This window comes from Dermacentor variabilis, chromosome 6, assembly GCF_050947875.1.
Source record: "Dermacentor variabilis isolate Ectoservices chromosome 6, ASM5094787v1, whole genome shotgun sequence".
In the NCBI taxonomy this organism is placed as follows: Eukaryota; Metazoa; Arthropoda; class Arachnida; order Ixodida; family Ixodidae; genus Dermacentor; species Dermacentor variabilis.
Window position 1 is genome coordinate 49,449,222 of NC_134573.1, and position 72,089 is coordinate 49,521,310.

General features: G+C 47.3%; 1 protein-coding gene across 1 annotated transcript; it reads left to right on the forward strand.

Annotated features, from left to right (window-relative positions):
* Nucleotides 1–21,305: 21,305 nt before the first annotated feature.
* Nucleotides 21,306–57,212, forward strand: LOC142584158 (uncharacterized). The gene is made up of 5 exons (XM_075694327.1): nt 21,306–21,462; nt 22,128–22,282; nt 37,036–37,103; nt 42,027–42,110; nt 57,016–57,212. Exons 1-5 carry the CDS (start codon nt 21,364–21,366, stop codon nt 57,138–57,140), a joined length of 531 nt encoding a protein of 176 aa, XP_075550442.1. The 5' UTR covers nt 21,306–21,363; the 3' UTR covers nt 57,141–57,212.
* Nucleotides 57,213–72,089: the final 14,877 nt, after the last annotated feature.

A 72,089-nucleotide genomic window follows, 5' to 3' on the forward strand; every position in this document is an offset into this window, starting at 1 on the left:
AGCTGTCTGCACGTATAATCGCAGTTTTGCAGGGGCTGAACAAAAAGAAAAGCTTACTACGAGAATGCCGTAAACATTGTCGTTGTACCCGAACGAACTGTTTGAGATGTGCTACACCGGCGGTAGAAAGAAATAAAAAAATACCGATGGCACTGTGCAAAACAATGATAAGGCGGGATATGGAAACTCAAGCCGATGAGCAAAAGCAGAACAAGCTGAAAGAGGGAGCCAACGTTTCGACAAGTGGACCTGCCTTTTTCAAGCTGACATGTGCTTTCCTCGGCGCAGTATTTACAGATAGGGTTCTTTTAAAGGGGAGATGGGGTAAGGCGGTGGGTGCGGCAACGAGCGATGGGTGTGTTAACGGCGAGAATTTGGAGAGGGAGTTGGAAAGAAACCACCCTCTGGAGTATAGAGGGTGAACGTAGGACAAAGCAGAGTAGGATTTGCAGTGGTGCATGCTCCCGTCGCACACACCCGACGGGCAAGCCTTTTCATTTTGACGAGAGTGACTATTAGGCTCGTCGAGTCGCAGGTGCTTGGCATGCGTTCCATTCATGGCTTCACAGAGTGAACCATAACAAAGCTCCTGGAATGTGTAGTCGCACATTATGTCACTTCGTTTCTGGGAGAAAGGAGCTCTTTGTGCGCCATTCCAACATGGCGTTAAGAAACAATCTTCAACAACGACACAACTGGTCAAAATAATCCGCGAGCTTGCCTTTTATTTTAATACGACAAATCAAACTAATGTTATTTGCTCCGATTTTAGCAAGGCATTTCACTTTGTTAAGCGAAGCAAATGAATTTCTAAATTTCCTAGCACACACCATCCAAATAATCTCATTAACTGGATTTCCTCTTACTATTGAGATAGCAAATATATGGATGCTCCAGGCTGATTTCTGCCGTCGCCGTCGACTTCGGCATCGCTCCGTATAGGCTGTTTAACAGGGCACGATCTTCAGTCAGCGACACAGCGAATTCTGCCGTTCAGCGACCGCCGCGACGTAGTGGGCTCTCCGTGACTGGATTCCGACAAGTTGGTCGCGCCGTCTTTCAGTCGCAGCGATCGGCGCGATGTGGGAGGGGCAATGTGTGTGACGAAACAAAGCGAAGTCAAAATAAGCACTGTCCTGTTTTACCGCGCGTTGGTAGCTCTGTGGAATAATGTCGCGCGCTAGTTCTAGCCATGTTTAGGGCGTACCCAGCAGGGTTCGTGGCATAGGAGCTTCATAAACCTTTTTCGTTTCGTCCGCTTACACAATTCGTTTGAAAGGAGAAGCTGCACGCTATCCAGGTCGGAAGGAGGATACCGCTTCAACATAGTGCAGGTACCCACTTGATCGCCACCGTCGTCAACCTCTTCGTCGCTACAAACTGTGCCAGCTGCTTATGCATGCAAACTCCGTAGTACATTGTTCTTCTGAAAAAGGAAATACTCATCCTGGAAAAAAAGTTGTGGCTTCCATAGTAACAACGAAACTAGAAAGTACTAAACGGAACGACCCCACCGACGCCGCACAAGCCGCACGCTCATACTTGCGTTGTTGTGCAGCGCCTCACTTACCTTATCTGCAAGCTGTCGTAAAGACTCAATGCTTTTAAACGTTAAAAAATGGTGCTCCTATTCTATTATCGAATAAAAATAGGAAAAAGCGAATAATAGACTAATTTCCAGGTTGTTTTTATTTAACGATGCAGCCATAGATACTTTGTTAGCAGGAGGCAACCTTGCGCATCGCTGCGACGGAAATCGCGCTGCCGCAAACGCGTGTGAAAGCTGTCCCCGAAAATTGCTCTGCGACGTGCGCGGCAGAACGATTTTTTTCACCCCAATCGCGCCATCTGAAACAGCCGTATGAGTGAAAGCTTGTGGGGGTGCTCCGGCGAACGCGGTTCAATTTCGCGGGCGGGAGAGATGAACTTCGCCCGGATGCATGCCCACTCCTGTGGTGCATGAGGCAAGGGGTGAGAAGAGAGCGGAGGGACGTACTTCTACGGCGGCTGCTACGGTGCCTGGATTTCCTCCTCGCCCGCCACTCCGTACAAAGGGGCAACAACCGCGGTGTCCCCTACGTCGTTGGCCACGCGAATCGCGGATGCCGTAGTCGACGCTTTGGCGGACGCCGTAGTGACGCGATGCCGGAGCTCCTGTGTTTTGAAAGCGATCTGCGACGTTGCTAAAGTGGGCGCCGCACGGGCCTCACCTTCAAAGCGATCTGCGATGTTTGCAGGGTGCGCGTAGTTGCGGTAGCTTCGTATGCGCTTTGCTTTCAACGTTTCGTTCGCGCTGAAGCGAGAGATGCATGAAGGTCAACTCGCTTGCTGATGCTGCTGCCGCAATTTCTCAATCCAGAATCTCACAGGGAGTTTCCGCGCTCATCCGGGAGGATGTGTTCATGTTTACCTGTGTGAGCGTTACACTGTGCTCGGTAATTTAGTCAAAACACGTTGACGATCTAGTTGGTTTAAATCCATGATAAAATGTGTAAGCGCGCCTTAACAAGTACTCACGAAGAGGCTGACACACAAAGACAGCGCTGTCTCTGTGTGTGTCTCATGCTTCTTTCTACCTCCTCGCTGAGTCGCACTTGCACATTCTGATTGTTAAATTACTTACTAAGCGAATGCTCACAAGTTTACGCGGGCATTAAAGCTACTATCCATACTTCCTTCCGCTAACTATTAATTTGCTATCGAAATCGATGCTTGGCCTTTCGGGCGGAACTGCGAAATTTTTTAACAATTGAAAACAGTACGTTCAAATAACTGCGTGTCCGGTATATTGCCCGTCATTTCTAAAAATACTTTGCTTTCTGCAGCAGGTGAACGTTTCTTTTTCAGCTGATATATGTTACATTGCGGTAGAAATCAAATTTGATCTTTGTTAACTCGTCGTCACCAGGTTCAATGAACGAAGTTTGGTTTAGTAGAAATGCCGTCATTGCTCGGATGGGCAATTATTTCCGAAAAAGAAAGACTTCTTTTTGAACCTGCATGTCGAATTTCCACTGCAGTTCAGTGCAGCTTTCGATGTCAGTTGCATTCAATATTTTATATGAATGCTGCAAAGAAACAGCACCATGCAGTAGACATGCAAAAATATTCTTTGCACATGTAGAAAGCTAGAAAAACTTCGAATGCAACGGGCGGCATTTCGAATCCGACGGCCGAAAATTTCCAACAGGCATCGTGACACAACAGGACCTGAAATTTCTAACCTGCTACAGGTTGAATCTCTCGCGTTGATACTGCTTTCAGACATATCACCGATTCTACCCGCAACTACAGTGCCCACGACCCTCCAGCCCAGATTCCGACGTTCCGAGGCCGCTGTCTATTCTCGTTGTGCCATATTTCTCTTTTGAAGGAGAAGTTTCGGCATCCCACGTTGCTCTGACTCGTGACGACACGCATGCGCCGGTGCGTGGAGAGCAGGGTTGCTTTTGTTTGTATTGTGTTGCTTCACTGCTCACCTGCTTGACATGATTCTATGCTTCAGCAAGGCAAAAGAATTAAACAAAGCACAACAAAATTTTAAAAGAATCTGATTTGACTTAAAAAAATCATTTCCTATTGAAATGTTGTGTCAATCTCGCCGACAAGAAACATCGGTGGCGGCGCCGCAGCAAGAACAGTCGGCGGAGGTACGCCGACCGTCTCGGCATATTCCTCTACCTACAATGCATGGTGAACGCGGAGAGTTTGACGACTGAAGCTATTCTCGTAACGTTGGTTCCAGGCGAGGCAAAGCCATGCTTAGGTTGGCAGCACAAAAAGACGGTTTCGCGCAGATAGGGCTCCAGACAACCCGCAGTTGAGTTAGCCCAAGAGACGGCGCTCCACAGCTGCTGACATGAATGAAACAGCTTCGCATGAGGCGGAACAGGCGAAGACAGCAAGCAGTCACAATAATGGATCAAGGAGAAGTCGTGCGTCAGTGGAGACACCGAGAAAGGCCTTTCTATAGAGTCGGTAACGAGGAACACCTGGATCGAACTGAGCGGCCTGTAGAACATCGACAAGGTAACCACTCTGTTACGTTTCGCCTACGACGCGCGGTTTAGCCGGCGCGACTGCAACAAAGCGGCAGACATTTTGGCCCGTTCGGCGTCGCCGCTACGCTCCCCGCCAAGCGCGTCCAGGCATGTTCCGATGCCACGTGTCTTCATGTGCGTGTGTGAGTGTATGTGCCATTGTGCCCGACCGGCGGCGATACGACAGCAGGAGTCACCTTCTCCTCCCCATTGTGCCCGACCGGCGGCGATACGACAGCAGGAGTCACCTTCTCCTCCCCATTGTGCCCGACCGGCGGCGATACGACAGTAGGAGTCACCTTCTCCTCCCCATTGTGCCCGACCGGCGGCGATACGACAGTGTGAGTCACCTTCTCCTCCCCATTGTGCCCGACCGGAGGCGACACGACAGTGTGAGCCACCTGCTCCTCCCCTTTGTGCCCGACCGGCGGCGATACGACAGTATGCGTCACCTTATCCCATTGTACAGTCACGTGCTCGTCTATAGAGGGGTTCCTTCTTGTCCTCAACTGCGAGAGTATAAAAACAGCTGCCCCCGGACGCCAAAGGGAGGGCTCCGATTTCTTCTGTTGAGTAAAGTGCACTCCCGTCTCTCTACTTCGGTCAACCTGACCGCCAACTCTTTGCGATGTTAGAATAAACAAGTTGTTTTGTTGTTACCAGTCAACTCATGCTTTGCCGGGACCTTCGGATGCTTCCAGTTGTACCCCAGGCCGCCAGGCCAACGCTACCCTTGGGGCTTGCGACCCAGGTGCAACAACGGGCGTCAGCGCCGAGTTCCCAACAGGTCGTACCATCGGTGCGACCACAACAACTGTCTGCCAGCGGTGAGATCGCGACAACGGAGGCCAGCAGCGAAGAGATGCAGTTGACTGTATGCTGAGCAGCTCATAGACGATCCGGGAGCAGTGCAACGAGCCCTGTGTGATGACTGGTTGCCTGCAGCGGAACGACTGCGCTGAACTCTTGGCTGCGAGGTTTGGTGAGTGCGGGACTTTCTTCTTCTGAGCTTTGCCAGGCTTTTGTTAGTGTTGTTGCGTTTCGCCTGCGACACGTGGTTTTGCCGGCGCGACTGCGGCGGGGCGGCAGACATTTTGGCCCGATCGTCGTCGCCGCAACGCTCATCGGCAGGTGTTTCCAGGCGCGACTGCGGCGATGCGACCGCAAAGGATCACCCTCTCATTCCAGTCATTGTGCCCGAACCAGGCGATGCGAAAGCAGGGATCATCCTCTCATTACAGTCATTGTGCCCGACCGGCAGCGCTACGACAGGGTGCTACGAGATCGTGCTCGACATGGTGCTACGGCAGCGCTACGACAGGGTGCTACGAGATCGTGCTCGACATGGTGCTACGGCAGCGCTACGACAGTGTGCGTCACCATTAGCCCATTGTACATTCACGTGCTCGTCTTTTGAGGGGTTCCTTCTTGCCCTCAACTGCGAGAGTATAAAAACAGCTGCCCCCGGACGCCAAAAGGAGGGCTCCGATTTCTTCTGTTGAGTGAAGTGCTCTCCCGTCTCTCTACTTCGGTCAAACCTGACCGCCAACTCTTTGCGATGTTAAAATAAACAAGTTGTTTCTTTGTTACCAGTCGACTCATGCTTTGCCGGGACCTTCGGATGCTTCCAGTTGTACCCCAGGCCGCCAGGCCAACGCTACCCTTGGGGCTTGCGACCCAGGTACAACCACGGGCGTCAGCGCCGAGTTCCCAACAGATCGTACCAGCGGTGCGATCCAAACAGTGTCAGAAACAGAGCTGGTAATTGTGGTTGTCGTTGCTGCCGGGTTAGATTGCGGCAAGACAATAATAGGCAGTAGAGAAAGCAGCATTCAGAGCAGCCATGGATTTGAAGTCGTTGCGCAAACCGAAATTGCTGGAGCTTGCAAGAGAGTTGGGTCTGGATGTCTCAGACAAACTAAGAAAACCTGAACTGCTAAGGGCTATTCTTGAGTTAGAAGCTGAGGATGACGAGCTGTCGGAATGCCTTGAGACCATTGAGGAGAGGGAGACTGCAAAAAGACAGGAGCGCGAACTTAAAGAGCAAAAAGAAAAAGAAGAGCGCGAACTTAAAGAACAGAAAGAAAAAGAAGAGCGTGAACGTAAAGAACAGAAAGAAAAAGAAGAGCGTGAACGTAAAGAACAGAAAGAGCGAGAGCAACAAGAGCGCGACCGTCAACACGCTTTGGAAATGAAGCGTCTTGAGGTAGAGATGGAACGCGCTCGTAATGGAAGTCAGGCACACGGTGCAGGAGAACGAGTATTGTTCAAAATGACTGACCTGATGCGGCCGTTTCAGCTTGGAGAGGACATTGGTTTGTTCCTGGTTAACTTCGAGCGAACGTGCGAGAAGCAGGGGTTCTCTCGGGAAACGTGGCCACAGCGCTTGCTCACTTTGTTACCCGGCGAGGCGGCCGACGTAGTCGCTCGCTTGAATAGAGAGGAGGCAGAGGATTTCGACAAAGTGAAATCGAGTCTGCTAAAAAAGTACAGGCTGTCAGCGGAGGCTTTCCGTCGGAAGTTTCTGGAAAATGAGAAAGGCAGAAGTGAGTCATATACGGAGTTTGCGTACAGGCTTATGTCAAACATGCAGGAGTGGCTCAAAGAAGAGAAAGCGTTCGGTGACCACGATAAAGTTCTGCAGTGTTTCGGGCTAGAACAGTTTTATAGTCGGTTACCTGAGAACGTGCGGTACTGGGTATTGGATAGGCCAGACGTTTGTACGGTGGCTAAAGCCGCTGAGCTAGCCGAGGAGTTTGTGACGCGTCGGGCTCGCGGAGCTAAGGACGGTCAAAAGGGTGAATTTGGCTCGAAGTTTGAGAGGCCGAAGTTCACGCCCATGAGATTAAAGGGGGACACGCGTAGTGCGGATGCGAGTGAAAGCAGTCCGACCAAACGAAAGGAGACGGCGGCAGCCGAAGCCGAACGCAGAAAGCGGTTCGAGATGAGGCAAGCGCGCGTGTGTTACACGTGCCAGAAGCCGGGTCACTTTTCGGCGCAGTGTCCGGACAGAAAGCGGTTCGAGATGAGGCAAGCGCGCGTTTGTTATACGTGCCAGAAGCCGGGTCATTTTTCGGCGCAGTGTCCGGAAACAACACCAAAAGTTGTGTTTTTTTCATTATGCAGCACTGACGAGAACATGAAGCTTCTCGAGCCTTACATGCGAGACCTCCTCGTGAACGGGAAAGAGTGCCGAGTGCTTCGCGATTCCGCAGCTACAATGGATGTAGTTCACCCGTCTTACGTAGAACCCCATATGTTCACGGGCGAGTGCGCATGGATCAAGCAAGCCGTGGAAGCTCATAGCGTGTGCCTGCCGGTAGCAAAAGTGCTTATTGAAGGACCTTTCGGAGCACTTGAAACGGAGGCGGCAGTGTCATCTATGCCGCCCCCCCAGTACCCGTACCTATTTTCGAACAGGTCCGATCACCTCCTGCGCGAGAAGGGGCTTTTGTTTGGTGAGGCTAGCGTTCAGGCCTTAACGAGGTCGAAGGTTCGGGAGCTCGCTGCAAAGGCGGTAGTTGCGGGGCCGACGTTATCGAACAATGAAAAAGGGTCAGAGGCGCAGCAAGCTGATATTCAGAGCACGCCCGAACTGAATAAAATTGAGTCTGTAGCGTTGAAGGCGCCAGATACTGGAGAGGAAATGCCCGACACGGGAAAGTTAGAAGAGCTATCTACAGATTTGCTCATCGCGCCTACGTCAGACGGACTTAATAGGTTGCTAAAAGTCAGCCGGTCGGCTTTGATAGCCGAGCAAAAGAAGGATGGCAGCCTAGAAAACGTGCGCTGCAATGCCAAGGAAGGTATTGCCCGGGAAAATGCGCGTTTTGTGGAAAGAGGTGGAGTCCTGTACCGGAAGTATCTAGACCGCAGAGGAGTGGAGTTCGATCAGCTGATCGTGCCTCAATGCTATCGTCAGGATCTGTTGCGCTTGACGCATGGGGGTTCGTGGTCCGGACACCTTGGAGTTAAGAAAACTAAGGACCGTCTCTTGCAAGAGTACTATTGGCCAGGGTGTTTTCGGGACGCAGACCATTTCGTGAGGACATGTGACACTTGTCAGCGGGTGGGCAAACCAGGGGACAAATCAAGGGCGCCGTTGAAATTGGTACCTATCATTACGGAGCCTTTTAGACGGCTCGTTATTGATACAGTGGGACCTCTGCCGGTAACAGCCACGGGGTACAGACACATTTTGACTGTGATCTGCCCAGCGACAAAGTTCCCTGAAGCAGTGCCGCTTAAAGAACTCAGCTCAGTTGAGATAGTCAATGCACTACTGTCCATATTTGCGCGAGTTGGTTTTCCTGTGGAAATCCAATCAGATCAGGGCACAGTGTTTACTAGCGCTTTGACGACAACTTTTCTCGAAAGGTGTGGGGTAAAGCTGCTACACAGCTCAGTGTACCACCCACAGTCGAATTCCGTTGAGAAGCTCCACTCCGTCATGAAGCGCGTGTTGAGAGCATTGTGTTTTGAACATCGAACTGACTGGGAGCTGTGTCTGCCTGGGGTGATGTTTGCATTAAGGACCGCGCCGCATGCAGCTACGGGGTTTTCGCCAGCTGAGCTGGTGTACGGTCGCTCGCTTCGGTCTCCGCTTCGCATGCTTCGAGAATCGTGGGAAGGCAGGGGCGACGACCCAGTCGTGGTGGAGTACGTGCTTAAGCTCCTCGAACGCTTAAGAAGGGCACAGGAGTTGTCAGGTGAAGCAATGGCAAAGGCCCAGCAGAGGGCCAAGGTTTATTATGATCGGACAGCCAGGGCCCGTCGTTTTGAGGTGGGCGATGAGGTCATGATATTGCGCACATCGCTAAACAACAAACTAGAAGTGCAGTGGGAGGGCCCAGCACGAATTGTTCAGAAACTGTCGGACGTTAACTACGTGGTAAGTCTGCCAGGAAAGCGGAAAGCACAGCAAGTTTACCACTGTAATCTGCTCAAACCCTATAAACAACGGGAAGCAGTGGTGTGCATGATGGTGAACGTTCCTGAAGAGCTTCCGGTCGAGCTTCCGGGACTAGGCTCAGTGACGAACAGGGAAGACACCGGTCAAGTCATTAGTGACCTTATCTGTAAAGCACCGCTGTCGCCCGAGCAGAAAACCGAACTACACCAGCTATTACAAGAGTTTCAAGGTCTGTTCTCTGAGAGGCCTGGTAGGAGTTCTGTCCTTACTCATGACATACAACTTACCTCCCCAGAGCCAGTACGATCCAAGGCGTATCGGGTGTCACCCCGCCAGAGCGATATTATGGAGGCTGAGGTAAAGAAAATGCTACAGCTCGGTGTTATTGAGGCAGGTGAGTGTGATTATACCTCCCCTTTGATTTTAGTTGAGGTACCGGGCAAGGAACCTCGTCCTTGCGTCGACTACCGCAGGCTTAATTCCATCACTAAGGATCAAATTTATCCGATCCCTAACATCGAGGAGCGCCTTGAGAAAGTTAGTAGCGCTCAGTTTATTTCCACCCTAGATCTTGTCAGGGGTTATTGGCAGGTTCCACTTACAGAAGAGGCTAGTAGGTATGCGGCGTTCATTTCACCAATGGGAACATTCCGTCCTAAAGTGTTGAGTTTTGGTGTGAAGAACGCGCCATACTGTTTTTCAAGCCTTATGGATAAAGTGTTGCGGGGACAGCAAGAATTCGCTTTACCGTATCTAGACGACGTAGCAATATTCTCCGCATCCTGGTCTGAGCATATGGCACACTTGCGGGCAGTGCTAACCCGCCTGCGCGAAGCGGGCTTGACAGTCAAGGCTCCTAAGTGCCAGTTAGCACAGGCCGAGGTTGTCTACCTCGGTCACGTGATTGGTCAGGGTCGTCGCCGCCCCTCTGAAATAAAGGTGGCCGCTGTGCGAGACTTCCCGCAACCGCGCACGAAGACCGATATTCGGTCGTTCTTAGGTGTCGCCGGCTACTATCAGAGGTACATCCCCAGGTACTCTGATATCGCGGCTCCCCTGACGGATGCTCTTAGAAAGACAGAGCCTCAAACAGTCATCTGGGACGAGACAAAGGAAAGAGGTTTTAGCGCCCTAAAGAGTGCCCTAACAAGCCAGCCTGTGCTACGATCGCCAGACTATACAAAAGGGTTCGTTGTTCAGTGCGATGCTAGTGAGCGAGGCATGGGCGTTGTACTGTGCCAACGGGAAAATGGAGAAGTAGAACACCCCGTCCTGTATGCTAGTCGTAAGCTGACCAGTCGTGAGCAGGCGTATAGCGCCACCGAGAAAGACTGTGCATGTCTCGTGTGGGCCGTTCAGAAATTGTCATGCTATCTAGCCGGCTCGAGGTTTATCATTGAGACGGATCACTGCCGTCTCCAATGGCTGCAGACCATCTCTTCCAAAAATGGCCACCTCCTGCGCTGGAGCCTCGCTTTGCAACAATATTCCTTTGAGGTGCGTTACAAAAAGGGGAGTCTCAACGGTAACGCCGATGGCTTAAGTCGAAGCCCCTAACGTAGGAATCAGCCTCAAAATTGTTTGTTACTGATGTTTTTCTTCCTGAGGCAGGATTTTTAACATATTGCTTTTGTTTAGTGTTTCAAAGTGATGACATGCTTTCTAGTGCAATTTTCCAATTTGTGGATGCGTTCTAAGTGCTGCTAGACTACTGTAAGGAACTAGGCAAAGGTATAGAAGGGGAAAGAGCCTGGCAGGGCTTAGTGAGGGTTGTGCCGTGCTTGCTGACTGAGCGGTTGAGTTTCAGCGTAGTTCTAACGCTTGCCGGGAACGAGAACAAAAATGTGAACTCTCCCGAAGTCACTTTGCAGTGTCCTGTGCGAACCTGAACGAGAGAACGAGGCCTTCTCTGTGCGCTGCGCTCAAGAAACGTCGAGGGACGCCCGACTTCGGTTATGAGCATCATCGAGCGACATCCCTCCGGACAGCGGATGCAGTTCCCTGTCCATCGGGATCTCCTTCCCCCGGCGGGGCGGTCTGTTACGTTTCGCCTACGACGTGCGGTTTAGCCGGCGCGACTGCAACAAAGCGGCAGACATTTTGGCCCGTTCGGCGTCGCCGCTACGCTCCCCGCCAAGCGCGTCCAGGCGTGTTCCGATGCCACGTGTCTTCATGTGCGTGTGAGTGTATGTGCCATTGTGCCCGACCGGCGGCGATACGACAGCAGGAGTCACCTTCTCCTCCCCATTGTGCCCGACCGGCGGCGATACGACAGCAGGAGTCACCTTCTCCTCCCCATTGTGCCCGACCGGCGGCGATAGGACAGTAGGAGTCACCTTCTCCTCCCCATTGTGCCCGACCGGCGGCGATACGACAGTGTGAGTCACCTTCTCCTCCCCATTGTGCCCGACCGGAGGCGACACGACAGTGTGAGCCACCTGCTCCTCCCCTTTGTGCCCGACCGGCGGCGATACGACAGTATGCGTCACCTTATCCCATTGTACAGTCACGTGCTCGTCTATATAGGGGTTCCTTCTTGCCCTCAACTGCGAGAGTATAAAAACAGCTGCCCCCGGACGCCAAAGGGAGGGCTCCGATTTCTTCTGTTGAGTAAAGTGCACTCCCGTCTCTCTACTTCGGTCAACCTGACCGCCAACTCTTTGCGATGTTAGAATAAACAAGTTGTTTTGTTGTTACCAGTCGACTCATGCTTTGCCGGGACCTTCGGATGCTTCCAGTTGTACCCCAGGCCGCCAGGCCAACGCTACCCTTGGGGCTTGCGACCCAGGTGCAACAACGGGCGTCAGCGCCGAGTTCCCAACAGGTCGTACCATCGGTGCGACCACAACAACTCCCTGTAACGATTAGATTATGGGGTTTTACGTGCCAAAACCACTTTCTGATTATGAGGCACGCCGTAGTGGAGGGCTCCGGAAATTTCGGCCAACTGGGGTTCTTTAACGTGCGCCTAAATCTAAGTACACGGGTGTTTTCGCATTTCGCCCCCATCGAAATGCGGCCGCCGTGGCCGGGATTCGATCCCGCGACCTCGTGCTCAGCAGCCTAAAGCCATTGCCACTGAGCAACCACGGCGGGTTCCCTGTAACGATAAGGGTGGTAAGTGTGGTAAGTGTGACATACTTCCTGCGTTCTCAAAATCCCTGTTATGTTTCAGGGAAAGTGATCACTACTTGAAATAGGTTGCTTATGTCTAAGAGGACAAGAAAGACATCGGTGAAGAATACAGGACAGGGGTGAACTTGAAACTAAGAAAGTTTCAAGTTGGATATATCGCAGCTTTTATTGGCTGACTTCTTTTGCTCCGTTAATTTCAGATATTGCTGCCAAAACTGAAAGAATCAACAAGTAGGGCAAACTCAAAACAGAGTACAAGAAAGGGTAGAGGTAGTCCGCTTAAACATTATATTCTGACACGCAACGAAGACGATTTTTTAATCCTGGTCTGAAGAAGACGACGCTCTGGACTTCACGCGCTGTCTACCATGTTGTTGTACCAGGTATCATGCGCTGCACCATGTACCAGTGTTAGTTTAGTTAGCAAGCCAATGTTTGCAAGTTCATGCAGTTGGTAACACTATTGTCTTACTTTGTATAGCTATCTACTAGGGCTGTATAACGTAAAACTATTCCAAGATGTTTTTATTCCAATCTGCTAACGTCAACTTTGCGTAACCACTGACGCACTCATCGGGCAGTCACCTGCGGGGTTGTCTGAACAAGCCAATCAAACGCTATCCTCGTTCATAGGAGGTCACTTTTGTTTGCTTGAAAAATGAATAACATTACCTACAATGAGCGGCTTGTCTTATCTAATTGGATCACAAGAGGTGAGGAGCACGCTCAAGTGGAGAGGGATTTGATGGGGCCGAACCAGTGCACTGAAAATAGATAACCGGATGAAGAAGGTGGTGCCACCCTCTGCGATTGGTCCGCCTTCTCTTACTTAGCTTGCAGTGGCTCGTCAACAATCGGGGCGACATGCAATGGAAGCTTAAGAATGACGCTAAAACGGATCCTCAGCAAAGAACAATTGGCAGAACGAGGTCGTAAACGTGCCGACAGTTCACCAATACGTTACACGACCACGCAAGAAGTCTTATTACACGCAAATAAATGCATGCTCTCCGGCAGGTGCGAGTAGCCAGTGCCTCAGCGATCGGCGGCAGCCATCTTTTATTGCTTTCGGAACGCGGCAGCCTGCGGCTACTGAGAAGAAAATTTAGTTTTGTTCGGCATATTAATGCATGTTTACCGCGTACACGTCACTTGGATGCCATGAGCTTTTGCGGTTTTGTGACGTTGCTCGACAGGCGGATGAAGTGGGCGCAGCCGTAAAACCTTTGACCAATATCCGAGGGCTACTGGCGAAAAGGCGTCGAATGAGAAATGAATATTTCTCTTTTGATCGGTAAAATTATGCATAATTAATGCGTACACGTCATATAAGATGGGGAACTATCACGGTTTTCGTGGCGTCGAGTGGCAGACAGATGAAGGGGGGTGGTCCAAAAAAGTTTTTGATCAGTGGCGGAGGGCTGATTGCAGAATTGGAATAGAAAAATTTGGAATATTCTTACGTTATAGCGCCCCTAATTTTGCCATCGCCATTGGTGCTCCGCCTTTCGGGCGTAAGCGCAACATTTTGAAACCCAATTCTGGGAACATGTAGCTTCTTTAGCGAATGTGTCTCGGCCACATTTGCTCATCCACTGACGCTACCGTGGCGCGGTTTACAGATACAAGAATTCCTGGAAAGGAACTAGGCTATCAGCACGTAATATTCGTGCGAAAGCCGGTCTTTGGGACAGTTGTTACTTTTTTTTTCTTTTCTGGTAAGGGCAAGTTGTAGAAAAGTTGAACTGATGGAAATCTTGTGACAAAAGAGATACAGTGGAATTGCGTACAACAAAAACAGAAAGAACTTTATAAGGATGGCTGGGACGTCTTGGTCATCATATGTGGCCCTGGAGGCTCGCCTCACTAACTGTACTTACATAGACGAAAATTATTAGAACGAAGGCAACTTTAACACCTATCTGTAGCATAGAACGGAGACAAAATAACAACGGCGGTACACCAACAGCTAAAGAGTTTATTTATCTCGCTATTGCCTGCCAACCAAGTAGCCAGATAGGAAAACTGCTTACTTGATCTACATCCTTGGCCCTCCGGAATGGAACCGATATCAACGAGTGTCAGTTTTTGATAAATTCGTTCTTGGGTTTTACATGCCAATACCACAATGGGGATTATGAGGACTTAGGAATGCCGGTATAATTTCGACCACCCTGTGGTTCTTTAACGTGCACCCAATCCCATTTAGTCCCATTGACATGCGGCCACCACGGCCAGCATTTGATGTCGTGTCCTCGGGTTGCATGCGCTGGATTTTCCTCTACACTCCATGCTAGGCTTGATGATTTTTCAGTCAAAGCTACCCTGTTTACTCACTTTCGTTAGTTGAGCTTTCGTTACAGCGTAACGTTATTTGGATAATAACCCAATACTACGAAGGCCCAGAAGTGCAACATGTGTAGAGTGAGGAACATTCAACCGTTTGTAGTGCACCATTGCCACTAATGCCGTGGGCGAATGACAATAAATCAACGACTAAATGTCAACAATGGTCGCGCTGATTTTCAGACATGCGGAGAAAAAATACGTGGAAAGTGAAACCGAAAACACTTGCACAGCACTGAAATAGCATTACCATACCTAAACTTTTCTTTGTGTAAACTTTTGAAGGCAAACGGTAAATATAGTCGATAGTTCGAGGGCCAGCAACGATTCATATGTAGATGTACCTCACAGTCAGTTTCTAATTTCTAATGCCTTGTCCCCGTACTACGATATGTGAGGACTGCTTATCACTAACGCTTTTTTGGTATTTGAGATTTATTATTTTTCACACAAAGAATTTGGCTGCCTAGACAAATAAAGCGTTTTTTTGGGACTAACACATATTACTATTGAGCTTCAAACGTCCGATTGCAATAGTTTGTCTTTTTCCGAGGAAGCTTTGGCCAAGAGCAAGAATACTTGTTTTCGCGTTATCGTACCACGCAGCTATAATGCAAAAGTAGGCTGTATAGCACGATGCTATACAATCTGTCAGCGACACAGAGCGAAACACTTCCACAAACACCTACGGCACGACCTACATATACAAATGCGAGGTAAAAGTAAACCATACGCACACGTGCGCGCGCGCACGCACGCACGCACGCACGCACGCACGCACGCACACACACACATGTACAAAAAGAAAATAAAATGTAGCATGCAGTGTTGGCGTTTATAAGGCTCTTGTACGAAAAATGCAGAGAGACAGGAAATCTTTATGGACCAGTGTCATAGGGACAGTACTGTAGGCTGCATTACCAACGTGGGGCAACCTTGCAGTGACTTTTAGAAAACATTTGTCCAGGGCCTAATTTACCCTCAATAAAAAGCACAGAAAAAAATGTAAGTCATTTGCCACACCTCAAGTTATTGACCGAAATAATCGCGAGAAAAAATTTTCTCCCTTGACAACCCTGTGTTTAGAAACATAACTTTCCATGCAGGAGGCTTCTAAATTGTTGATAAATCTACTTTTGTGTACCGGGTATGGGGTTCATGGTTCAAACTCAAGCGCCACAATGAGGACCGCTCCTACACCGAAAGGACGCCTAAAACATGGTACTTAGGAGGGTGATGGTTTGGGCTAGGTGGTTTTCCATTATAGATTGCGTGGTACAGCGCGAAGCAGGCGCAAAGGAGGCAAGAAAAATGAGGGCAAGTGCTTGTGCTCCTTTTTTTTGCGTCTTTTGTCCCTATTTCGTGCTCTACCACACAATCTAAAACATGGTATCTCGCCTTCGCTATACCGGGGCGTCGCACTAAGCTGGCTAAGCAGGCCCATGTCATCGTCCGTATCTTTCGGGAAAAGTTGTCTGTTGGTAAGGAGATGAGATCGGGAGGTTGAGGGACACTAGAAACGGATGTATTTTACATATTTATACATCTGGCTCGGAATACGGCAGCAGGATCCTTGTCTGAGCTCGCTACATGTCTGAGCGCACACATCAGCGCACAGTAACTGCAATAAATGTGTCTGCTTTTAAAACACTCGTTTTCCCTAGGCAAGTAGGTGAGGTAATCTGATGACTGGGCCTCGGCCAATCCTAATGGTCGGATTGTTCGCAAAATGCCACCCCTTACGTCGTACCGTTGCGCCAGACTTCACCTCGAACGTTATGCGACCTCCCCCCCCCCCATACGAAGCAGCCAGGTGGCAATTGGGAAGTTGAAGTCTACGCCGTTCTCGCAAAAGTCATTACGTTGCATCAATTAGTGGACTTTCCGTGACGGTGAGCTTGCAGCGACCTGGAAACCCTAGCCTTCACAGTTCTTATCATTTCTGCGGAATCCGGGGGTCGTTGTCACCTTAAAGGAAGCCCGTCAACATTCAGTGCCGGGGCTGCGTCGTAGTATAGGCAGCGCTGGTCATGTGGTCGCTTCGTGGGAAGCACTGAAGGAATGCTCATTGCCGTATTGAGACGCAAAACTACCCACAGGTAAAATTATTCCTGGAAACTAACCTAGTCGTCATTTGAATGCCACATACTGGGTATGTCGGTTTGATTCTACGTCACTGAAACACCGAGCCTGAGGCCATAGGCTCTGATTGCCGCTTTAAATAAACGTTTTCACGGTCACACTCCTCTGTTATGGTGAAATATTATTTGCAATATGTTTACCTTTCGCAGCACTTAGATATACTTTGCCTGCACGCAGGGTGTGTAATAAAAATGAAAATAGCCATTGGGAACATAGTCAAGCACACGACAACGTACCTGGTAACATCTGTCATATCAGACTTCCTATGCGTGATAGTTCATGCTTGCAACCTGCACAGATATTCTGGGGTTCCAAGCCTGACTTAAAGCATGCTTATTCATCGGCAGAGCTGCTAGAGGGTGCTATAATGAAAACGCAAGTTTGGGCACCCTGAAGGTAATTGACCGAAGAAGCCTGCAGTCAGCACTAGATGCAGTCACCTCACTAGACATGCTTGCCCTACATTTGTCCTAAATCCTTCTTATTATATCTTTCGCTGTAATGCAGCATGGTGTCCATATGAGAAGGGACACATTGGACTCATTAGGGAGCGAATGATCGCACAGCAAACGCTAGTTGTGGGTTTCCGTTCGAAAATATTGTGTGTGAAAACTGAGTAGCCAATAATTCATCCGAAATAGGCTGACGAAATGTAAAACAGGACAGGAAGGCACACAGAGATGAGCAATGAATAAGTGCCGTCATCTGCATTGAACGGGTTTCAGGCGCCATGTGAGTTGTCTCTTTGGTATTTCCAACTTTAAGTTAGTGGGCGATCTTTCGCGCCTCAGTCGCGACAGCACAAGGCTTTGGTGTTGCTATGGGACGAGAGCCAGCAGGTCTGCTCTAGAGCTCGTTTTAGAGCGCTGCTTTTTGCTGTGGCCGAACGGCTAGTCACTTGACATTTTTCAATTTGCTTGGCGTTTTTTTTACCAGGCAGAAGAGATAAACAGGCAAAAAGTGCCTGGCTGAAAACATGCCAGCTCTACCTTTTCTTTTACTTTCGTACAAATTATTTTTTGACAACAAGGCATTCAGAGCCGTAATAAAGGATGGGTAATAGCAAATAAATATTTAATTGAATGACATCAACAAAACATTATTTACAGGTACTCCACTTGACTGTGGGCAATATGCACTTGGTTACATTCAGTAGAATGGCCCGTGTTTTTTTTTTCCTTTTATAAACACGGCCTACGATAACTGGGATACCCTTGATATTGTAACGATGAGGAAGAAGAAAAAGACGATAGTCTTGAAGACGACGAAAAGTTGGCACAGCCTGGCTAGGGTCTGTTCTGTATCCGGGAACGTTTTCTGTTTTTAATCATATTGTATATAGTTTAGTACGCGTAACAATATATAATTACAGCTGTTCAAAAAATCACTTTAAAGTATGCGCTACGTGTATATTATCCTTTCTTCATTCCTTGTCCTTTAGGTACATCTATACGCCGGCGATGCCGAAACAACTCGGCTAACTAGCTGTGATGACCAGAAATAATTGCACTGACATGTCATGCAGATGACGAGGCGAAGGCGTTTTAAGTAATTTCACACCGCAATTTTAAAGCCTTGCGAACTGGAAAACGGATTTCAGTGCATCCGCACTTAAGAGGGTTAGCCGTTTCTGTGGGGCAGGTCACATTCATGGCATCAGTTTTTATTAAAGCAGAAAACAGGTGCAAATTGTGATGCTCCCCACTAAAAGCTAGAAGGTGCAACTCCAACACTTATATTGCAGACTTTATTTTGATCTACACCTTAAAATTGTCGTGTAATCATTTATGTAGATTAGTGAAGCAGCCAAAAAAATCACGAACATTGGATATGGTTCCACATCATATTCATTCAACGTGAAGCCGAAGAAACAGAGGAACATAATCAACGAACGTAGCTGACGGCTGTGTCCGGTCCGGCTGTCACATGTCATTACTTTTGCGGCGGCGCCACATCACGGTGCCAGCGGTCCAAACTCATCCCGTGCCCTATGCCTTTAGGAGCCTTCTATGTTGTTGGACATCTCTTTTTGCCAACTGAGCTCATGATGCACGATCTGCCTGAAGGTTGACATGAGATAGAGCGGTCTGATGGTCGCGTACGATGGCTAGCAACAGTTGTGACAGGGATATGCATGCCAAAGATCGCTCTGATGTGGCGCGCTTTCGAGTAACGTAAGACGAACGTATTGCGTGGGCAGCGGAGTCTGCGCTCTGCTTACTAATAAGGAATCTGAAAACGTCGCATCATATGCCTTTTAAGAGGCGTAGGATCGTGTCCTGCCCTACCATGCATGAATTTCTCAGTTTGGGAATTTTTTTACCACCTCTTCGATGGGCTTTGTTAAAGTCACACCCAGAACTTGTACCCTTGAATATGTTAACTGCTCAGACAGTTTTCATCTCACCGCAGTGTCGCCGAAAGTGTCCTTGATCTCATAAACAAACCAGTCCGATGTTGAGGATGTATTGTTGTCTTTTTTTTAACGCGCCAGTGAAGTGTCAGTCAAGGGAAATGCGGCATTCACATCCGATCGGTTATACTAGATCTGCCTTTTATGGGAGGTAAGCCACATGTTGACGACCTCGCCTGTATTACATGCAAAAGTCCGTAACTGCCTTTCGAGATTCAATGGACATGACTGCAGCCGGCGCAGTCACTACCCACCTTCTCCATAAAATGTGTGGCATATACACCAGTGCCTTTGCGAATTGGTTTCTTGCGCTAGAAGACGCTGACAAAGAAAGGAGTCTACAGGACACATGAAGCGTTGTGCCGTGTACCTAGCTTTCCTTGTCCGCTTCGTCTAGCACAAAAACCATTACGCATCCCATAGCCAACTGGCCCAAATCACAAATTCGAAGTCCGCCAGCACTGCTACATCCTATTTACTCAAAGGTGAAGACTAGTTGAGGTGGTAAGTGAAAAGATAGTCGCTAAGATATGCGGCTTGATAGAAAGACCGTCATCTTCTATTTAGACCGTTTTTCCCGTAGAACTGCAGAAGAATACTAAACGGCTCAGAAAACATGAAGTTGCTCTTCTTTAGATGTCTCAAGAAATGCACCTGAAGGAACGGTCATTTTTACGTTTTCTTTAAATGGTCAGCAATGCCTAAGTTGAAAAAAACTATTTCATGCTAATTTTTATACGTTAGAAATCTCAGTCTGGACTTGTGGATTCTAATGTATAATATTTGCTGCAGACATTACCGAATCGGGAGTAGTAGATGCCGACAAAATAAAATGTATATCTGGAGATTGGTGTGCCAGAGCCATAAGCTGATTAGGGGGCCCGCTGTAGTGGGAGATTCTGGAAAAATTGTGACAACCTAAGTTGCTTTATTGTGCACCCAGTGTATGGTACAAAACCGTTTTTGCATTCTATCCCCAACACAATGCAGCTATCGGGGTATCGATCAACTTAATGGCCTCCTGCTCTGCACCACAATGCCAAAGCCGCAGATATACTCATGCAGTTGGTGTTAATAAACCTGATTTCTCGGTTTGCGTGTGCCTATATACAACCGGTCAAGGTAATTTTCGCTTCACGAAGTTTATTATCTATGAAAATTAACTATATTGCAATTTTATGGTTAAAGCTAGTTTATATTTAGGTATCTCATTTTGCTCGTGATAAATAGCTGCGGATTTGAGTACTGCATGCTGGCATTGCTGCCATGCCCACTCGATGTACTTATTCACCGAATTCACTGGTGTTGGTTACTATGATGAGCTCCCACAGCTCGGTATACATAACGCCGTCAATGATGGGAAGGGGTAACATTTTCGCGACTATAGTGTTGCTTCTTATTCTGCCGACTCACACGATTATCATAACGATGCCGACCTTGTACACAATTCCACAAATATTGGTACATATCCTAAATGCAACGAAGAAATTTACGCATCCACGACAACTGGTTTGTGTGTTTACAATGAATGATCGTATGGACCGACGCCACCACTGCACTCCGCATTTTGTAGGCAGCATACTATGACTGATGCAAAACGAAAAGCTCAGTGGGCCTATTGGCCCACTGAGTTTTGCATCAGTCATAGTATGCTGCCTACAAAATGCGGAGTGCAGCGTTGGCGTCGGTCCATACGATCATTCATTGTAAACACACAAACCAGTTGTCGTGGATGCATAAATTTCTTCGTTGCATTTGTTGCAGTTGTCTTCGCTGAATAGGCTTCTACAAAACACGTAAAAAATTGGAATTCAACCGGGACCGACGGAATCCTACGTTATGTAGGTCATTTCATTGAATTGGCATTTTTTGAGGAGACGTCGTACTGTAAGAGCAGGCACTAATTGTATTTAACTAATGAAGCATGGGAAGGCTATGACTCGAACTATCGAGCATTACGAAATAGTTTCTTAAATATGTGCCTCTGTATGCTTACATGTGTATGCGAAAGACATGTTAATGTTCTGACTCATCGTTATACCAACTGATCTCGTTCAATCCGCATAAGTTCTAACGGCGTTCGACTGTAAACTGAGCCAAAAGCTTTATTTGGCTGCTTGGGCATGTCAAGGCTAAAAGTGCAACCATCAATCTTCATGAAACAGATTGCACGTATCTGTACCTCTATATCAGTGCCTGCGTGTATGACAGGCACAACTTGCAGCTGTTCTAAGCTTCACGTGATCGAGGTCAGCGAGCTATGCGAGCGATTATATTTCTCTTATTTCTATATATACAGACGCCAGTACTCTTTTAATCTCACGGCGCTCCGCACGAATAGCTTGGCGGTATACATCGGCTACTTTTTAATTGCGATGGCTAAAGCAACTGCGCAAGTGATCATCGCCGCTGTACTTTTGGTGCCTGCACTGGCCAAGCAGGAATGTGGATCCTATGAGACCGACGCTTTTGAGGTAATTTTGACGTCGTCATTCTTTTTCACTAAAATGTCGTGCACTGGTTTAGTGTTTTAAATAGTTGAAATTAAATTGTGCTCTCACATATTCATAGCACACATATTGGGTAAAAATCATTGATACTATATGTCACAAAGAATATAATTTGGGATATCCAAACGAACATAAAACGTATACCTAGAACACAACTCTGTTGATCGTAGGAAATTAGGTGTGATCTAATGTGTTGCTTAATGCACACTTTTTAGTGAAATTATGTTCTTCGCAAGCATATATGGGGTAGTGTACTATATTAAAGTAAAATTATTAGGTCACGCTTACAATACTCTGTTCGTTACGCTGTTTCACACCAAACACCTACTGCGCACAAGTAGAAATGAGTCACAAACGGGTCAAATAGCCTGTTGCTACAAAGTAAACACTATTCTCCAATGTCGAAAAGAAAGTAAGTGTATTATTGGGTGTGTACAGTTAACTGGGCAATATTTCGATATGTTTACTCATCAATATAAAATATTTACTCGACTTAACTACGAAAAGTAACACACATAGACAGTCGTACCTATCCAAACATTGGCAGTCCTGACAGGTCGCTCTGGCTCACACTACAGCAATAATGTTTCACCTATCAGCTCCAAAACTTAAGTTCGTTTTTATTACAGGTCATTGCAAAACTGCAACATACATTCGCAGGGTTTTCGTCGGATGATGAAGACTCATCACTTTTATGTTCAACTGCCGACCTTGCATACTATAATGAAGACGCAGGGCAACTGCAATACATATTGCATGTACCTGGCATCACAGGGAGCGAAAAGTACGTCCGTTTGTTCTGCAACCTTTAGTGTCTTCTGAGTGACCAAGCTCTAACATCTAACGCTAAACATGTAAACATCTAACGCATCAACTCCATTCTGTTCTTTTTGTGTCCACTGTAGGGCAAAAACCGCTTGTAGGAATTTTCACTTGCTGATGCGTCTTGCCAGCCGACTTAATTCTATGCCTTAAAGTGCCTAATCAGCATAGCTTTGACATTTTCATGCGGAAAGCTACGACACAAATGGAACTTTACCTGTCTGATTCCTGCTGATCCAACGACATTACTTTATTTGTTTTATTTTATATTACCTTCCTGCTTTAAGTTTATCCTTCCTAGCTTAACACTGGAATACTGTGCAGTTTTTTACTTTTATTTTGAAGGTTAACAATAAGCATACAGAAATAATTTACAAGCGGTTCAACTGAAATCAACAATACTTCTAGCAATTTCTGCCTCTGTTTGTTTTGAACAATTGCAAGGGTGACTCGGAAAAAAAACTAAAATGCATTTTTGTTACGATGTTTTGGGAGATATAGGGTAAGACTAGGTTGATGTACTTGGCACAAATTCCTGACATTCTAGGTAATACAGCGGAGCTCTTATAGTGTGATGATATTGATTGTGTGGCATGCAGCTGTGACGAGTCAAAGTGTTTAACCAGCCAGCTTTCAAAGCGTTTGACCAGACACGCTGTAGTGATGGTGATTTTGTGGCAACAACAAGAGCAGAATTAATGACGCTAATTACGGAAGGAGCAGACCGCGTGCCACAAACGAGGAAGTGGCGTGCGGAGAGCGGGAGTGCGTGAGAGCGAGCGGTAGGCTCGAACGGCAAGTCGCTAACCGGCGGTCGAGACTCGGGTGCTGGCGATCGGGTGTTCTGCTACCGTGCAGACTTGGGCTCAGATCTCGCTCGTGCCTGTGCTCTCCTGCGCACCAGCGCCTTGCTATAATGGCGGTCTGGTGCAGTGCTTTGTGCTGGGAACCGAGACGTTGCAGGAGTGACTGACGAGCCGCTGGCCAGTAACAGCAGTGGCCTGTTGCTCCCCCGGCCAGCTGCTTCCCCTGTTTCCGCATCGCGACCAGATGCGGGGTGTTGGCTACGGCGTACGACGTGGCGCTCCAAAACTTGCCAGCTGTTCAGAAGAGCAGAACAATGCAGCGAAGCAGCAGCAACGACAACCGTCATGGACACCACAACAATTATGCACACTGAGGAGTCATGCTGCATGAGTGCTTGGGATATTATTATATAGACGGACAGACGTCTTTGGAACGGTTACTCTAGTCCACGTTCATGTAAAGCGTTCTGTGCCGTGTTAACGTCTCTGTGTATAGTATGTGTTGTATGTAAAAGGCGCCCGTCTGCCTTCTCATTAATAAAAGGATCATGGGCTCAAAGGAAGCATCAAGTTACCTTGGCTAACTCACGGTCCTGCAAGTATACCTTTAATAATGAAACGGCAGACCCGAACCTTGTACTTGATGGTACGAGAAACGGGAAGTCCCGCACAATCAGTAACTACAGCCATCGCTGTGAGTGACGAAAACACAAAGTCAGAAGTCACTGATGACAATGATTCGGTAGATGGCATCCCTTCTGTGAGCGTATGCCAAACCCAACCTTTGCAGACGTTAAAGATCTATGGGCACTTTGCTGTGCTAAACTGCGATAGGCGAAAGCCTATCTATGAATGCCTCTGTAGCTGTTGTCCGAACTGTTCTGCGAGCGGATGCCACCGTGGCCGCCAGCATGGGATGCAATCACAGCCATATAGCTGCAAAGTTTGTCGCTGATGTGCGCGCACCCTGACGCGCATGTCCACGCTCTCCCACGCGCCCGCTCGCACAGCTTTACTGGCACGGCACCTCCTTTCCTTGATCCCCTAGCCGGTTCTCGCCGCTTTCCTGCGTCCACCACGTATAGCGCACGGACACTCATGAGCCACTAAAGGCATACGCCTTATAATATCATCCAGCTTAAATCGAAAACAGCACGAGGAAGTTCAACAAGTGTGCGACGAGTTCATGGAGATATTCTCAGTTCTCCCAAGGAAAACATAACTTGTTGAATGTTCGCTGCAGCAGGTATCGGATAAATCTATTCACGTACATCGGTGCTCTATTTCCCTGGTTCTGCGTGAGAATTAGCAGAGCGAGGTACAAGAGATACTGTCATTAAGCAAAATTCTGAAGTCAAAGTCCGCATATCACGCACCAATCGTTGTCGTTAGGAAACCAGAGAAACTATTTGTTTTTGCATCGATTCCCGCGAACTAATCAAAAAGTTGGTTTTCGAGAGTGAGCCCATTCCGATGATTTACATTGCGCTAAGGTTTGCAGGGAAACAAGGCTTCTTTTTTTTGAGTACTGACTTTACAAAAGGCTACTGACAAGTACCGGGGCTGCAGAGCGCAGCGAAAAAAAAATGGCATTATCAAGCGTGTCGGGACCTTGCCACTTGAAATATGTGCCTTTTTGAATCAAGACTGCTCCAGCTGTCTTATCACCCCTAATCAGGACAGTTTCACGAGACCTACCGAAATTGTATCACTACTTCGACGACGCGGTAATCGCCAGCACTACCTGAAATTGAATTTTCATGCTCGGCGACACGTTTTCCAAGGCATACGTGATGCCAGCCTCGCAACAAAAGGAAAGAAGTGTAAGATAGGGCAACATATTTTTACCTGCCTCGGACACAACATTGGAGGTCCAAAAGTGGAACCTATGCTAAAAGCACAGAACAAGACCTTAGCCGCTAAGAAACCAACTACGAAGAAAGCCGTGCACTCGATTCTCGGCTTAACCGGCTTTTAAAGAAAGTTTATCCCCAGCTACGTCGGGATCGCCAAGCCCCTGATTTATTTTACAAAAAGAAAGGTCAATACCATTCGGTATCTTTGGGACGGAAGCAAGGAGAAGGCTCCGCTATTGTCAAAGGCAAGCTCGCCGCAAATTGAATACTTGAAGCCCCGGACCTCGCGAAGCCTTTCGTGCTGCGCACTGACGCCTAAAATACGAGTCTAGGTGCTCTATTTCTGCAGACCAGTGAAGACAATGTCTTACAATCGCAGCATATGCTGCTCATGAACTACTGCCTAGAGAAACACGTTATCCTACCATTGAACTTGAGTGTTTAGCGCTTGTCTGGTCTGTTCAGAAGTTCCACACTTACTTTGCGGCAAACATTTTGTCATGCAGTGCGACCATCAGTCAATGCAGTAGTTGCAGTTGGCCAGGCATTTAAAAAACAGTATTTTACGCAGGAGCCGGTTAATGCAGGAGAATTCGTTTACTGTGGGATTCTAAAAGGGTTCGAACAATGTAGGTGCGGATTACTTAAGCTGTAAATGAACTGCGCCACTTCTTTGGGGCAATAATTGATAGAACGGTGGACTGTGTTCCGAAGTTTTGGACGTGTTATTGTGATGAATGTTTGCTCATCATTTGTTTCTGTGGATCAAGAAATTTCTTGAATGGTACACATCTCCCTACACTCATGTACACCCTCCTCGTAGGTTGTTTAGTATAGTTTAGGACAGCTACCTTAAGTGTGTGTGTGTGTGGAGGGGGGGGGGGGTTCTTGTCATCCCGTGGATTGCGGTGCGTGACCGCGACAAGACAAAGTGTTTGAACAGGCAGCTTAGAGTGATGGTGATTGTGTAGCAACAAGAAGAGAATTAATGACAGTGATTACGGAAGAAGAAGACCGTGTGCCCAAAACTAGGAAGCGGCGTGCGGAGAGCATGCGTACGTGAAAGCGAGCATCAGGCTCGGACCGCAGCTGGCCGACCGGCGTTTGAGGCTCGAGTACTGGGGACCAGTTTTCCTGCCAGCCTGCGGATCTGGGCTGATATCTCGCTCATGGCTGTGCTCTTCTGCGCACCAGTGACCTGCTCTCATAGCAGCCTGGTGCAGTGCTTCGTGCTGGTAGCAGAGACGTTCCAGAAGTGGATGGCGAGTCTCTGGCCAGTTAGATCAGCGGTCTGGTGCTGGGCCGGCCTGCCATCTTGCTTGTTTCCACATAGCGACCAGACACCAGTGATTTTGTCTGCACTGGACTAACTCACTGGGAAATTTGCGAGCTGACGGCGTAGAACGTGGCCATCGCAAGCAACTCAGCAGCTGGGCTAAACAGTCGGGCTAGGCAGCTATGGGGCGGCTACGACAACCGTGACGGGAGCCAACAAAGGCGACGCACACTGGCGAGTCGTGCTGCAGGAGTGCTTGGCATATTATTATACTAAGTTAAAGACGAGTTGACAAGTCTTACTCGAGTCCACGTGCAGGTAAAGCAGTCTGTACCGTTTTAAATGTTTGTGTATGGTCTGTGTTGCATGTAAAAGGCTCGTGTCTGCCGTGTCGTTATTAAAAGGATACTGGGCCTAAAGGAAACATCACGTGGCCTTAGCATATATGATAGGATCTGACGGTTTGTGTGCGTACGCAAAAAAGATATGGCGGCCACCCCCCAGCTAAAAGAGATAAAGCATAAAGCGAAAGCGTAAAGCCGGGTACGCCCCAGCTGCCTTTAATCGCGAGAACTGTCAAAGCATATTGAGATAAAAAAACGTAATAAAAAAGTAAAACTGGAATAACACTGTGTAGTATTTATTACGGTTTGGCGTCACGTGCTCTGAGGCAAACCACGTAATCTTATCTGAATTCCTTTCCACCCGTACAATGGGTAGGCCGTGTGCGGTGAGGACTACGGAAGGACAGCGCGCCTACAAATAACACCGTCGTGAGCACAAGCGGGAATGTGCACGGCGAGGGCACGCGGCGGACGAAGCTCGTGCCGCAAACGCCAAGCGTATGCACCTTTTGTCGGACAGCCCTCACCGACTCCACTCCCATTGTAATTGCGGCTGATTTAAAAATATACGTGTATCGGCCAGATGGAAAGTGGTTCGTGGCGTTCCTTTTGGAAAGATTTGACATTCTATGCTATACAAATATCAGTGTGCTCACGACGCGTCGTCAGTCTTGAGTAGACCTCACATTGGCGAAGAACGTTTCCAGTGTCGCCAAAGAGCTACTGGCAGTATATAATAGTGATCATAAAGCGATAGTCACCTTGATGACCAAATAATAAATACGAGAAATCAACCAATAGTATATTAAAAATTTTAAAAAGCATTGGGTGTGCAACTTGTAAAAGAAAAAAAATTGCGAAAGAACGACATTCGTCGTGGTATGTGTCTTTTATTTTCAATCAGCATGTGTATTATCAACATATTTATCACCTTATATAGAGCTCCGTTAGTCAGCCACCTGCACAGAGTAAAAGAGCTCTGAATTTTTGCCCAAAACATTTTGACTTCCCTGTTAGCGTAGTGATAGAGCATTGTTGCGATCTCTGTCCTTCGTATGAATATGGACTTCTGGTGTGCATTGGCAGGCATATATATATATTATAAGGCCGAGGCCGACCCAGCTATCAGCATTTTTTTTCCAAAAACGGCAACGCCCCAGCTCATGCGCGAAGTAGAACACGGAATATAATGCTGGCGATGTACAAATAAAAGCGACGAAGTACGTTAATATTGCTTACACTAACTTCCTTCCGCCATTACCTAAACGGGGAGCGAAGGACTTCATCCGCGAGACGTGAACAATTTCGGCATTCCGGTGGCGGCGATCGGTGACTGAGTGTACTGGGCGAACGAGATAGTTCACTGCAGATGTTTGTTGCACAGCGACGTATGGGCCAATGTAGCGTTTAAGGAACTTCCCACAGAGGCCTGGAGTGCGGAGTGGAGTCCAAAGCAGGACTTGGTCTCCAGCGCAAAAGCAGAGGTTACGGCATTTGTTGTCGCAGCGCCGTTTGCACACAGCTTGGGTAGCTTCTGTGCTTTGCGGGGTGATTTGACGGCAATGTGCAACTCTTACAGCAAAATCTTCTGGAAGGGACGCGTTAGGCTAGGAAGGTGCTAAAAAGATGTCTCTGTCCAATATGGCGGAGCGAGCTCGTCCATACACAAGGAAGAAAGGGCTGTAGCCGGTAGTCCGTTGAATAACAGTATTATATGCGAATGTCACAAAAGGAAGAATTTTATTCCAGTCAGTGTGGTCAGCGCGAATGTACGTGGAAATTATGTTAGACAGCGTATGGTGGAAGCGCTCAGTAAGGCCATTGGTTTGCGGATGATAGGTAGAAGTAGATTTGTGGACGGTACCAGCGGCCCGAAGAACTTCCTCGAGAACTTGGGAAATAAATGCCTTGCCACGGTCACTCAGAAGAACGCGAGGAGCCCCGTGGCGCAAGACGATGGAGCCCAAGATAAAGTCAGCGACATCAGAAGAGGTACCGGATCGCAAAGGGGCAGTCTCAGCATAGCTTGTTAAATCGTCGAACGAAATGACAATCCAACGGTGACCGGAGAGTGTCAAAGGCCAGGAACAATATAAATCAATACCAACAAATTCAAAAGGTGCGTCCCGGCAAGGGAAAGGTTGTAGCAAACCGGCAGGAGGGGATTTCAAGCGTTTGCGGTGCTGACATGAGGCACAAGAGGCAATGTATTTGGACACCGTTGTGGATAGGCCAGGCCAGAAGCAGCGGGTCTTGATGCTGTCGTAAGTCTTGTGGAAGCCTAAGTGGCCAGCTGAGATGTCGTCGGGAAGTGCCTCTAATACTCGCAGGCGAAGGCAGCGAGGTAGAACTGGGACACACCGTTGACCTGTTTGGTGGTAAATGTAGCAATGTAGCACGCCACCTTGAAGGCGGAATTGTCTAATTTAGCGTTGCAAGCGGCTGTTCGGTGGTTCGGCGAACCTACTAAGGCGAGCCATGAGAGTTTGACAGTAGGAGTCGGTGCTCTGAAGCAAGACGACATCAAACCGGGATGAAAGCGTAACTTCAGCCAGGGGCGTTATTGATAGCTTGTGTGAGGGAGGCGCAGCATCGCAATGACGTGGTTGGGAAGATGATGGCGCTTTACCGGGAGAGAGCAGAGTGGCCAGTGAGACAATGCGTCTGCATCATGATGACTTTTTCCAGACTTGTACGTTACTGTAAAATCGTATTCCTGCAAGCGGAGTATCCAGCGTCCTAAGCCTCCTGACATGTTTTTCATTGATGACAGCCAACACAGAGCATGATAGTCGGTGACGATGGTGAAGTGGCGGCCATAAAGTTATGGGAAAAGTTTCTGAATCGACCAAACGATCCGCCAGGCACCCTTGCTCCACACTGGTGTAGTTTCGCTCAGCTGGAGAAAGTGTTCGGCTGGCATATGCTATGACTTGCGCTTTAGAGGCTGATTTACATTCCAGAAAAAGTGCGCCAGTACTTTGTGCGCTTGCATCAGTATGGAGTATGGTGGGGGCTCTATCATCAAAGTGGCGAAGCACTGGTCAGGAAGTAAGATGTTGCTTAAGAGCTTGAAAAGCCGACTCACAATCATTAGTCCATGGGAAAGAGGCACCAATAACTAGTAGCTTGTGTAGAGGAGCTGCTATTGCAGCGAAGTTGCGTATAAATCGACGAAAGTATGACGTCAAGCCGAGCAAACTACGTAGGTCTTTCTGTTTCTGGGGCCGAGGAAACTGGAGAACAGCACTAATATTTTCGGGGTCTGTCTGGCTGACATCTTTTCAGACGACGTGGTTGAAAACTTTTAATGTCTTGCTTGCAAGTTTGCATTTTTTTTATTGATCTGCAGACCAGCATTTGCAAGGCATTTGGGGACTTCGTCTAATCGATGAAGCTGCTGGCTGAAGTTGGATGAAAAGGTGAAAATATAAATATAAAGGCTGGAGAAATACTCCGCCCCTTGTAGTGTGTCGAAAGCGTCGTCAATTCAAGGTATTGGATATACGTTCTCGCGTGTGATGTTATTGTGGGCTTGATAATCGACGCAAATGCGAACGGAGCCACCTTTTTTCGTTACCATAACCACGGTCGAAGCCCAGGGGCTAGATGAAGGTCATATTATCTTCCCCGCAAGCATGTCAGCAAACTGTTGTTTAATTACCTTTTGTTCGGACGGCGATACATGACAGGGATGTCATTGTATTATAGCGGAACCATCGGTTTCGATGCAGTGTGTAGCCGCAGAAGTTCGACTAAACACAGGGGAACAGCTATTGAAACAGGCTTTGTGCTTCGCCCAGACAACCAGTAAGGCTTCGGACTGCGCGGCTGTTAGGTTAGAACCAAGAACGGCTGGAGGAGGGAAAGAATCATCCAAACCTGAAGTTTGTGCTGGCGATAAAAAAGGGCAAAATGTGACTATAGAGATACGTTGAGTGTCGGCGAGGGTTGCCACAGTCATCTTTTTGGGCAGCATCACAGGATCTGGGGTCGTGTTGCAAGCAGGCAGAAGGCCGCGGCCACGTGAAAACCGGACCAGACAGGCGGTAAGGAGAATTACGCAAGAAGTACAACGGGAAGAAGGGGCGACTAGCGCGTCTTCGTCGGCGATCTGACTCGACGTTACGGCTACATCGTCTTCGTGACCAGGACGCAGGACGCAGTCTTCAGCGATAACAAATATTATCGTTCATCGCGGAACGTACACGCATGCATTTGAAGTTTCTCGAATGTTATCGAGTTTTCTGCTCGTTGTCTGTTGGTACCGCAGCTTTTGTAATTTGATTGCATGTGCGACGCTAGTTGCGCAGAATTTTATCGAAGACACGCGGGCACCATCGCTGACTCGGCTACCTCCGATGACCCACGTATAAGATACGATGCGCTTGACCGGAAGATAAAATTTTTGACGATCTCCGACTGTGTTCGCCGCTATCGCCGTTCTTTGAGTGTAGCCTGTTCTTGAGGGCACAGGTTCACCCAATAAAACGGTAGTTTCCTCATTCCCAGTTTTGCTGCTTTTTTCACTGTCACTATACGTGACAGTATGTTTTCTCTCTCTCTTATATTGTTATTGTGATGCCGTCGTCTTCACGCCTTCTATACCGGCCCAATGGCCCAACTTTACTAACAGCGTGGGCCACAAGTTATGTGCTTGCACTCATGATGTCACTATGGTCGTTGCATCGTTGTCATTACAGATTTGTGATGTTATTATCGCCATTGTAGGGGTCACGCCATTGTCGCCACCACACAGCCTACACCGTTGTCATGCAGTCGTAGTCATAAAGTCATAATAAATCCGAGATTCCGTCGAGCTGGCTCCATCTTCGTTTTCCTAGGTTCGACATCCCGCTGTTCTTTTAGCGTCATTGTTACGCCATCGTCACCTCACTGTCATCATTATTTCATGGTCTTCATACCCTCCTCCTTCGATCGCCGGCATTTTTTCATCATTCTGTCTTGATCATGTTTTCTTCATTCAATTGCAATTAAGGCGATATCGCAATTCCATCGTTAACCTTGCGTCGTCGTCATACACCTGCTGTCGAGCATCCCTTCAATACCGTCGTAGCCATGCCATCATGGTCAGGCCAACATCATCATTCAGCTTCGTCATCAGGTGGCCGCCCTAATGTTGTCATGCTGTCGTCCTTATATCATGGTCATCAGGCCAAAGTTGTCCCCTCAGTATTGTCATGCCCTCGTCGCCATGCCACCTCTGTCGTTCTACCACGTCATTCCTTCTTCGTCGTTCCATCATTGTCATGGAGTCGTGGTAATGCAATCGTCGCCATGCCGTCATGCTCCTCGCTGTCCTTGATATGCCAGTGCCATAGCAAAGGGGCACATTACCAGAAATACTGTATGTCGCATAGAACAGAAGCAACCCAAGTCACAGAATCCCCACAACAGATTTGCAATAAAGGTGAACTCTTCAATACTTGCATGGCTATGCTGCTTGAATTCTAACCGCATTAGTGCAATATTTGCTTGTTACTAATGCTGAAAGTATTTTTGCCGATACTGAAATACATCCGTACAACAACTCCATAAAATCTTTATCTAGCTCATATTTTATTGCTTGTCATAAGCAGGAACACAACTAAAGTCCTTGCTCTTAAATTATTTCTTTATCCCCCCAAAGAATTCTGTCACGCTTTAATAAGGTGATGTGATTTTATATAAGAGAGTCTTCGCAGCTTTCAAAGCTGTTTATTCTCTGGCTAGCACTTTAATGCTTAAGTGCGAAATAATTGTATAGTCATTGAAGGAAACGTATCAATAGGTGAATAAACGCTTCGTAGATGAAAATAGGTTGGAGACTTTGAATTTATATCACCGCGTGATGAGTAACATGCTCATATATTATTAATTCGACTTGAACGACATTGCAAGAAAGTGTAAATCAGATCATTAGTAGACTGGAGCGGATAGAAGAACGGGAAAATATCACGGATCAAAGAATAGGCAAAATTGAAATATATCTAAACGATACGGTGGTCCCTGTTATGGAGCGGGAGTGCACTCGGCCGCTAGCCCAGCAGGGTGAGTCGCCGAGTAGACTTGAGCTTAAAACTAGTTCACCAAATTTCCGTGGTCAAGATGGCTCTATTAAATAGTTCATTTAGTATTTGGCAGTGGAACTGTAGGGGGTTCAATCATAAGAAGGCGTCTCTGCAGCAGTTTGTTAGAACGCATGGTGTGAAACCTCAAGTTATCATGTTACAGGAAACACTGACGTCTAACATGACCTTAACGGATTTCAAAGCGGAGGTTAAGGATAAGGAACAGGGCAGAGGACTCGCTACTCTCATTAATAGGAGGTTAGCGTATATTAGACATGTTCTTCCAATGGCGGATTGCAAGACTGAATATATTATGGTGGGGGTAATTTTAGGTCGGCAAAGGTCATGTCAGAGGAGCGTTTACCTGCTTAACCTGTACAGTAGCCCCCGGGACACGAAGCAGAGTTTGAAATCTCTCTTGACCAAGGCAACCAATCTGGATAAGGATGCACCGTTGCTTATTGGAGGGGACTTCAATGCACCATACCATGTGTGGAAGTGTGTTTATAGCACTATTAAGGGGGTGAGACTATGGCAGCAGGCACTAGACGAATTTATCGCTGATTACAGACCCTTCGTATCCCACCGGATGTGGCACGTCGACATGTAGAGATTCGACACCTGATCTCACTTTTGTTCGGAGGGTGGTGGATTCGTCCTGGTCCAATTCTAATATAGATTTTGGTAGCGATCATTACATACTTATGATTACTTTGGCAGTGGCTAATAAAAAGGAGCGCACATTCAGGATGGTTGACTGGGATGCATTTAGGAAACGAAGAGCGCAGAGAATCGAAGATGAGAGAAATGAGTTGACCTTGGAGCAGTGGACCAGTCAGCTTAAAAGTGACGTTGAGGCGTCCACTAGAGAGGTTCAGACCGATATTGACACGGAACACATGGATAGTCGCTTGGCGCATTTGTTGGAAGCGAAGCAGTCGATGTTAGCGAGATGGAAGGGTCAGAGATTGAATAGAAGGCTTAGAAAGCGTATAGCAGTGGTCAATCAGGAAATTGAAGACCATTGTCGGGTACTGTGCAAGCAGCAATGGGATGAAGTATGCAATTCTATTGATGGTCGCATTAAGAGGGGAGGCGCATGGAGTCTGCTCAGACATTTGCTAGATGAGACAAACACTAAATCTAATCAGAGGACTGGGATAGGTAAGCTGTTCCATCAGGCGTGTCGGGACTCCACAGAGCAGGAGTTGCTGAAGGATTTGGCTGAGAGATACTTTCCGTTGGAGACCTGGCACGATACACCTGACGTAATGTTGGAATATAGTGGGGACGAAAATGCAGCTATGGATGAGGAATTTACTGAAAGTGATATAAGGATGGCGCTGCAGAATCTTAATGGTCGATCGGCATCAGGGCCGGATGGCATTACGAATAAAATGTTACAGAATTTAGACGACGGATCAGTTGAGTTCCTTACGCGGGAGATCAATTACCGATGGAAGGAAGGCTCTTTCCCGGAAGAGTGGAAACTTGCAACTACTGTTCTGATACCTAAACCGGGGAAGGCCATAGGGCTTGAAAATCTCAGGACCATTTCCTGACATCGTGTTTGGGGACTGTCGCTGAGCATGTCATTTTAAATAGGCTAACGCGTTATGTTGAGGGCAATGGGGTCTTTCCGCACTTGATCATAGGATTTCGGCCCGGCCTCTCGACTCAGGATGCTATGATCAGGATTAAGCATCAGCTACTTGACCGGCTGACTAGGGATACTAAGGCACTAATTGGACTTGATGTGGAAAAAGCTTTCGATAAAATCCGACATTCTTTCATTCTACAGTCGCTATCGGACTTAAACATGGGGCAGCGGCTTTTCCATTTTGTCAAGGCTTTCCTCATGGATAGAAGGACATATCTCAAGTTTGGGGAGATAAAGCCGGAAGTCTTTAAATTGGGTTGCTGTGGTACTCCGCAGGGATCCGTACTCTCGCCTATGCTATTCAATCTGGCGATGTCGAAGTTGGCTAATACACCGGACACTGTCCAGGATATTGGCTATTCTATCTACGCGGATGACATTACTATATGGAGTGTCGGTGGTAGTGATGGCGAGCTTGAGGCTAGGCTGCAGAAGGTGGTAACGCTTGCGGAGGAGTATCTGGGTCTCATGGGGCTCAAGTGCTCCACTAAAAAGTCGGAGTTGTTGATCTTAATATCTAAGAAGTTAGGTCGTAGGCCGAAGGGTTGGATACCGGAAGTTGAGCCTTGCATTAGAATTCATACTAGGGGAGGGTCGGTGATACCCAAAGTTGAAGCAATCAGGGTCCTGGGTTTTGTACTTGAAGCGAACGGGTCGAACATTAGAACCATTCAGCGTATTACCAAGAAGACGTAGGAGGCGATAAGACTTATAAGAAGGATTTCTAATAGGCATAGGGGTTTAGGAGAAGAAGGTGCGATGCGCTTAGTTCACGCATTTATTATGTGTCATTTCTCGTATGTGGCAGCTATGCTAAATTGGAATAGGGGGGAGAAAAATAAATTGGAAGCATTAATCAGAAAAGCCGCCAAGGCTGCGCTTGGTCTGCCTATGACTACGTCAAACGATATGTTGCTACGACTCGGTTTGCATAATGCTTTAGATGAAATTGCCGAGGCTCAGCGTACTGCACAGAGGGAGCGGTTGCTAGGTACACCAGCGGGTAGGTATATTTTAGAGTCAATTGAAGAATCGGTGGCTCTGTCGCACAATAGGGCGCCGCTACACGAGTTGAACGTGAACCTTAGGGCAAACATCATGGTTCGTCCGTTTCCGCGGAATGTGCAGCCCGTGCACAATGTAGGGAGGCGGGTCGCGAGAGCTAGGGCTTTGTTGCGAGAGGCAAAGGATCAGGAGGAGGAGTCTGCTTTTGTTGACGCCGCATGGATTAATGGTAAAAATGCTTATTCGGTGGTGGTGGTAGATGGCAAAGGGAGCGTTAGAAATGCTGCTTCCATTTATACCAAAGATCCGGGGGTTGCCGAACAGGTGGCTATTGCTCTAGCACTAATTGATTCAAGAAGAGTTTTGGTGTTTAGTGACTCGTGATCTGCGATTAAAGCCTTCTCGAGAGGACTTGTTGCGGAACCGGCTAACAGACTGCTGCAGGGTAGGGATATCACTTCGCATACCGTTACTTGGTTCCCGGCGCACATGGGGACAGTGGAGGGAGCCCCGCGTAACCTCAACGAGGTGGCGCACAAGGAGGCACGAGGATTAGTGTGCCGTGTACTCCCTGAAGGGGCTGGATCTCCCGCTCCTGAGTACAGGGACCAGCTGTTAACCTACAACGAAATCACCAAGCACTATTACCTAGGGCGCAGGGCATTCCCCCTGCCACATTCTAAATTAAATAGGCCACAGGTGGTTACATTAAGGCTTCTGCAGACACGTACGTACCCTAACCCGGTCATCATGAACAAAATTAATCCGGACTGCGGGGTTTCACTCTATTGTAGTAAATGGGGGGGTTTGCTCCATTTAGAACACATGCTTTGGCGCTGCTTGGCGTTGGCCGGTGATGGTTCTCGAGGTGAACAGTGGTGGCAGCGGATGCTGCACAGTGAAGTACTGGCGGACCAACTCAGGGCTGTACAGAGGGCCCGTGTGACGGCAGAGGGGCTCGGCCTCTCTGTACCGACGTGGGAGCGGCCCGCATCAGTCTCAGACTGATCCCTCAGGACCTAAATAAAGTTATTCATACCATACAGATACGATGCACGGACTTGAGGATGGCGGCTCTAATGGCATAGCGAGCCTAGGGGGAAGCTCAACACAGAAGCCCTGCTGATGTACACGCCTGATGCATCACCTGTTTTGGTTGTGGTGATACGGTGACTCGCTGTATGGCTTCAGTGTTTTTGGCATTAACCTCGGCTGTCGCCCTGAGATGAATTTTGCCGGAATGCCTTTACCCAATAGTCACTTTCAACGCGCTGTCAGCCTTTTCACGTCACATTCCACATAAGGCGCTTTTTGTAGAAAGAAATTTTGAAAACCGCCTTTTAATGGCATACATACTTACGAATCACTAAACGGAGAGACATTAAAACGAAGCCAAAACGTCGGATATCATACGACACGACTGGTCACGGGTAGCTTCAAGTTGCTCGATTCACTGAATGCCGGAAAAGCAATTATATTGTTAGAACGATATTTGCACACTATTCCTGCTTTGTGTTGTCTCCATAGAAACAATGTCACAATGCTGCAAGAAGATCGAACTAGCCGAATTTCGTTCTCTTCGCTCTTGTGTGCAGCTTACATTGTCCTTTTTTGATTTACCGCGTTTTGTCGAATGTTGCCATAATGCTTAGCTTACTCGGAATCTGATAAAATAACTTAATGTATTTGTTTTCCAGGAAGGATGTCACTTTAAACTACAGTAAAACGACGTCTCCAGACGTGCTCACTCTGGTAGTAAACAATGGTAAGTACGAAAACAAGAAACAACGTTTCAGTTCATTAGTCATCATCCACCACCGTAAACTATAGCCCTCGTCAAAGAACATTTGCTTTGCCGGTGAAATATGCATTCATCTTTCGTTCTCGCTGTCAAAATCAGCTGCAGTTTTCATCTCACTTTGTAAGTAAGGCTTGTAAAAAAATCGACTCGAAGTGACAATATATCTGTTCTTTGCAGCATTATTTTGCATGAAGGACGGCGGTACACGAGAGTTATTATGCCTCAAGCCGCGATAGGGTGCTGAATTAGCGGTGATAAAGTCAAAGCAAAGAGTGGCATTCTCGACGGACTCTAGAAAGGGCGACAGTATCGCCATCAACTTTGTTTACCCAGGCAGTACACATTTCTACTACTTAAGAAACTGTGCTGCGATCGTGATTGCCAATTACCAGAGTAGTGGGAGACAACAGAAACTTTTAAAGCAAATCACAGTTTTTTTTTCTCTTATACGTGCTTTTGCAGTAATCAGGTCGGCCGGACATTCTCCACAGACGTAAGGGCGCTGATGCATAGGGCACGGGCATTCGCGAAACAAGAGTTGCAGTTCCCATTTGCCTTGAGACCTCAACAAGCCCTTTGATTCGCACACGCTTTGTTCAGCAGATGTGAGAGCTTTGTAGCGCATGAAATTTTATGTGGTTTTGTCCTTGAAGGCACTGCGTTGCGTCTCCACGTCCTCGGTTGGCGGTTGATGGGCACGTTTGTCGTCGATGTCCATGGGCGTCTCTTGTCGAGATGCCGGTTCAGCACCGCCTCACTTAGACCCGCTCCCATATTGCTTAGGACCTGCCTATTTCCAAAGTGATTGGCAGAAGAAAAATCTCTTCTATGAGGAGTAAACAAGCGGAGAAAATCAAACGGAGCTGAGTTGTCTTTGTCATGCCGTCGTTATCCTGCCCTCGTGGTGACGCTGTCATGATACCGTTGTCGTTACATTCATCAAGTCTATCTCATCGCACCGTTGCCGTCACGCTGTCATGTCTTCTATCAATACTTGTCGACGAATGATAATGACATTGAATGATATTGCTATTGTGCCGTCATGATCAAGCGCAATTATATATGACAGCGGTACGCTTACGACGCATGGCTGCTGTGTTCATTAGATTTCTGCGGTCTGCATAAGCTATTTCCTCGCGATGACGATAAAGTTTGATGGTTTGTGCAACAATTTTTTAAACGATAGGAAAGACGCGCTCTAATTAATCAACAAGTCTGCTCCGTTGTCGTCAGGTGTCGTGCCAAGAATGCCATTCACTTGAGCGTCAAGAAGGCTCAAGGGCATGTTATTAGAGGAGTACAGGTAAATAACATAACGCAAGATTAGGTTCACAGGTGGCACTTTCTAGATTTCCAGCTTCGAAAAACGTGGTTGACGGCAGTGTCAAAAATGAAACTGGGCATAACAGCGGTCAACAGTAAAGGCGATGGAAGTGAGAAAACGGAGATGTGGTGAACCGTTTCAGGGCAGATTTCTCGAAATAACAAAAATAAATGCTCTGGTTTTAGGTGACAACACCACAGTATGATTATGAGATACGCCTTTGTGTGGGACGCCAGAATTTTGACCAACTGGGGTTCTTCAACATGCACCCAATGCACGGTACACTGTCGTGTTTGTATTTCGCCTCCTTCGAAATAGGACCGCCGTGGCCGGGATCTTGAACAGCGGCTTCGTGCTTATTTATCAGTGCAACGGAAAAGCCTATAAGTAAGCACAGCGAGTTTTCAGAAATATCAGAAGCTGCTTAGAAGCGCAGGCTGCATACGACAACGTCACTGATACGAAACGTCATCCTTACAGCCGCTGTGGATACGGATCGGCTTGGTGTCAGGTGGATTGATTTTCAGATACATTCTGGTAACGGGTAACGTGGTAAGGCAGTGCTATCGAAACTATTCTGGCTTTGAAGCAATGGGCAAAAGACGTGGCGGAGAGTGTCATCTTATTGATATCTCGGTACACCATAACATGGTTCAACTATATTTTCCTACAACGTTATGCCTAGGCGTTGATTGAGGCATGAGAGTAAGGTGGTTTGAGTTGGCTACACACAATGCGACGCCCATTGTCTTACGTTGGTGGCTACAAACTACAAACTATGCAAAGGGATGTCCCGGCAGTAGTGGGAAGGCTCACAAAGTATTGAGCGACCCGGTGACTTTTGCGTTGTTCGAAACGGTCGAATTCGAATTGCCCAACAGTAGAACTGAAGTAGGAAACCAGCAGACTGAATTATTCCTCTGCAATGACACTTGAGCGAAAAGTTGACATCAAAGAGGTTCGTTGAAGTGTGGAACATAGCTAGCCAGTGACCCAAGTTGAGCTGAGCGAAGTTCATTGCTGAGCGCCACATATGCAATATTATATACCCGCGCCTATTCGACAAGTATGTTTTAGAAGCCTAATAAGCCCATTTGACAAGCTAACTGGCTTGTCGATCAGGCCAACTTGCCTTTCTTTAAATAGCTCCAAGCAAGGAGGTTCATCCTCGGGCCTTTCGAAACAAGCGCATGTTTCATAGCAAAGTGTGGGTGTAGGCCAGTTGGTTATTCATGATTTTGGGATGTTATCGGAAGAGAACACGGGACTTGAAGACATAGACAACACAAAGCAGTACTGACGGTAATCAATCATCACTTGTAAGTACCACTTCGTCCTGTTTAGTGTACCGCTGGTTGCTAGTTTTAGTTTTCCGGATATGGGCTGACTCACTCGTCCCGGGCTGGGCCAGTGTATGGTCTGCGCTGCGGCGACAGGTAGTGGCCTGGTGATGCCGAACTGGACGGTTCTCGAGGGCTCCACTGAGTGACGGCGAGGTAGAAGCGATATAGAAAGGGCGTTCACCTTGCTTCGGGCACAGAACCTTGACGGCAAACCCTCGTAGCATCATGTCGCGGTATGGGCATCGGCGGTAGACATGGCCGGATTACCCACAGTGATAGCAGAGCGGGCGGTAGTCGGGGTGCGCCAAGCGTCAGTCTTGCTTGCAATGCTGCGCGGATCGACACGTGGGCATGCTGGCGGCAATAGCGGTGGTCGACAGAACTACGACGTTACCGGACCCTGGTGCATGCGCGGAGAGGAGATGTGACGGTGGGCTACGGCGCCGTACGTGATCGCTTCTGGCTGAGGCTGCGGCAATTGAGGGACCCCGAGTGACTGTTGGATCTCCTCGATTTTGATCTCGGCAGTCAAAGCCACTTGAGGCTGTGAGGAAGGGAATAACTTTTGAAGATCCTCCCGCATGACTGCTCTGATTGTCTCAAGCAGGTCGTCGGTGCCCAATTTGAACTTCGGCGTAGTTTGCTTAGATAGTACGGCATTTTGTTTGCCGGTTCCTCAGTTCCAGTGCTTTGTCGATGTCAGTAGCCTCGCAAAAAACACTTTGACGGTCTTCGGTTAATTTTATCACTTTCTGGCGAAAAGTTCTTGCTTCACACCATGCATGAGTAGGCGTAAGGTCATCTTCTCAGATGTTTCTGTGTCGCTGTGGCGGAATACATGGCTTATTTCTTCTGTAAAGATCGCAACATTCTCGTTAGGTAGCTGCACTTGGGCTTCCAATCGAACTTCGGCCATTTCTTTTCATAGAGCGCTCATGAAGGTCCTCAGGAATTCACTGCGCAACATGTCCCATGTTGTTAAAGTGGACTCCCAGTTCTCGAAACATGTCCTCACGGCATCTTTCAAGAAAATGTACAAATGGCATAGCTTATCCTCAGAGGCCCACTTGTTGAAGGCTGAGGCCCTTTCGAAAATCTCCAGCCAGGTTTCTGGATCCTCCGACGAAGCTCCACGGAAGGTAGGTCACTGCCTGGGTTGGTGAAGCACAGTGTGGGACGCGGGGTCTGCCATTGTAATTACTGACTTGGCCACGATGTTTCTCGTCGTCTCAGGCAAAAGTCCCTGCTTCAGGGGCAGACCTTGCAGTCTTCGGCTAGCTCCGTTGTCCGTGGGGACGTTAGCGTTATCCTCGGATATCATGCTTGGATCGCGGCTTTACGGGGGCGTTCAGTACATGAACGCATTGGCACATCTCCCACACTTAATGGGGAAAACACAATATCAAAACTGTGAGTAATGAAATTGAATTTTAATGGTTGAACTTCTGCCCCCTACGACAGTGGCGAGCAAAGTCGGCGATCACCGGAATCTGATCATCGGTTAAACCCGCTGAAGCGCGTCGGCTTTTATACATCACTCGTCGAACGTTCTAGTGTAATCACTGGTGCCCATGTGGTTTCCAGAAACTACTACACAATTCGGGTCGCGCATGCGATCTGATGATAGATGGTGCAGCGAGAACGTAGACAGCACACCAAATGTATTACAACGTTCACGTAAGTTGCAAATTATGCAGGCGTATCTTGTGCTGAACAATAAAATTTAACATTTGCTAGCCGGTGAAACGCATTGACCAGAGAAACATAAACAAGTGCGCGTGTCAATATGCAAAAAAAGTTATCGGTTCATCAATATTCCTAACCTTGTGTATTTTACTAACTTAATGGTTGGTATACCAATCACAGCGAAACATAAAACATAACAAACAATATGATTGATAACTCAATTGAACACGCAACATACGTAGGCAAAAGAAGAGCTGTGTACGTGTGAAGGAGAGCAACAATTCTACATACGACCAAACAACAGCAATGTTTCTGGGGGGTAACATCCATGAACTTGTGTGTTTTTTTTTCACCATAGTATGTGGGTCAACATTCGGGCGCTAATGATCACTGATGTCCTGTAATTTCGGCCGGTTCAGTTCTAATGTAGCGTTTATGTTATGAACTTGTTTTCCACGATTCCTGTTCATTTTTGAAAATCAATGAATTATCGGTTAACCGATTTTACAGATGATATTGCCGTTTCTTTTACAGACACAGATCACAAATACACAGCCCAAAGCCTGTACAGTGACTTCAAAACATGCTCCATCTTTAAGTATTATTGGGAACACGAAAGTAAGTATGACGTGTCTTACCATTACGAAACGCGTGCTCAACACAATACAAAGATTATCAGTACAATTATTTGTATACTGCTAAGTTGTGCAATGGTACAGTATACTGTACTATTGCACAACTTATGTTAGAAAAGGCATGCATAAATTTGGCAAGACCTATGCCATGAACAAATGACAGGTCAGTTATAAAAACTGCCAGCAACTCAGACTAAGCTTTCTGGATGCAAAACTTCGAAGAAGTGGAGGCGAACGTTAAAAACACACAATTTGAAGTTGCCAAAGTATTAAACCATGCGCAATACATCGTCATGCCGAGATAAAAAAATGTTAGTATTGTAGGATTCAGGAATGAAGGCCATTACATTTGAGGGACAGGGATTTCATTGAAAAAATATATTTAAAAAAATTCACCGTGCATCGGCACACAAGGTATTATTATGCGCTAATCATTAGGCTTAAATAAAGGTTCCTACGTGATGGCCTTCGAAGAAACGACGATTACGTTTCGTGCGTACGTTAGGGTACATTTTTCTTCCCTCGAATTTCTCTATTATCGCTTCCGCTTTCCAGGGTGACCTCCTAGATGCTTTTTAGGGTAAATTCCTCGTCTCATTATGTGCGCCACCTCTCTAAATAAACTTTTCCTGGCTGCGCTTGCTGGGCATGCTCTTTTAGCAAAGACTTCAGCTAAGTCTACAACTTTATGAATACACATTCTTTACGCTGTGCGGCATCGCTTGGACGCTGCTTCCGGTGTCACACTTCAATATGTATGCAAGCTTGTAAATAAAGATTTTCTAACGTTAACGCATTTCGTGATGTCCCATAATTTAAACATATAAGCAGATAAGCGTTTATGTTCTCAGGTTCCTCAAATACATGAAGAGTGCCATCTTTGAATGAAGCAGTCGCCTTAGCGAAAGGAGCAGTATTTTAGTTGGCATTAATGCCACAAAAATCGCGAGCCTTCATACCATAGTGTTTGCCGGAAACTCTGCGCATGAGGTGCGGCAGCGCTTCTGTCACCCGCTCGAGTTTCAAGATAGTAAACGTGTTGCGGTCGTTGCTCTGGATGTGAAGGCCCAGAATCCGGAGTGTGTCGACCTCCGGGATAGGTCATCCGGGCAGAGCAACAGTGATGGGGGCCGCGGGAAGAGTACGTGGTGAGAACGCATGATCAGTATCTGAGGCTTTTTCAGGGAACAGGAGAGGTCACTGCTTTGTGCGTGTAGTTGTGTGATATTTGCGGCGCTTTCTGAAGTTTTCTCTATGTCGCCATTACTGCCGGGGGTGGTCCGCAGCGTGATGTCGTCTGCATAGAGGGTGCGGTGAAGGTGAGGGATTGTGTGATGAGCGCAGGCTAAGGGAATTAGTGTGTTATTGAAAAGGGGAAAAGACAGAGCGTCGCGGAGTGCGCACTTCGTTAAGGGTGTATGGAGGGGACGCATGGGAGCACATATGAATCTCGGCTGTGCCTGCCGAGAGGAAGGCTTGTATGTAGGCGTACATGCTGGCACCTACATTGAAAGGGGAGCGATCCGGCCATGATCCCTTGGTGTTCTACGTGATCAAAGGCTTTTAACATGTCCAGGCCCAAGATAGCTTTAGTATGAGCGCAGATGAGAGGAACAAAAATGTCCTGCGTCTATTGAAGCATGGCATCTTAGGTAGAGAGGCATGGGCGGAAGACCGCCATGCTGTGCCGATATAGGTTGTGGTCGTTGATGTGCTGATTGAGCCTGTTTAAAGCACCATGATCGAGCAGTTTCCCGAGATATGATGTGAGTGAGATGGGGCGCAGGTTTGATATGGCGCGGTGTTTGTTTCGTTTGGCAATGAAGGTCATTTTCGCAGGCCGCCAAGACCGTGGCAGGGTACCTTTTCTCCACAATTCATTAAAATATTCTGTAATCTGTCTGATCGATTGATCATCCAGGTTACGGAGCATGGAGTTTGGGATCTGCCCCTTCCCGGTACAAATCTTGAGCGGATCTTTAAGGCCATGCGGACCTCTTGCTCCTAAATATTGGTGTCCAGGGCCTCCTTCGGCGCTCCTGTGTAGGGTGGTAGAGGGGAGGAGGTGCCAGGTGCCATATATTCTTTCCCAATTTGGTTCAGATGGGTGTGATACTGTCCGTGAGTGTGTTAGGTCGAGAAGGTGCCGTAGAAGTTGCCATGCGTTCATGGTAGATAGTTTGCCAGATATAATGTTGCACACCTGAGCCCAGTCGGAACGCCACAGCTCCTCGGCATGTGCAGCGATTTGTGTCTGTAGCGTGACTTGTCGGCGTTTTAATTTTCTATTACCTTTCGGTCGTTTACATCTCTCCGGGAGGATTTGGTGTGCTTCCCAGAGATACGATAGGCTCGTGTTCAGTATGTGGGTGACGTGGTATTGTGTTTTGCTTGTGCGGTTAAATCGCTTAGGAGAGATGTGACGCAGTCATCAATGTCTTGTATCGGGGTGTCTGGAGCTTCTTGGCATGCGGACTGGATTGAGTCCCAGTTAATAAGATTGTGGGCGAGTAGTTTAGGGCTGTGTTGTGTGTAAGTTACTTCGATGGCGATAACGTAATGGTCGCTTCTGAGTGTGTGCTGCGTACGTGACAACGAGAGTCCTTTGAGGCAATGGCTGAGTGTAAGGTCAAGAATACTCTCCCAGGTTACACTACTGCCGCTTGGGGTTGGTGTGTGAAAGTTAAGTGCAGTGAGGCGCACGTCTTGAATGGTTGTCCAAAGCCTGCGACCCTGTGTTGTGATGTACCGATAACCCCAGTCTGTATGCGGAGCGTTAAGGTCGCCTCTCAATAGTAGGGGATTTCGGCCAGCGACGCGATGAATTTTCTGGAGTAGCGCATCAATACTGGTCGTCGCCTAGGGTGGGGTGCGGTACACGTTGGCAATAAAGATCGGAGGTGTGTTACACCTCCGATCTTTAGCTAGGTAGTAGTGCAAAGTAGAAATGTGGCCATCCGAGCGGTGTCCGTGATGTAAGAGTGTACGAGGTGGTTACTGGTAAGTTTGGCTTGGTGTTGTGTGTCCTGTAACAAAAGGAGCTTAGGTATGGCAAGTAGGGTACGTATTAGGAGTTGCAGTGGCGCGAGCTGGCCCCACAAACTACGGCAGTTCCATTGGATTGGTGACAGGTGGGTAGAATTTACCCGACCCTCCATATTGGGGCGTAGGTGGGGCGATGATAAGTCCTCGTGGTGGTAGTTGAAGTGGCATAGGAGGAGTAGGTGGGTGTAGGATAGAGGTAGGGGACCCCTCATGTGAAGAGCTGGTATTTTTCTCTAGCCTCTAAAGGCGGGTCTCAAATTTTGGAAAAGTAAACTCGGTAGTTAGGCTTAGGCGTGTGAAGGGTGTGTCCATCTGTTGTTATAGGCGGGAAAATAGCTGCTCCGCGAATGTTAATTTTGTTTCCAGGCGCACCTCCAAGGCTCCCAAGTTATTGTCAAATTTCGATTCCAACTCTTTAAGCCAAGCGTGATATTCGTCATGCGAGTCTGATGTGCGTTTTTTTATGGGGGGTGGGGCGGCTGTGGCAGGTGGGTTGGGTGACTCCACAGTGGGTCAGATGATTCGTTCTAGGGAGGGATGTTAGTGAAGGGAGGAGGGAGAAAGGGTTGTGCGGTAAAAGTGTTCTGAGGCGGCTTCCCTCCACACACAGCGCCCTACGCTCCTGGTCAGAGAAGTCTGGGGTACGTGGAGTTTTTTTTGTCAGTTTTGTGGTCACGTTGGGCGTTTTCAGCTTTTCGGCTCATGTCGGCGGGTCTGAGCTCTTGGAGCGCCCTGTTTGTTGTCCGGTAGATGATTCTAGGCATTCGGATCCCGCAATGCGTAGTAAGCGGTTGTCTACTCGTCGTCGCGATCTTGCTTCGCGTTCGGAGGTGGATTTGGTTGTTCTAAGAAGCTGGTGGTGCTTGCATTCCCTGGTCCCTGACAAGTCTTCGAAATTTTGGCCTATTACCTTGTAAATTGAAAGAATGGCTGTATTTCACTCACGCACGTTCGGTACTTAAGTACGCGTGTATCTGCTGGGATCTTTATACGTGTCAGTTAGTCGATTTACTTGAAAAAATTGAAAATAGGGTGGTTCGATTCGTTCTGGGTAATTAGGACAAAAGCCTCAGTATCACCAAAATCAAGCGCCGGCTTCATTGACAGGATCTAAAGTACAGAAGAAAGTGCCTCAGACTTAAATTTTTCACAGTGGTTACCATTCTAAAACAGGCTTTGAAAGTAACAAATATATTACATTGCCGTCGTATATCTCGCGTAGAAGGGACTATGCCTTGAAACTTCATGAACTTCCTTTTAAGGGTGACACCTTGGGTCACGAATTTTTCGATAGGACCATGAGGGAGTGGAATGCTTTCCCGTGAAATATTGTAGGTGTACAACGTAATGAAAACTTTTACCACGCTTTATATGTTGAAATGAGTGACAATTCATGTTGATGCGTATGTACTCCCTGCTGTAATGCCTTCCAAGCCCCCCCCCCCCCCAATGCAGGTACTCAATAAATAAATATATTAGTGCGGGCATTGCAAATGATGCAGACTGGAGTGCACGCTGGAGTTGGCTCCTTATGGTGTAACTCGTCGCATCTGGGGCACTTGTGCCTCCTCGGTTGGATAAAGACATCCGTGTGGTGGCCTATGTTCCGGCAGTTACTGCAGGTCTCGACCATTGGTGTATAGGGCGTGCGCAGATGCAGTCCTCCGCCATATACAATTTTTCGGGGCACGATTGCTTCTCCGAAGGTGATGAGTATCGAACGTGCGAATCCCATTCATCAATCGTCTAGTAAAGTTGAATGCGGGTTGCGGACGATACACTCTGCTAGGAGTTCTTGTGGCAATTCTATCCAGTAGGCGTTCGTAATAACTCCCCTAACTGAGCCATTAGTACCCACGGCGTGCAATATATGCCACCGTGGCATACCCAAGTAGGTCGTAGATGATGTGCTCGAGTTGTACGAATTTGGGAGCGTCATCTTGATTCTCCGCAGACACTATGCAAGTGTTATTGACGGGGTGAACCCGAAGTGTCCGCGTAGATGGGCCAGTCAGTGAAGCGGCCTGCATGAGAGTGGTGAGGAGGTAGCGTGGCTGCAGCGTCGTCAGGTCCAGGCCTCCATGGGAGCGAAAGGTCAATTTATATTAGTCTCGGGGAAGAGCCAGTAGTTGCTCGATCTTTTGTGCAGCTGTACGAATCGCGCGTGGCTGCACGGAGGTGCTGTGCAGTGCGACAGTCGTGGCAGTCTCCAGCGTAATGACTCTGCGTCTCCCTAAAGCAGGATCGGTATTTGTACCTTGTGCCGCTTTTCTGGTTTTTGGTGGTTCGCCTGGGTTCTCAAGTGCTGGGTCATACTGGGCGGGTGCATGTCCGTACCTTGCACCTGAACCTCCATGCTGGCCACAGAAGGGGAGGTTCCGTCGTGATACGTTGCGAGGCCTAGCATGGCAGTGGCGCAAAGGGGCCTGGTTTTCGGACATCGTGCCCCCCTAGGGCTCGCCAAAAGCTTAGGAGGGGTCAGTAAAGAGCGAACACCTGTGTGAAGGCGTTGGTATAACTGTGGGCCCTCGATTTATCAGCGACTGGCCATTTTCGCTGCCACAGTGCGGAGCCGACGCGAAAAGGATCCCAGTGGCCAGTCCTAGGAAGACGACGATCCATGGGAAACGGCGACAAGTCCACCTACGGGATTTCGTTACGTCTCACCGGGTCCGCATAGCGATATGTGCAATCGAATCGAAAGACACAGACATGGGTTGCATGGGCACGCCGCTGGGCTCCGTCATCTCTCCCATGATCTTTAAGCTCGTGCTTCCAGGGGTACAACGGAAACTAGCAGAGATAGGAGGCCTCCACCACAGCTTGTATTGCAATAACATCCCGCTCTGGGTTCCGAAGGAAATGACGGCCACGGAAAGGAAACGTTTTAAGGAGGCCGTCGACGCGGTGCGCTACTACGTGCGTGGCACGGGCCTCTTGTGCTGCGCGCCCAAATCGGAGCTACTGCTCTACAGACCCACGCGCAGGGTCCGCAAACCCAAGAACGCCGATTCTGCAGTCAAACGCATAACAAGAAATTAGAGGAGTTAAATCGAATGGCACCATCGTCCTGCAAGTTCACAACATTAGGGCATTGACTGGGCTTGCACTTCACGGTCAACAGTTACAACGTAACTTTACGCACACTAAAGCGCGTGCTCGACGAAACGATCCAGTTGCTGAAACGCATCACAAATAGGCGCAGTGGAATGAAGAAAAGCAATATGATCCGCCTTGTACAGGCGTTCGTAACCAGCCATATAAAGTACGTCGCCTCCTACCTCACGCCGCAGGCTACCGAACGAACCCAGCTATACCACCTCATCCGCAATGCGTGTGAATGTGCTATTGGTTTACCAATCAATACTGGCATGGATAAATTTCTGTAACTGGGATTAGTTAATATGCTGGATGAGAAAGTCGAAGCACACAATGTCACGCAGTACGAGAGTTTAGCAAAGAATAGAACCGAACGACATCCTCTAGACGCTGGTCATCAGCTACCACACGCAGCCCGGAGAAAAGCTCGGAATACCCATAGCGATTCGCGAGCGCATCTTCGCTTAACCGTGGCCCAAGGATATGCTCCCGACGCATCTCATCGGTAGAGGTAGCAGGCGCGCCCGATACTTGGAAAAGAAATACGGCAGCAACAAAGAAACGGTTTGCATAGAAGCGGCTCGTTACAAGCGAAGACGCCGCTTAGCGGTTCCAATCACGGACTACAACGGAACTTGCATTACGAGTGGGGCGATGCACGGATGAGACGGAGACGGCCGCGGAAGCGTCGATATCCATCGCGGTAGCCACCACAGACGCTGAGGGGATAATAAGCGACTCGCAGGCGGCGATATGCCAATACGCTATTGGCCGGATCTCATGGGAAGCGGCCCATATTCTCCAACATCAAAACGGCAAAATTTGCCGCAAGAACGACAGTTTCCTCGTATGGACCCCCCTCCCCCTCACAAGGACCCCCCGCTCTCGGGCAACGAGACGGACCACGCCGCGCCTCGAGTACTTACCTGCCGAGCCACGATGCCTGCCAGCTGTGCCTTCCACCGCGAGAGCGATGCGGGAGTGGACGAGGTGGGATCACATAACTACGTTCCGGCACATCATACAACATACAGATTAAAGAGATGCGAATATCCACCATCGCACGCCAAACAAAATATGAAACAAGTGGCTGACTAGACACCATTGCAGACACACAGGTATCCGAACCCGGTGGCCCTGCGCCTCTGCTAGCCCGAGCTTTATTAGTCAAACAAGTGCACCGCGTGCGGAGTCATGAGTGACGCTGCAGCCCATGCTGTGGGAATGCACCGGTAGCGACCAGCAGGAGTCCCCGGCGGAAGGGGTAGACACGGCAGTCTCGAACCGCAGGGCACGATGGGAGGCGGCCCTGCTCAGCCACAACCTCGCCGATCAACTGTGGGCCGTTCGGCACGCCATGGAAGCCGCCCGTGTCCAAGGACTCGAGGCCGTCACCTAGGCTGAAGTCCTTATGGCCTCACCCCGCACAAATTACTAGACATTTTGAATGAAGTTTCCCTTCACTCACTGAGTAATGACACAAAATCTGTTGCAAATACAAGCATACAACAGTGTATGTTAGTACTAATACTTCTTGTGCAGTATTTCCGATCGTCACGGGCCATCGATAGCATATTTTTGTGATCTAACGTCGCAATTAGGAATGTTACGACACACATTTTTCAAAGAACCATCCTAAGCATACACATCAACTTTACGTACATCTTTCCCTATCGACATTCGTCATTGCATGCAGACATATGTTTGTCGCATTTATATGGCCATACACTAACATCTTCAGCTAGGCACCATCATCAGCATCAGCCTGGCTACGCCCACTGCAGGGCAAAGGCCTCTTCCGCACTTCTCCAACTACTCTGGTCATGTGCTAATTGTGGCCTTATTTTCCCTGCAAAATTCTTTATCCCATCCGCCCACCTGACTTTCTGCAGCCCCCTGCTACACATCCATTCTCTTGGAATCTAGTCCGTAACCCTCAATGAAAATCGGTTATCTTCCCTCCTCATTACTACCCAGCCCAAGCCCCATTTCGTATTCTTCATTTCAATTGAGGTATCACTAACTCGCATTTGTTCCCTCACCCAATCTGATCTCTTCTTATCCCTTAACGATACACCCATCACTCTTCTTTCCATGGCTCGCTGCGTCGTCCTCAATTTAAGTAGAACCATTTTTTGCAAGCCTCGGAGTTTCAGCCAGCCCCGTAGGTGTACTGTTAAGGCACAGCTGTTATACATGTTCCTCTTGAGGGAAAATAGCAAGCTGCTGCTCATGATTCCTATAAGAATGCAGCAACCAAGCCTCGGCCCTAAGTCCCCAGCAGCTCCGAAGCAATTGACCACGGCGGCAGTCAGACCTGTGATGCCACAGAGGGTCCTAAGAATTTATGGATCCGGACAGGCCGCCACTGGAATTTGAACCTGCGAACGTTTAGCTCTAGAACGTTATCTAGTGAAGCGAGTCTAGCAGTGCTATTGGAGGAATTCATCATCATCATCATCTCCTTCGTCGTCGTCGTCATCATCAACATCAGCCTGGTTACGCCCACTGCAGGGCAAAGGCCTCTCCCATACTTCTCGAACTGCCCCGGTCATGTACTAGCTGTGGCCACATCGTCGCTGCAAACTTCTTAATTTTATCCGCCAACCTAACTTTCTGCCGCCCCATGCTACGCTTCTCTTCCCTTGGAATCCAGTCCGTAACCATTAATGACCATCGGTTATCTTCCCTCCTCATTGCATGTCCTGCCCATGCCCCATTTCTTCTTCATTTCAACTAAGATGTCATTCAGTCGCGTTTGTTCCCTCACCCAATCTATTATTTTCTTATCCCTTAACGTTACACCCATCATTCTTCTTTCCATAGCGCGTTGCGTCGTCCTCAATTTAAGTAGAGCCCTTTTCGTAAGCCCAGGTTTCTGCCCCGTACGTGATTACTATTGGGAGGAATTAACGGGCATTAAATGGGATATAATAGGGCTCAATGAGGTTAGGAGGAAAAAAGAAGCTTATACAGTGCTAAAAAGCGGGCACGTCCTCTGCTACCGGGGTCAACGGAGAGACAAGAACTAGGAGTCGGATTCTTGATTAATAAGGATATAGCTGGAAGCACACAGCAATTATATAGCATTAACGAGAGGGTGGCAGGTCTTGCTGGAAAACTTAATAAGAGGTATAAATTAAAGATCGTACAGGTCTACGTACCTACATCCAGTCATGATGACCATCAAATCGAGAGCTTCTATGAAGACCTGGAATCGGCGATGGGTAAAGTAAAAAAAAAAGAACACTGTACTGATGGGCGACTTCAATGCCAGGGTAGGCAAGAAGGAGGCTAGAGACAAGTCAGTGTGGGAATATGGCATAGATTCTAGGAATATCAGGGGTGAGATATTAGTAGAGTTTGCAGAATGAAATAATTTGCGGATAATAAATACCTTCTTCCGCAAGCGGGATAACCGAAAGTGGACGTGGAAGAGCCCGAATGGCGAGACTATAAATGAAATAGACTACATAAGCTGCGCTAACCCTGGCATCATGCGAGATGTGGATGTGCTCGGGAAGGTGTGCTGCAGTGACCATAGGATAGTAAGATCTCGAATTAACCTAGACTTGAGGAGGGAATGGAAGAAACTGGTACATAAGAAACCGATCAACGAGTTAGCGGTAAGAGGAAAACTAGAGGAATTCCGGATCAAGTTATAGAACAGGTATTCGGCTTTAACTCAGGAAGATCTTACTGATGAAGCTATGGACGACAGTCTTATGGGCATCATTAAGGAGTGTGCAATAGAACTTGGTGGCAACTTCGTTAGACAGCCTACAGGCAAGCTATCGCAGGAGACGAAATATCTGATTAAGAAAAGCCAATAACTGAAAGCCTCTATACCTACAGCTAGAATAGAACTGGCAGAACTTTCCAAGTGAATCAACAAGCGTACTGACATAAGGATCTTTAATATGGATAGAATTGAGCATGCTCTCACGAACGGAGGAAGTCTAAAAGCAGTGAAGAAGAAACTAGGAATAGGCAAGAATCAGATGTGCGCGCTAAGAGAAAAAGCTGGCAATATCATTACTAATATAGAAAAGATAGTTAAAGTGTCTGAGAAGTTCTATACAAATTTATAAACACCAGTGACACCCACGACAATTATCGAAGCCGAAATAGTCTAGAGGAACTTGACATACCATAAGTTACGCCGGAAGAAGTAAAGAAAGTTTTGGCAGCTATGCAGAGGTGGAAGGCAGCTGGGGAGGATGAGGTAACAACAGAGTTGTTGAAGGACGGTGGGCAGATTGTTCTAAAAACCTGGCCATCCTGTATACGCAATGCCTCAACACCTCGTCTTAATAGTCTTAATCCATAAGAATGGGGTCGCCAAAGACTTGAAAAATTATAAACCGATCAGCATACTGTTCGTTGCCTTCAAAGTATTTACTAAGGTAATCGCACATAGAATCAGGAACAGGAACCAAAGGACTAAAGGAGGATTTCGTAAAGGCTCCTCAACAATAGACCATATTCACACTACCAATCAGGTGATGGAGAAATGTGCGGAATATAACCAACCATTATATATAGCTTTTATAGATTACTAGAAAGCGTTTCATTCAGTCGAAACCTCAGCAGTCATGCAGGTATTACGGAATGCGGCTGTGGACGAGCTGTATGTAAAAAAAAATGGCCAGGGTTAGCTTGGTTAAGCCAAGAATGCGTTGCATATTGCGCGGTCAGGTTGTGGCTGCGGCCGCGCGCGACCGCGCGAGTTGGGGCCCAGCTTTTCCTCCGTGACGTCACGCGCCGGCGCAGCGCCCCTAGCGGGAGGAGCGGGAGTCAGGTGGTGGCTGCGGCCGCGCGCGACCGCGCGAGTTGGGGCCCAGCTTTTCCTCCGGCTGTCGTGACGTCACGTCACGTGGTTGCGCTAAAGGTCAATGGTGACTGCCCGGCCGCGCCCAAGGGCTGAACTGAGTGATTGCAATATGCAACGCATAATAGTGAAAGATATCTATAGTGGCGCCACGGCCACCGTAGTGCTCCACAAAGAAACCAACAAAATTCCAATAATAAGGGCGTCAGGCAGGGAGATACGATCTCTCCAATGCTATTCAGCTAGGCATAATGGTACACAGCTCTAATCGTGATCACAATCGTTCTTTGATCAATCGTGCTCACTAGCATGTCTCAAATCACACGGGCTGCACCGCTTGCTTGTGAGTTGCTAGATCGCGCTTTCGTCCTTAGATTTTCTCTCTTGCGGTGACATTTTATGGTCACGTGAGCAACCAACTATAGTAGGAGCTTTGGTATGATGTCACAATGCAACGTAGCATTGCGATGTAGCATGTTGCAACCATATTGCAACTTAACGGAAAAAAAACAGGTTAGAGCTCCATATAGGGAAGATCCTAAACTGAATAAACAGCGCCAGGTATTTGACGCGATCGATAATTACCTTATACACATACTAACGTTCATTAATTTAAAAAATCACACTTGTGGGGAATGTTTGTTTTGCTTTCTAAACAAGAACTCGGTGCCCTCAGAATACCACCGCAGCAACGTGGCCGTTGCTGTCAGATGCATGAGTGAACTAAGCTTTAGTAGTCGTTCAGCAATTACAGTGATGTACCGTGGCTGCAAAAATGCCAACTATCGCACATTCGAAGGCAAGCCTCAAAAACTAATTTTGTAGACTTGTGCCCCTACTGTTTCCCGCAAGAGTTAACGTATGAGTGCTCTTTTTATTTCTCTTTCCTCAGATGAAAATTCGCGAAGGTGCGCGATGATGAACTTCAAGGACGCATAAAAAACATTCATCGGGCTGGTTCCCTGAAAGCCTTGTACTAGGCAGCTGATAGTTGCACTTTGTTGCAGGCGCTTTGTTCCTACGTCTGACGGAATACATGCTCCGTGGTCCGAAGACTTATAGAACTCGCACTCCACCTACCGAATTTTATACGTTCTACTGCCTTCAGCATGACCAGGCGTGGCTCAAAGATGTTTCTATTGAATATATTTCAGTCTAATTGTTTCGAAATATAGCTAAAGTCAAAAAATCCCCCAGTGCTTCCTTCAAAAATTACCATAGGGGACCCTGGTGCTCAGATTGTTGAGCTGCCCTAGGAACGACCTAGCCCAAGAAAAACGTATGGCTAAACATATTTACCTACTTCTTTTATAATATTAGCTGCAACTGAAACACCGTAAGCCGATTCTGCGGCCCTATAACGTAAAACTATTCCAATAGGTTTTTATTCCAATCTCCTCACATAAAATTTGCGTAACCGTCGACGCAAGTATTCGGCGTTGACCAGCAGGGCTGTTTACCAGAACAACCAAACGCTCTCCTCGTTTTTTGGAAGGTCTATTTTGTTTGCTTTAAAAACAAATAACATTGCCTACACGGAGCAGCTTGTCTTATCTAATTGCTGAAGGGAGGCGAGGAGCACGCTCACGTGGAACGCGAATCGATGCGGCCGAAGTGAGTGCACTGAAAATCAATAACCGCATGAAGAGTGTGGTGCCCGCGCCTGCGATTGGTCCGCTTTCCCTTACTTAGCTTGAGGTGTCTAGTCGAAAATCGTAGCGGCATCCAACGGAAGGTTAAGAATGCCGCTAAAACGGATTCTCAGCAAAGAAGAGTTTGCAGAGCGAGGTCCTAAACATGCCGAAAGTGCTCAATAACGCTTCACGGCTACGCAAAATGTATTATAGTGCGCAAATAAACCCATGCTGTCCGGCAAATGTGAATAGCCAGTGCCGGAGTGATCGGCGGCAGCCATCTTTTATTACTTTTGGAACGGGGCAGCCTGCGGCTATTCAGAAAAAAAGTTCTGTTTTGTTCGGCATATCAATGCATCTTTAACGCGTACATGTCACTTTAACGCGGTGAATTTTCGCGGTTTCATGACACCGCGTGACAGGCTTGTGAATTGGGTGCAGCCTTAAAGTTTTTGACCAATAGCCGAGGGCTAATAACGATATGGCGTCGAATTAGAAATTACTATTTTTCTTTTGTTGCATTAAATCATGCCTATTCAATGTGTACGCGTCATATCAGATAGGGAGCTATCGCACTTTTCAGGACGTCTCGTGAAAGACAGTCGAAGGGAGGGTGCTTCAAAAAAGTTTTCGAGCAATCGGGGAGGGCGGATTGCCGAAATGAAACAGAAAAGTTTGGAATAGCTTTACGTTGCAGTGCCACTCGTCCATTTACAGAGTTTAAATCAGAGTGTCTCTAAAACGCATTAGTGTTTCAGCGGTAATATTACCGCGACGACTAGTTATCGCTCATGCTGTAAAAGGTTCGCCTTTTAGCTCGGACATCGATGGCACTCTTACCAATGAGTCAGCAGCTACCCATAGACTGATCACGAAGAGGTTTTACGCTATCGCCATAATTACGCTTGAACCGAACCTAACATATGCGTTTGTCGCTTAACCGGTTCTCGCAATTCGGCTGAATCTTTCCTTGTGAAATTGCCAAGGGATTTGGCAATTTGGACACCTAGAGATAAATACCGTAACACAGATTTTTCTATAGAAACGTGTGGAAACTAGATGTATATTTCGGCAGCTGCTGCGCGTGAAAACTGTAGGAGATGTATTTCTGCCGACAGCGTTAGTCTCTCCCTATAATGTACTTGTTTCAGAAAAAAAAAAGAACATTGTGGCTCCACATCCTTTAACCCATGCGGTGGATGCGTGTGAACGTCCAAATTTCTATGAAGATTCGATCTTCGGATACATTAGTGACTAGTTATAAATACCAATACATATCGAATATTAGTGAAAATTTCAAACCGCCAAGAGGCATAAAAATGGAGCAAATGTGCAACAAATTTATCCCCTATGTACAGAGGTCAGATGAAATGCGAGAGCCTACGGAGTGGACGAGTGTACGTCACTCTTGAAATCAGACTTTACAGGCTAAACTGACTTCATGTGCACTAACCATTGAGCACTGAGCATGCGAATAGACTTTCCATTTGCTCCTATTTCTAAATCTGTGCTTTTAATAAACTCTTTCCTGTGGGCATTGAAACGACAAAAACTTGCTAACGTGAATGTGCGGATGCGTAGGTGGTATTAAAGGGTAAAACACATGCTCATTATTTGAAAACTGTTGAGGTCATATTCGATATTACAATAAATTGTGGCCTCATTAGGCTCGCACTTCATTAAATCACGCAAATTACAATTAACACAGCACTACTATCCAGTATTGCTCTTGGCAGTAGTAAGTCGTTATTTTCTCTCATTTACTTTGCTACGTTTTTAGCCAAAAAATGTATCGTGTATACGTGCACTCGTCAAAATTTTTCTTATCAGTTCCTGCACTCGCAAAATAAAGAGCATGTACTAAAAAGTATTAGTTTTCATATCAAAACAAACCAGCGCATTTTACATTTGCAATATCGCTGACCAAGGTAACACCCAAATGAAGTTTAAATGACTTGTATTCACGTAATTTTCCACATTTATGAGGCGCAATACCAAGAGCTTTTTAAAATATATTTGACATTACCGCGGTAACTCAGTCAGAGAGTAAGATAGAGAAATGTTTGGTCAGAAATTAGTCCTGTAGCATAGTGATTTCATGACAATGTTCCTTGCCGGTTGATTGATTTAGTCCTAAGAAGAAAAACGTTGGGAAACAACAACTTAATTCTTAAATACGTAGTCTAGTGACAAGAACTATAATGTTTCTGCGCGCTTGTAGCCAGTACTACACAGGTGTAATGAACTTCTGTTTACTGGAACAAATCGTTTCAATTCAGAGTGCATCATGTGGGTGGCAAGAGGATACGAGGATGAAGTACCCGACATGTGCATTCATGAATTTAATTGTGCCTGTGGTCCTGCCATCCCTCTGTATATCCAACCCATATGCAAGAAGTCATGAAAAAGTGAATAAACAGGAAGAAGACATGTTGCACTATTCAGTTAAACAAAGTGACATGTTTGCCTCAATAAAGATGCCTGATTTTCGTTCACTTTGTTTGTCTATTCTTCAGCTGCCTAAATTTTTGCTACCTGGTTGTTTGCAAGATATTACCCACAGCCTATTTTTCTGCAGCACTTGCTCAATTTTGTCGTGCTCAAGTTGCTTCTACAGTTTGTGTTTAGTTCATACGATTACCTAAAGGGCCTCTGAAGTGGTTTTAAAAAACATTTGTGAATGTCTGGGTACAACTACTGTAAAACAAGTCAAAATTTAAGTGAAGCGTCTCATATGAAAAGAGGTACGGGCAATTACAAGTTACCTTCCTCTCTAGCCATGCATTTCCTCCTCAACTTGTTCTCCGAGCGCCGGGCTAAACTCCGCCCTCACTTCTTCTGCGTCAAGATGCGACGTAGTGTCGTCTGCTTCCGGTTGCCTTAAGCCGAGACCGCACGTACGCTTGCGAACGCGCGTAAGCTCGCGTCCGCGCACCTAGCACCTGCCGCGCCTCGCGAGTAATGGTGGTTTGCTTCCACAAAGACGCGCGACAGCGCGCGCTCACTGGGCTCACTCACAGACGCCTTGGTAGGCACCGCTTCGTACTTTGTTATCGACAGTGTTTCAAAATGCTTCAATTTATATAAACGTAATTGTAATATTTTTATAGCTGTTAGAGCAGCGTAAAAAGGAAAGAAGAACCACTTTCTTGCACGATAGAAAACTGCTTCACCGAAAGTTGAACGTTTCGCGCCGTAGCTGCGTAGCTAGGCGCGCCGACGCGGGTCAACCGAAGCGCTCGATAACAGAGCGGAGCCGTTCCCCGAGATCACGCCGCGTTTCGACGCATACGAGCCATGCCGCACCGTCTGCGCAGCGTGGGCGCGTGAACGCGAGCTTGCGCGCGTCCGCAAGCGTACGTGTGGTCTGTGCTTTAGGGCCAGTACGCGAAGACTTTCCAACCTCTCCGCTAGCCGCTTTGCCATCAATTTACAGCGAGAGCTATCCAACCAGCGTGCACTGCGAGCGTTCTGGCGAAGCGTCGAGCGTATCAGGTATTTCGGTAACCGTATGCAAGCTTGGTAGTTTCACGGATGGGTGGAGGCGTAAACGAAAGCTCCTCCATGCTACTACCGCTGTGTTATGAAAGTGCGTTAGCGTAACCATAAGCGGCCTGAGCGGCATGCACGGTACAGCCACCGGGGGGCGCCGAGCATAACCAGCCAAAATAAAAGATAATATACTGTAATCGAGTGTCAGAAATTTTAAACATCTTCAAGGACAACGTCTTCACGATTGTGCCCCCTGCCGAAAATTTACATGAGCAGCAAATTAGTTTCATCATAACGGTAATATTAGTTCTGTGTTCGTCTGGTTAAGCTCAGTGCCGCCAAGTGGTGGCACCGTGCAGTCCGTTAACGTTCGCGTCTTCACCCATCTGACAAAACGCCCTGTCCCCTGTAGTTACCCGCATACCGGACACGCCAAAAAATTGTTATCGTGTTAGCAACCCTCCGTCGTGAAGTGACGGCCGCAAACGAGCAAATCCCGGCGCGTTCGCGCCAGGTTCGCGCCGGCAGCCCGATGCGCTTGCAGCCACTCCCCTCGTATGTTGCCTTGCAGAGAGGCACGATGTGGCAACGGACTACACGTCACCGATCGCTAGATTTGCAATTATCTAATTAATTATGGGGTTTTACGTGCCAAAACCACTTTCTGCTTATGAGGCACGCCGTAGTGGAGGACGGGAAATTTCGACCACCTGGGGTTCTTTAACGTGCACCTAAATTGAAGCACACGGGTGTTTTCGCATTTCGCCCCCATCGAAATGCGGCCGCCATGGCCGGGATTAGATCCCGCGACCTCGTGCTCAGCCGCCCAACACCACAGCCACTAAGCAACCACGGCGGGTGCTAGGTTTGCAGTGCACAGCGTAACAAGAGCGATCGACGCTGCTCGCAAAAATAAAAAGAAAAAAGGTCGAAACCAATACTGACCGTGGAGTTCGCATCAACATCGAGAAAAACGTGAAACAAGCAGACGACATTTGATGTGTGCCGGAATCGCTTCAAGTGCAGGGATAAATTATCGTTCTGTGTTCCTTTTCTTAGCAGTCGGATTCTAGATTGATAAGGATATAGATTGTAACACAGAGGAATTCTATAGCATTAACGACAGGGCGGCAGGTGTTGTTGTGAAGCTTAATAAGAGGTAAAAATAGACGGTCGTACAGGCCTACGCCCCTACATCCGGTCATGATGACCAGGAAGTCAAAAGCTTCTATGAAGACGTGGAATCGGCGATGGTTAAAGTCAAAACTAAATACACTATACTAATGGGTGACTTCACTGCCAGAATAGGCAAGAAGGAGACTGCAGACAAGCCAGTGTGGGGAATATGGCATAGGTTCTAGGAATAGCAGGGGAGATTTATTAGTAGACTTTGCACAACAGAATTATATGCCGGTAATGAATACCTCCTTCCGCAAGCGGGATAGCCGAAAGTGGACGTGGTGGAGCCCTAACACCCTGACCAGAAATTAAATAGACCTCATACTCTGCGCAAACCCTGGCATGACACAAGATGTGGACGTGCTCGGCAAGGTGCGCAGCAATGACCACAGGGCGCTAAGAACTAGAACTAGCCTAGACATGAGTAGGGAACGGAAGAAATTGGTACATAAGAAGCCAATCAATGAGTTAGCGGTAAGAGGGAACATAGAGGAATTCCGGGTCAAGCTACAGAACCGATATTCGCTTTTTAACTCAGGAAGCTGTCCTTAGTGTTGAAGCAATGAACGACAATTATATAGGCATGATTAAGGAGTGAGCAATAGAAGTCTGTCGTAACTTCATTATACAGGACACCAGTAAGGTGTCGGCGGAGACGAAAGATCTGATAAAGAAACGCCAATGTATGAAGCCTCTACCCCTATAGCTAGAATAGAACTGGCCGAACTTTCCAAGGTAATCAATGAGCGTAAGATAGCTGGCATAAGGAAGTATAATATGGATAGAATTTAACATTCTTTCGTGAACGGAGGAAGACTAAAAGTAGTAAAGAAGAAACAAGGAATAGGCAAGAACCGGATGTATGCGTTAACACACAAAGCCGGCAATATCATTGCTAATATGGATGAGATAGTTTAAGTGGCTGAGGAGTTCTCTAGAGATTTTTATAGTACCAGTGGCACCCACGACGGTAATAGAAGAGAGAATAGTGTAGAGGAATTTCACATTCCACAAGTAATGCCGGAATAAATAAAGAAAGCCTTGGGAGCTATGCAAGGGGGAAGGCAGCTGGGGTGGATAAGGTAACCGCAGATTTGTTGAAAGATAGTGGGCGGATTGTTCTAGAAAAACTGGCCACCCCGTATACGCAATGCCTCATGCCCTCGAGTATACCGGAATCTTGGAAGAACGCAAACATAATCCTAATCCATAAGAAAGGGGACGCCAAAGACTTGAAAAATTATAGACCGATCAGCTTACTGTCCGTTGCCTACATATTATTTACTAAGGTAACTGCAAATAGAATCAGGAACACCATAGAATTCCGTCATCCAAAGCACCAGACAGGATTCCGTAAAGGCTACTCAAGAATAGACCATATTCACAGTATCAATCAGGTGATAGAGAAATGTGCGGAAGACAACCAACCCTCATATATAGCTTTCATTGATTACGAGAAAGCGTTTGATTCAGTCGAAACCTCAGCAGTCATGGAGGCATTGCGGAATCAGGGTGTAGACGAGCCGTATGTAAAAATACTGGGGAGCGGCTCCCCAGCCATCGCAGTCCTCCATAAACAAAGCAACAACATCCCAATAATGAAAGGCGTCAGGCAGGGAGATACGATCTCTAAAATTCTATTCAAAGCGTGTTTACAGGAGGTATTCAGAGACCTGGATTGGGAAGAAGTGTGGCATAAGAGTTATCGGAGAATATAATAGTAACTTGCGATTCGCTGATGGTAATGCCTTGCTTAGTAACTCAAGGGACGAATTGCAATTCATGATCACTGTCCTGGGAAGCAAAGTAGAGCGGTGGGTCTAAAAATTAATCTGCAGGAAAGTAAAGTAATGAATAACAGTCTCGGAAGAGAAGAGTAGTTTACAATAGATAGCGAGGCACTAGAAGGTTTAAGGGAATCCATCTACTTAGAGCAGGTATTGACCGCCGATTCGGATCATGAGACTGAAATACTCAGAAGAATAAGAATGGGCTGGGGTGCGTTTGGCAGGCATTCTCAGATAATGAACAGCAAGTTGCCATTATCCCTCCAGAGAAAAGTGTATAACAGCTGTGTCTTACAAGTAATCAGTTACGGGGCACAAACCTGGTTGCTTACGAAAAGGGTTCTGCTTAAATTGAGAACCACGCAACGAGCTAAAGAAAGAAGAATGATGGGTGTAACGTTAAGGGATAAGAGAATAGCAGAATGGGTGAGGGAACAAACGCAACTTCATGACATCTTAGCTGAAATCAAGAAAAAGAAATGGGGCCTAGGCAGGACGTGTACTGAAGAGGGAAAATAACCGATGGTAATTATGGTTACGGGCTGGATTTGAAGAGAAGGGCTGCGTAGCAAGGGACGGCAGAAAATTAGGTGGGCGGATGAGATTAACAAGTTTGCAGCGACAACATCGCCACAATTAGCACATGACGGGGATAGTTGAAGAAATATGGAAGATGCCTTTGCCATGCAGTGGGCGTGACCAGGCTGATGATGATAATGATGATTCCATTTGAGTTACGTTTCTATAGAAACAATTTAACCAACATTTCAATTATTACGAACAAAATTTGTTCATCATAGAGTTCGAAAAATTATAAATGACGTAACCCAGGTAGCCGATCGCATAGCTCGAACAAGAGATGCCGATTCCGCTAACGACGTCTATTCTGAGGGAATGATTTAGAAATAAGGAGAGCGGCGCCGCTGCGATCGCTAGCCAAGCGTATTTTCAGAACCTTAAAGTAAATCACACGCTTCACGCAGAGCGCTTAAATGCTTTAATAAATAATTATAATCACCTGTTGTATTTACTCAGTCAGTTAGTACAATATTGTCAAAATGGATTCAGGGTCCTTCATACATTACCTGGAGCACAGAGAGCTATTCGGCCTGCTCGGCTTGACTGCTGCTAGAGATGAAGGTTATTACGCGACGAATGAATGGTGATGCCTAGGAGGAGGCTCAAAGAGCAACTCCAATAACCAGCTTTCCAATAATTTTCTTTAGATCACGTTTCCATTACAAATTTCAAGGTGGCGCGAAGTTAGCACTGCAATAGTCCGAGTAGCAAACGAGAAGAAAGCGGGTTAATCGAGGCACCCGGTTTTTATTAACTTCGTCGCCACTGGTATGAGGAGTCAAGGAAATCTTACTCTTCTTTCAAATTTTATTAAACATCTTGTTCATAGTTCCTATCAAAAAAAGCTTTGAAAAAGTTACCGGTGTTTGTACTAGTACAGGAGTATCCACACCTGTAGACATCAGTTTCGAGCGTTGTGAACAGGGCATCCGAAAATGGGGCCATTAGTTGCCAGCATTGTGGAAGTTGATAAAAGAGGGCTTCCCTTGTAGACAAAGGAAAACATTACATTTGCTGCATTTTACTCTCTTGTTGTTCCTTTGCAGTTCTCGTTTCTGCACCTCATCGCGTTTTTTAGATTGCAGAATTCGGGAAAATGGTGAAACCGATCAAAACGTTTGTCAGCGTTGGGTAGCTGCACCGGCCTTGAGTTGTTATTGGTGGGTGTGTAATTTCTTCTCTTGTTTCTGCGTGAAGAGTACCCTTAACTGATGTTTCTGCAATGTCTTGCTTGAACATTAGCTGGGAAAGCACTTCATTTTGTGGTATGTTCATGGCTTGGACGACACGTTATATTCAATACATGCATTGCACACGGAAAGGTCTACAAAGTGAGTGAAAATCCTTACCGTCCATTTTCTTGTTTTTATTCTGTAGTACGAGACGTATCCGTCGACCAAGTCGACACCACCCATGCATCTGTTGTAGTCTGGAACAATAGCTGGCCTGGGTACTGGTACTTTTTTTTTACCTTCCTTGCACCACCGCTTGCACGTACCCACGGGATTACAGCCAATATCACTTCACATGGGAATAACTCCCGTGTTGTCTTTCCATTTTTCTAGACCGTACTTCTCCTTCTTCCCACAGGAGGCAAGCATTGTCGACCCGTTTATTGATTTACCATTTGGAAGTTTTGCAACTGCACCTTCAGTGCGGCTTCCATTGGCTGTCCCAGTCACAAATACATTCATTTTCAGATGGTAGTCCACAAGGAGGACGCCTGTAATATATGTGTCGGTGAACACATGGGCCTTGTTATCAGTTATGCTTGTTGCGAACTTTTTGATAATTCCTCCACCAAAGTCAAACGATTTACATCATTAGAGTTCACAGTGTCGTTCCCTGTGTAAACCAGAAAGTCGAAGACTAGGCCGTCAGGGGAGGCTAAAACAAAATTCTTAAGACCAAGTGGATTTGGTTTCAAAGGGAGATATTGCCTGAAAAATTAAATTAAATATAGGGGGGTCTACGTGCCAAAACCACTTTCTAATTTTGAGGTACGCCGTAGTGGACTCCGGAAATTTCGACCATCTCGGGTTCCTTAACGTGCACCTAAATCTAAATACATGGGTGTTTAGTTTTGGACAGGCTTTCGTACTGTGCTGTGCGTTGTGCCTCAATTAGCTCATCCAGTGTATTGTGGAGACCTAGCTGCAGTAGCCTGTCGTTGCTGATGGTGATGGAGAGTCCGAGTGCTTGCTTGTAGATTTTGACGATTAAGCAGTATAATTTGTACTTTTCGGACGGGTACCATCGTAGGTACGATGACACGTATACTATTCTGCCTGTTATGAACGCTTGGACTAGTCTAAGCAAATTGTCTTCTTTCATTACACTATGTTTGTTGGCTATTCGTTTAAGTACCGTGTGATTTGAGACGTTATGTTGTCTAATTTGAGTATGGTATCTCTATTGAAGCCGTTACTTTCAATGATGGGGGCCGCTACTCTGATCTTATCAACCTAGGGTATGGGCGTACCATCTGCCGTAGTTAGGTGAATTTCCGAATTGTTTCGTTCGTCGGAGTTGCGTGATTTTCGCTCACGTCGCGATGGTACATAATCGAGGAGCTCATATATCTCTGCTGAACACGCGTGTCCAGTTCGTGCTAGGTATTGTTCGACTGCTTCTAATGCGCGCTGGGATGTCGTCCACGTAGATGGTATTATTGAGGCCATCGATTTCCGGTGGCTATGCTGGTAATCCGATGTGAGCCACATTAAACAGCAGCGGCGATATTACTGATATTACCTGCGCTTCCGATCTATAGCTCTTCGGAGTTATGGTCTCATATCTTAATGTGTGCTCTTCTATTAGTAAGTCTCGTATATAACTGTATCCTCGCTGGCCTAGGCCAAGCTCATTTATTCTTTTAATATTGTTTCGTGCGTAACGCTGTCAAAAGCTTTCTTTAGGTCCATTCCTAGGAAAGGTTTGGTGTTCCGCCTTGTGTTATCTATAATTCGATGCTAAAGTTGGACTATTGCATCCTGCGTAAACAAATTTCTCCGGAAGCCGAACATTGTAGGCGGGAGAACGCCGTTATTCTCCAGATAGTTGGTCAATCTCATTAGGACAACGTGCTCCATGAGTTTGCCCACACAGGACTTGAGTGAGATGGGTCACAGGTTCTCCAACCAGCCGCTTCCCTACTTTGGGTGTCAGAATAACCTGGACCGCTTTCCGTTAATGCGTATTGTACCAGAAAGCCAGCATTCGTTTATATAGTTGGGAAGTTGTTCTAGAGATACATCATCGAGATTTCGGATTATCTTATTTGTTATTCAGTTTAGCCCCGGCGCAGATGTAGTGTTAAGCTCAGGTAGAGCTGCTCTAAATTCCGCTTCGCTAATCTCTTCGTCTAATTGTCTGTTGTTGGTGCCTGTGTAATCTGGGTCATGTTGGCTCAGCCCGAGATAAATGCCTTGCGGCTACCTCATCCATAAAAGCATCTTCGGTTTTGTCATACGCATGTAATATCTTGTTTATGTTTTGTCTGTGCGTGGCTTTACTTTCCTCGAGATTCAAAAGGTGCCTTAGGAAGTTCCACGGTCTGGATAATCCTAACTGATTAGCCATAGTGGTGCACGTTGCCTCTCATTGTTGGTTACAGAGCAGCTCTGCGTATGCCTCGATATCTCTGTTAAGCCGTAACTATTCTGACAAATTTTTTCCCAGCTGTTTTTCCTAATGTGTCATAGGTTACAATATTGTATGCAAGAATGATTATTCTAGAGTATGGTTTTGCGCTAACAAGAACGCTTCCAAATGGGAACTGTGCCAAACGGTAACCTGTATGCCGGTGATGCTGCAACTGGTATTGACTCGATGAATGACCGTTTTGACCCTGAAGATGACTCGGCGCGAACTTTTCACCCTTTCAAGAAGCTGTGGAAATAGTCCACAACGATCTTTCTTCGTGAAAAGTTGAAGTTGTACATTTTCCACTGCCGGACGAGGATGACGTACTCAATTACGTAGAAGAACGAAACGCCGACATTGCGCAGACGGATGCACCGCCAGATGAACTTGCAGGTAAAATAGAAGTGCCCTGTTCAGATAAAGAGGAAAACCAATGCGATGACGATGAAAGGGTTCATACAAAGGACAAAAAGTAAGTTGAAGCAATTCCTAAGTGCAAGTGCACTACTAAGTGCAGGAGCTCAATGGGCAGCGCACGGGGCAATGCCTTGTAAGTTAGTCGCGCCGAATTAGCGGACTAAGACTGATCTCAGCTCTTCACTCGCTTGTTCACAAAGAAAAATATTCGATAATTGAACAGTCGAAGCGGTATGTGTAACAAGAGCATGACCATAGCTTCAAAATGAATGAAGGAGACGTTTGTCAATTTGTAGCAATTTTATCTTGAGTGTCTATAAGCTTCCTCGGATCGACTTTTATTGGTCAAAAGCTAATGATCTCAGTTTACGACTTGTGTCGGGTACAATGAATAGCTCAAAATTTTGTGAAATCAAATAAGTTGACGACGCTGAAAGTACAATGCTAAAAAGGCTAACAAAACGTCGAAGATTTGGCCTCGTTTACGTCTTGTCAGTGCTTCGCTCTATCAGTTTGGAATATTCTCAACTAATCTCAGTGTTGATGAGCAAATTGTAAAACATTTCTGCAGGCACCGCTGCAGAATGTTTTTAAAAGAATAACCAATTGGCTTTGACAACCAACCATCTATGGGTTGTGTCATCGTCATCTGGTTACCCCTTTCCCATTTACATTTACAAAGGAAACGCTGATCTGGAAAATATAAAAGAGTCACTGGGAATGCGCATTCTTATGAATTAGCCTAAATCTGGATATGTGTCAACAACCCATGTCATTTTCATTACCAATATCTTTACTTCTCACTCTCTGCCACAAGACCTGACAGTGCAAAGGTTTTGAGCCATCGGAACCGTGAGAGAGAACTGACGGCACGATATAAGATTGAAAGCAACTCTCTAAACGAAACATAGTATTCTTTGACTACATGTGTGATGGTGAAATCTTCCCTGTGAAGTGAAACGAAAATAAGTGCGCTTCCGCTCAAACAAAATACGACGCAATTCCCTTGGTAGCAACTGCAATACCGCTAAGGTCAGAAGGAGCGAAAGAGGAACATACCACAGCTGAAAATAATTCAACAATACGCCAAGGATATGGGAGGCGTTGATCATCTTGGTCAATTTATTAGAGACTGTCGCGCATGCATTCACAACAACAAGTGCTACTAGCCTTTGCTGAGCAATCTGCAAGGAACACTGCGTATCGCTGCTTGGAGACTATACATAGGACTTGAAGATCAGCCCATATTTATCAATTACAATTTACAAGAGAATACCTCAAGGCTTATTCACCAAGGGAATGATTTCTCGAGAGCGAACAGACCGGATTGAAGTCTTCCGGTGTATTACAGGGGAGGCAATGGTAATCATATGACGCCATTAGGCAAGCAAATCCGAAGTTGGCCGTGCAGAAGAAACGCCAAAGTAATGCGCCATGTGTGCAAAGTGTCCCTGCATACTTCTTTTTCACGTGTTTTCCACAAATGATGGCAACAGAATTCCCCTACTTTCAGAAGAAAAGAAAGTGCCGCGTGTACAGTTTGCATCATTGTTCTCTCTTGGGAGCATGCTGTATATAATCAGGTCTGGAAAGTCGGAATAGATGGAAACTAAGTAGTCATCGAAGTCATCATCCTCAGCTTTAGTGTGCGGCGAAGGGAGACGGGATAGGCAATCAGCATCCGTGTGACAGCGCCCGCTCTTCTAGTTAACGGAAAAGCTGTACTCTTGAAGGCGCAAAGCCCAGCGGGCCAACCGACCAGACGGGTCACGCAGCCCAACCAGCCAACAGAGTGAATGATGGTCAGTTATTATCGTGAATGCGCGGCCATGTAGATACGGATGGAACTTCTGAATGGTGAATCCGACTGCTAGGCACTCGAGTTCAGTAACGGTGTAGTTTGTTTCCACTTTTGTAAGTGTCCGACTAGCGTAGGCAATGACATGCTCACGGCCATCGCAGAGTTGAACAAGCACAGCGCGAACACCCGCACCGCTGGCGTCAGTGTGCAACTCAGTTGACGCCTCCAGATCAAAATGCCGCAGTACCGGCCCAGAAGTCAACAAAAGTTTCAGCTGTTGAAACGCCGACTTGCAGTCAGTAGTCCACAAGCATGGGGTATCTTTGTGAAGGAGAGATGTGAAGGGAGAAGCAAGCTGTGCAAAATTCTTGATAAAGCGCCGGAAATATGAGCAAAGGCCCAAAAAGCTTCCCAGATCTTTCACCGTTTGTGGCTGTTGGAAGTCGCGAACCGCTGCTATTTTTTCAGGGTACTGGTCGTATGCCGTCTTCGTCGACCAGAAAGCCTAGCACGAGGGCTTGACGCTCACCGAAATGACATTTCTTCGAGTTTAAAATAAGGCCAGCTTGCTGGATACAGTCAAGAACGATCGACAGGCGCTGATTGTGCTCGTGAAATGTCCGGCCGTAGATAATGACGTCGTCTAAATAGCACATGCAAATTTCCCATTTGAGTCCGCGGAGCACGGTATCCATAAATCGCTCGAAAGTCGCTGGAGCGTTGCATAAGCCAAAGGGCATAACGTTGAATTCAAAGAGACCGTCAGGTGTCACGAAGGCTGTCTTCTCCTTGTCTGAGGGGTGCATGGGAATTTGCCAATATCCTGACCATAAATCAACAGAAGAGAAATACGACGCGGAGTGGAGGCAGTCGACGGCGTCATCTATTCGTGGTAGGGGGTACACGTCTTTCTTTGTGGCGGTGTTTAGGTGGCGATAGTCCACACAAAATCTCCATGAGTTGTCTTTTTTCCTTCACTAGGATCACAGGAGCAGCCTACGGGCTACATGGTTCCTGGATCACTCCTATCTGCAACATTTCTTTGACCTGCTCGGCGATGTCTTTTCTCTCCGAAGGTGAAACGCGGTAGGGCTTCTGACGTATTGGCGTTGCTTGCCCTCTATGGATGAGGTGTTGCATACAAGACGCCGGTGGTGTATGGGACGCTCGCTGGCCTTGAGCAAAATCAAACACTGTGGCGTAGCGAGCGAGCACAGCTTCCAGCAGACACTGCTCACTAGAAGACAGCGACTTGTTAATCATGCGCTTAAACTCAGCCGAATTATCATGGTTGGAATCGGGGTTGCATTTTTTTCGGCAGTTGACATTTCGACCGTTCCGACGCTTACAATGGCTTGTTCATCAAAACTTGCCAGTTTAAGTCCTAGCGGCAATATTATGGATTGGGTTGAAACGTTCACTGTCCACAAACGAGTACAACCATCAGTGGTGACAACGAGGGAGCGAGGGACTATCGCATTTTTCTTGAGCGCATCGTTATAATCGGGCTCGGCTAAACCACAACAAGAACCTGTACGAGGGCGAGAAGTATTTACAGGTACAAACATTGCAGTCTGAGGGGGCAAAAACACGTCTTGTGACACTGAGAGAACGTCGGCGGCATCACTGGTGCTGTCTGTCATTGAAGTTCGCGCGTCGCGGCGAAGAGAAATCGCGCCACTTCCCCAATCCAAAGTTGCCCCCCACTCACGCAAGAAATCAATTCCTAAAATAATGTCATGCGTTGTACGTTCAAGCACAGTAAATTCACTTCGAAATGTCTTGTCCCCTATCTTAACTGAGACAGAACAGATCCCAAGTGGGCGTAACATTTCCCCGCCAACTCCACGAAAGGTAGCGTTCCGATCCCAAGAAAACACAAGTTTTTGGCCAAGACGATTTTTGAAGGACAGGCTCATAACAGAAACTGCCGCCCCGGTGCAACTAAAGCAAAAGCACTCACATTGTCAACTAAAACGCACACTTTGTTTTAAACAATTTTACATAAGGGGGTCTTGATGAAGATAAACATTGGGGCCTTACCCCCGTCGGTCGCACCAGCTAGTTTCCCAGCCGTGGCGGTGATAACGAGCGACGACGAGGTGATGGAGAGCGTCGTTGTTGTGTCGGTTGTGGCGTGAGGCTGCGATCGGAAACGGGGGAGTCACTGCGGTTCGCGCGCCCCTGCTGCAGCCGCTGGAAGGAACTGGGATACGGCCAGGGCTTGTCAGCGGGCTCGCGGGGTGTTTAGGAATTAAATCGTGGAGCACGCTGCTGGCGGCGGTGGCAATACCTAGCAATGTGTCCAAGCACACCGCAGCTGTAGCAAATGCGGGAGTCGCCGCTTGTCGCGGGTGACGTCGGTGACATTGGTGTTATGGGTGGATACGTACTCTCAGGCTGGTTGTAGGAGGGAAGAGCCCGCGGAACAAATCGTTGTGGTGCATCTTGTCGGCGTTCCAGACTTGTCGGTTGCGGTGGCAAGTTGCTGCTCTCCGTACGATCAGCAAAGGTCCTGCGAAGTTCTCGGTAATTCTGAGGTGCCCAGGTGGCCGGTGGTACACGAGAGCCATCATCAAATGCACACTGATGGCACACATGGGCGTCGTCAACAACTTTAAGGCGTTCAAGCTCTTCTTTAACCACTTGCCGAATCACCGAGGAGATGTCGTCGTGGGTTGGGACGGACACACTTGCAATAGTAGTAACGTTGCCCAAGCATCCAAACTTTGGTCCAATCCTTCTCATTTTCAGCGCTTCAAACGCCCTGCAGTGTTTATTCAGATCAGACGGAGTACTAAGATCTTCCTTCGTTATAAAAAAATTATAAACATCCTCAGCGATTTCTTTAAGCAGATGTCCTACTTTGTCTTCGTCTGTCATGGTAGCGCTGACGATTCCGCATAATTTCAGAACAGCCTCTATGTCCCTTGTACACGTTTCGCCAAGTAATTGAGCTCGTCGGGAAAGCGTCTGCTCAGCCTTCTTCTTCTTAGAGATAGGGTCCCCGAAACACTTGGTGTCATTCTTCTACAAAATTATCCCAGCTTGTCAGAACGCTCTCGTGGTTTTTAAACCAGAGGAGCGCGGTTCCAGCGAGAAAAAAAACACTTTATCGAGCTGCTTCGGTGTGCTCCAGTGGTTGTGGCGACTCACTCTGTTGTAGTGTTTAAGCCAGTCGTCGACGTCTTCGTTCGCCTTCCCTAAAAAGGTGGGTGGCTCTCGCAGCGGTGTCCTGTAGCCAGCCTGACCTGCGTGATTGCTGTCTGGCCCGCCGCAGGTGGGGTCGTCACTGCCTTATGCGGAGTCGGCAATGTCCGCTTCTTGTGGTCGTAAACCGGCCAAGCGTCTACTCCGTCGGACAGTTGGTAGAGCTGGGTCGTCCAGGATCGTCCAAGATTTACCCCGCACGTCCACCAAAGATGTCACGAATGATGTTTATTTACAGGGTGAACGAGGTGCGAGACGGAAGCTACAGGCCAGGCCCAGCCGGCGCAGAGTACCCCGAGATCACGCGCGCACACTCTACTTCTTCTTTCTCTGCCTTAGTCGCGCAGTGCTGCGACAATATTATTCCTTGAGTTCCGTCGCACTGTACGTTTATCGGTATTCTCAACGAGCAATTTCCTGCCGCTTCTTTTTCTTAATCCAACACATTCATTGTTTGGTGCTACCGAAAACATGAACATACGCCATGCATTTTTTACTGTGTTTGTTACCGTTCCCTTTTCATTCCAGTGAATTTGCCCCTATCGAGCATCAACAAGTTCATATATCGAAGATTCATGATATTAGCCGGGCAGTCCGCGCGGTAAAGCGTCTCAGAGCGTGCTTTCTGCTACTCACCCGCGAACATCGCAGTCCCGATGCCGTAGCAGAAATCTTCCTCGGTGAAGTGGTTGCTGCACATCAGAGTTGCAGCCGGCGACTGCTTGCCGGTTTCAGGTTTCCCGTTCCCAGCGTCCCACGGCTTCTTGTCCTGTGGGAACCGGACACTTAATATGATTATTCTCTCTGCCTTGACCTATTGTGTTTGTTCTTCCTTCCTCCCCAGGTAGCACACAAAGCCTACAAAAGGTGGTAATAATGGATTCAACGTCTAAAACAGATTTTTGACCAAACTCGACGCATTAAAAACGTCGCAAGCAGGATAGCATAAAAACGAGGGGCGAATACGTTTCGCAAACTTTTCATAGGCCTGGCCGTATCTGTTCAGTTAGCGCAGTGGGCTTTCGACGGCGCCGTTCTTGGCGGAAGAATTCTCCATTTATCAAGCGGCACTTGTGTCATTGCTGCTGTATTCGCCTTCATGAGCATCAGTTCGGCTAGGAAAAAGAAGCCTTTCGTGGTATTGACCTCACGTGAGAAGAGACGAACGATTGCAATCGAAGTTTACACCGCAACAGGCCACGAAGAAATGGGGCGCGCGTGCAGTAACATTGAAGCCGCTCTA

What these genes read in the sequence shown, in the direction of transcription:
- LOC142584158 (XM_075694327.1), top strand. Translation starts at nt 21,364, where the DNA reads ATGGCTAAAGCAACTGCGCAAGTGATCATCGCCGCTGTACTTTTGGTG. An exon ending in CACTCTGGTAGTAAACAATG is followed by an intron (nt 37,104 to 42,026) that starts GTAAGTACGAAA and finishes TTTCTTTTACAG; the next exon opens with ACACAGATCACAAATACACA. An exon ending in GTATTATTGGGAACACGAAA is followed by an intron (nt 42,111 to 57,015) that starts GTAAGTATGACG and finishes GTTTCAATTCAG; the next exon opens with AGTGCATCATGTGGGTGGCA.